This window comes from Phragmites australis, chromosome 6 (genome assembly GCF_958298935.1).
Source record: "Phragmites australis chromosome 6, lpPhrAust1.1, whole genome shotgun sequence".
Taxonomy (NCBI): Eukaryota; Viridiplantae; Streptophyta; class Magnoliopsida; order Poales; family Poaceae; genus Phragmites; species Phragmites australis.
The window spans coordinates 26463631-26535719 of record NC_084926.1 but is presented as its reverse complement, the minus strand read 5'-3'; the positions used below and the strand labels follow the sequence as shown (position 1 = coordinate 26535719).

The 72089-nt window shown below is 48.2% G+C and overlaps 2 protein-coding genes across 2 annotated transcripts; both read left to right on the top strand.

Annotated features, from left to right (window-relative positions):
* The first annotated feature begins 49915 nt into the window (after positions 1 to 49915).
* LOC133923099 (uncharacterized) lies at positions 49916 to 51279 on the top strand. Its single transcript, XM_062368547.1, has 2 exons — positions 49916 to 50172; positions 50244 to 51279. The coding sequence occupies exons 1-2, from the start codon at positions 49916 to 49918 to the stop codon at positions 51277 to 51279; spliced, it is 1293 nt and encodes a 430-aa protein (XP_062224531.1).
* A 4830-nt stretch (positions 51280 to 56109) lies between these two features.
* On the top strand, positions 56110 to 57137 carry LOC133922174 (glycine-rich protein 2-like). Its single transcript, XM_062367385.1, has one exon. It carries the CDS (start codon positions 56212 to 56214, stop codon positions 56836 to 56838), a length of 627 nt encoding a protein of 208 aa, XP_062223369.1. The 5' UTR covers positions 56110 to 56211; the 3' UTR covers positions 56839 to 57137.
* Positions 57138 to 72089: the final 14952 nt, after the last annotated feature.

The window sequence follows — 72089 nt, the reverse complement described above, 5'->3', positions numbered from 1 at the left end:
ACTTCTTAAGGTTGTCAAATGTTTCCTTGAGGCCATCAATCAATGCATCTTTGGTTTGACTACAATATCGTCGATATAAGCTTCAATGTTGCATCCAATCTGGACATAAGCTTCAACGTTGCATCCAATCTGGACATAAGCTTCAACGTTGCATCCAATTTGGGGCTGTGAACAATCCTAAATACTCCATTGATACATAGCATCAGCACTCTTCAAACTAAAAGGCATCTTTACATAGCAAAATACACCAAAAGAAGTAATAAAACAGTTTTTTCATCATCCTCTATACCCATACTATTTTGGTGATACTCCGAATAGGCATCTAGAAAATATAGCAATTTACAACCTGTCGTAGAGTCGACTATCTGGTCAATGCGAGGAAGAGAAAAATGATCTTTAGGATAAGCCTTGTTGCAGTTGGTGAAGTTTGATGTGGGTTTGGCTAATCTTTCGAAGGTAATATGATAAGTCAAATTGGCGGAGTTTTGATGTTGATGATCCAAAGGCTCTAATCAGAACAGATCAACAACCCTTGTAACCACTACACCACTACTCCATGGTTATTAGCAGTGCCGAGACATGGTTGACCTCACCAAGAAAGCTTTTCCTACAAGCGAATAAAGAACACAAGCAAGAATAGATAGATGTAATCTTAATATTGCTGATTACCAATGAAGTGCTCGAGTTTGGGGTTCTACAAACCGATAAATAGTGAAGCTGTCTAAAACAGAATAATCTAAGAAAAACTCAAGCCTAAACTACGACGACTACTGTGTATATATAGGGAGGGGCATGAGGAAGTCGACCTAGGGTTGTGCAACCGTGGAGAGAGGTGTACAAAACCTGGACTCCGACCCCGACACGATTACATGACTTGAGAAGGTCCAAAACAGTGATACAACACCGTATTCCTTCAACTCTACTAAACTATAAGGAATATAGACCAAATCCATTGCAAAGGTCTCATCATAAGCTTTACAGGAAGTACAAGAACGCCTCAAACGGACTTCGTATGTGAGAGTTATGCTCGTTTTACTGACGTGTTGCCCTGGAACTCGAGTAGACTTTGGAGTTTGGCTAGGACTCGACATTGACTTTGAGTAGACTTGCAACTCGAGTGATGATGTCCAAGTGAGCTTGTGGTGTGTCCGAATAAGGTTGTGGTACTTCTCCCAATTTTCTAAGCAACAAAATAACACAAAAACTTAATAGTATGCTATTCTTTACGAAGAAAATATGAAAAATAAGGAATGAATTCACCTTTTGTGTATCTGAGGGAGCCATGCCCTTATCAAAGTTGACAACATTCTCCATTTGTCGTTGGCTTTCTTCACAAGGACTGGATTCGTGAGTCATGTAGGATGATGGACCTCTCTGATGACGTCCGCCTTTAGGAGTTTGCCAACCTCCTGGATAGCCTGCTTCCTGTCCTTTGTGAATTTTTGTTGTGTTTTACATCATGAGTTTGGTGCCGAGTTCCACAGCTAGTCGATGCTCGATCACCTCTCTAGAGGCTTCGGGCATATTGGATGGTTGCCGTGCAAACATATCTTGGTTTGTCCGAAGGAAAGTGATGAACTCGAGTTCCTATTTGGGATCAAGGTCCACCCCTATGTTGACCATCCTGGGTGGTTCAGACGGGTCGAGGGGCACTACCTTGCCGCCACCACCAGCCTGCTTGTCCTTATCACCATCGTTGTTCTCACCTTTGTCGACATCGTCAGATCTAGAGACATTAGTGAGGCACATGAGCTTGGAGTCCTCGACCTTGGTGGCGGCTTGGTACTTCTGGCGCTTAGACTCCACACTTCTTGAGGTAGTTGTTGTTTGGTAGAAGTGTTCGACCATATCTAGGCTCTGCTTATCGCACTTGACCACTGTGCATTGATCTCCCTTAATGGTTATGACCCCATTAGGGCCTAGGATCTTGAGCACCTGGTACGCGTAGTGCACCATAGCTATGAACCTGCATAACATTGGGTGACCTAGGATCACGTTGTAGGCAGTCTTGAAACCCGCAACATTAAAGGTCAGTTTCTCTATTCGGAAGATGTCAGGCTTGCTGAATGTGATCAGCAACTTGATCTGGCCTAGGGGCATGGTCGATGAGTTTGGAGTTATACTATGTAAAGGCTTAGCTTCTATCTTGAGCTACGACCTTTGGATCCCCATCTTGTCTAAGGTCTTGGTGAAAGTAGGCTAGACTGCAACTGAATACTGACTCGGGTATTGAACTACGACTGGGTGATTAGCTTGATTTAAGGTGATCCGGGCTTTAGACCACTTGAGATATCAGGGAGGTCTAGTCAAAGCCAGGTTGACCTCCCTTTTGATTGCCTTGTACTGCCTCTTCGAGTCATACGAGCCGGATCCTCCGAAGACGTGCACCAAGCTCTGGTTGGCCCTTTGGGATTCAGGCTCGTCATCTTCGGCGTCTGGCTTGGCTTATTTGCCAGCAATAGCAGCCTTAAGCTTATCATTGAGCTTCTTTTTGATAGCTTGACATTCATCAAAGTCATGATAGTTGGTCCAATGGATGGGACACCACTTACCACCACGATGGCTCAAGCCCTTATTGTCTTCGGTGTTGCACAACTTGCTCCTATCAACCACAGCCACGATCGTGTCTAGACCCTTGCTCTTATTGTTGTGCCTCTTCTTCCCCTCATTCTTTGAGGACTTGGGCTTCCCCTTGCCAGACTGAGGGTTTTTGCCATGTGCCTAGGCTTTAGCATGCTTTGCGCACTTGTCACCAGCTTGAAGAGTTCTTTTACCATATTGATCTTCAGGGTAGCTACCTTCCTGACAAGATCTTTGTCCTTGATGCCTCGCTTGAAGGTGATGATGACTGAGCTATCGGAGATGTTTGAGATTATTGTGCCTACCACTGAACCTACGATTGAAGTCCTAAAGAGATTCATCCTTACATTAGTCAATTAATGGAGATAATCTTCTGTTCCTGGGTGCTCGAACATTCCCTTGCAGTTGGCGATGAACTGAGCCTTCAGCTCGGCCCATGATCTGGAGTTGGGCAACACATTTAGCCACCAGGACCTTGCGGGTCTATTGAGGGTGGTCATCACATAATTGGCCATTACCCTGTTGTTGCCACCAGCTGCTTGAATAATAGTGGTGTAAATCTGTAACCACTCATTAGGGTTGAGCTTCTCGTTGTACTTCTGGATCGGACCTGTCTTGAACTTCTCAGACCATTGTATCGACCGGAGCTTGGGTTCGGTGGCTTCACAGCCTCCATCAAATTCTTCAGGAGGAGATGGGGGAGGATTGTCACTCCTGTTCCTTCGAACAAAGGAGTCACGTCAATCGTCTTGTCCTGGAGGTCTACAGTCGTTATAACGACAGTTGTCATTACGGTGTTACTCATGGTGGTTGTCTTTCACTCTCTATAGATCATGCCTATCATGTGGGATGTGGTTCCTTAGGTCTTCCTGGTTTCTACGCCTATGGATGGGGTAGTTACAGTTTAGCCCGCAGGGCTGTGCTCAAGCTTAACCACCCAAGCTTCCCATTTGGGATCCCTTGTCTCAGGGATGTCTGCATCCATGACTCCTCGAACCAACACCTTGCTGGCTAGGGTGCATAGAGACGCTTGTGTTATTCACTCAAGCCGCTTGGATCTGAGCCGCATCGAATAGAGTATTGAGCTGATTGACCATGAGGGTTAGAGGATTCATCAGATCCAACTCGGGGAAGGACCTCAGAATCATATGAACTCCCTAGACATTAGCTTCCGGAGTACTAAGGAACCACTGCCCAGACTTAGATGTGGTCAAGCTGATATAGCTTTGTGATTGCTATGTTGAGGGAGTTCATCCCTTTATCCTGGAATCATTGCGGGTAGGGGCACCACCTGAATACCAAGCGTTCACAAGCCAAGTCGACGTCGAATATCGGGGTTCCCCTAATTTTCCCTCACCTGTTGATGATGGGCGATATCAGGGGCCTAAAAAGCCCCAGCTGCTGCTGTTGGATCCTCAAGGATTCTTTCACCATTGTTCATCATGGTGTCCAGATCCTCCATATTTTGCTTGACGGTGTGCTATTGACTATGGCCATAAACACGAATCGGTCTGTTCGGCTGCTCTAGCAGTTGATAGAGGGATCATCACCACTTTCCTGACTCATGCTGTCGATGTCAGTGTCTGTGAACTGAAAAATGTTAGGCTCCTTAGGATCCCACTCGAGGTGTCCCACCTCGCAGTATGTGTCCAATGGGCTAGACTCGATGATACTGTTGTGGATCAATTCATCTTGATCATCCTAGCAGTATGCCATTATTCCGAAGGTGATCTCTGAACTAGCAGGAAGCGATGCAAAGATGACCGCTGCCGACTCGAAGTGGTCATAGAAACCGGCGTTGGAGAATCCAACACGAACGCACACTTGAGACATGATCAATCTAAAAAACAAATGAAGGCCCCTACTAGGCATGCCAACTGTCGAAGATTGACCTAGGGTATCTTTGAGAGCAGGGATCGAACAGGAAACAAAACATATGATGTACATAGGTTCGGCCCCCTAATGTGGAGTAATACCATATGTTCTATGTGGATGATGTTGTATATGGATTATCTCAAGTACAAGTAATGTAGCTAAACCTATTACAATACAGTAGATCAGATCTAAACTAATTTAGAGTTGAAATCACTGAGTATCTCCAAAGCTAGGGTCTTGGTGCTTGCATTGAGTTGTATAAGCGTTGATATGTCATCAGTCCTCCTTCCGGGGGTTAGGGTCTCCACCTTATAAAGGGGTCCTCGCACTGCCTTAGTCCCAGTCGTAATTGATAAGGAGTCCTTCATCCTGTGAATCAAGGCAAGGCAGTCGAATCCAGCTTGGATACTAGTCATACTCGAGTCGGTTAACCCAATTGAGACCTTACTAGTATAGGTTTTTATGGTCTCCGAGTATATCAGGTCCTTCAGATTCAGATTCGTAATATCCAGAGTTGTCCATCTGGTGTACAGTGTATCCTATCTACGTATGGTGTACTCCTTATGCGCATATACTCTGTAATTAGATATTCGACAGGGTACAACCCACACATGGATTTTGGAAAGTGTCATGGCTGGCAATGCTAAGTCACCGCATGAAGGTGGGACCAGCTGGTCCCATAGCTATATAAAGTAATATAATTAGGATGTTTGTATTTAAGGGAATTATCAGATTATAATCAAGATGGATCATATTTATAAGATCTAATTTTGAAGTTACTTAGGGATTAAGTTACTTACTGGTCAAGTTATCTCCGCTATTTAAAGAGGGGAGGAGCTATCAATAGAATTGAGAAGGTTTAATGAAATTCCGCCATGTTCCTTGCCACCGCTGCCTCCTCCCCTCCCTAACACACAACTGCCCTAGGGCACCGCCGTCAGCCCTCTCTCTCCATCTCTCTTTCACCAATCTCTCTTTGAATCACTCCTCATCACATCTGATATCAGAGACACCTCTGCTCTAAACTCCACCATGGGTCCAATGAAGGACCTGATCCCGCAAATCTGTGGACAATGATGGACAAGATGGTGCAGGGGTTTATGTGGAGTTTGACCGGCTATTCGGTACAGTACCGTCAGCCACTAAGGGCACCAGCCAATCAACGGCAACTCATGGGATGATCTGACACTGCCTCCACGTCGACCGCCTACATCTGACGCTGCCTTGGAAGCCACTTTCATAGATGAGGTTTGTCCATGGAGGAGGGACACCTCATGGCATATACACAGCGCTGGCTGTCTGGAGGATAAGAAACATCAAAACTCAGGTTCTTTTAACTCTTATAAGATGTTATTTCCTGAGTTTGACGGGATTGGAGATCCTCTCCTTTGGTTGTATCATTGTGAATTTTTTTCCAGGGATAGCAAACTCTTGATTCTAACGAAGTCATTGTGGCATCTTTGCACCTCCGGCAGAGCACAACATTGCTATATGCGTCTTTATTAGCGGGATGACGGTATGCCCACTTGGGACAACTTCATGGCTGCTACTTACAAGCGTTTTGGCCCTCTTCCCCAAGATAACCCTTTGAGAGCTCTAATGAATCTTCGCACATAGGATCTATTTTGGTCTTTTTTATGATATCTTGATAGCTCATCCTTGTCGGAACATCTTCAACACGTTTGTCAGGTTTTGACCATCTTAAGATGACATAATTTTGTTCCCTAAACAATCTAAGTGCTTTTAGCTCCTCCAAAGTTTTATATCCGGGGCATATTATTTCGGCTCAATCCTCAAGGAGTGGCTGTGGATCCTGAAAAAATTGAGGCTATAGCACAATGGCCATTACCGAAATCAGTTTGGGAGTTACACGTGAATTTTTGGATCTAGCAGGATAAGTTCATCCGAGAGTACAGTCGCATTGCAAAACCATTAACACAATTATTGCGGAAGGATGGATTTCTTTGGACCGATGATGCGACGTCTTCTTTTCAACATCTCAAAAAAGCCTTAACATCAACTCTGGTACTCCAATTACCAGATTTGATCATCCTTTTATTGTGGTTGTGATGCTCTGGAACATATTTTGGAGCTGCCCTTCAAGGTATGGGCGCGTTAGCTTTCTTTAGTCATCCAATGGGCTCCCCGTCATTCAAAATTGGCTGCTTATGAATGAGAATTAATTGGCTTGGTCCAAGTAGTACGGCATTGGCGACCTTACTCACGGGGACTCAAATTTTGACCCGTACTGATCATTACAGCTTAATATACTTGTTGGATCAACCGTCTCTCTACGATTCTACTAACTCAATGGGTTAGTAAATTATTCGGTTATGATTTTCAGTGGAATATAGGCCAGTCCGGCTAAATACAGTGTGACAGATGCGTTATCTCGTCAAGCTAATATGGATGCCTCATTATTTGACATATCATCTTCTAAATTCAATATTTTTTATGATCTCTAAAACTATATATTGCATGATGAATCCTTGAGTCAACTTTTAGTTCACATTCAATCTGGGCAAGGCACTTTACTATGGGATTCGTTAGATGGACTTATTCTGTATAATCGACATGTCTATTTATCAGCTTCATGTCCTCTTCTTCACACAGTGCTTCAAGGCATCCATTCAGCTCGCCATGAACGTGTTCAAAAGATTCTTCAACGTCCTCCAACAGACTTTCATGTCTCTGGTGCTCTCTGTGAAGTAGGTCAATTTGCTCGCGATTGTACCATCTGCCATCGTAATAAAACTGAGCATCTCCATCCGGCTGGATTATTGCAAAGTTTGGAGGTTCCAATCAAATTTGGAACGCTATGGCAATGGATTTCATTTGAAGTTTACCAAAAGATGCTGGGAGGACGGTTATCCACACAGTGGTGAATTGTTTCTCGAAGTAAGCTTATTTCATACCTTTGGCTACGGCACCCACAGTGGTTCTTGCTTTCTCTGATGAAATTGTTTATTGCATGGGATACATCTATCAATTATCAGTGACAGGGATGTGGAATTCACAAGCCGATTTTGGGAAGGACTTTTCCAACTCTCTGGTGTACGATTGGATATGAGCTCTGCTTATCATCCACAAATAGTTAGACCAGCTAAGGCAGTCAATAAAGTCATTATGATGTACCTACCCTATCTCACGAGTGATAAACCAAAAGATTGGATTCGCTGGCTTTCTTGAGAAGAATATTGCTATAACACCTCTGTTCACTCGCCTCTCAATGACACACCATTCAAAATTATTTATGGATGTGATCCTTTGACTCTTCGCTCTTATGATACATGAGAGACCAGGATTCCAGATATGGATGACCATCTAAGAATAGACACGCCTTTTTATCTCCAATACTCACATGTCTTATGTAGGCCTAAGTTCAACGATAAAATTATAATCGGCTTCATCGACTATTGGAATTCAACAAAGGTGATTGGGTTTGGTTGCGCCTCGTAGCACGCACAACACTAGCAATTGCTATTGCCCCAAAAGGGAAGTTATCTCCACGCTTATGTGGACCTTATCATATATTGGACAGAATAGGGGAAGTCACTTATCGCCTTGACTTACCAGCTGATAGTCAAATTCATTATGTATTTCATGTTAGTCCGCTTAAGAAATTCAATGGGGTTCCTCCATACCCAGTTCTTCTTGAAGGCCGTGCCTGCTGCCACACAAAGAGAGATTTGAACCTTACCCCTGCAGTGAACTCCAAGTATTTATTCAATGGAGAGATAAACCAGCATCCGATACTTCTTGGAAAAATGTGTCTACAGTGAGACAACTATATTCTACACTGCAGCTTGAGGACGAGTTGCTTCGGTAAGTGGGGGAAGATGTCATGGTCGGCAATGTCTATAGAAAAAAGAAGGGGATAGTGGCAGGCTGAGCTGCCCCATGAAGGTGGGACCAGCCGGTCCAACAACCATTTAATGTAATATAATTAGGAGATTTTTATTTAAGAAAATTATCATATTGTAATCAGGATAGATCATATCTATAAGATTCAATCTTAAAGTTACTTAGAGGCACTACTAAAAAGTCTAACAGTGCCGTTAAAAAACGGTTTCATTACCGGCTTTTCAACTAGCACTCTTCACTCGGCACTGATAGTTGGTAACTATTGGTATCGGTTGGCCACCCGGCACTATTGGTATTTTCAGATAATAAAAAAAGGAAATTGGTGGCAATGGGAGCGGCATCCGAGCCAGCTTGAAATTGAGCCGGCTCAGATATCGCTCCCGCCGCCGCTCCCCAGCCACCACTACCGCCACCTCCCCCGCCGAGCTCCCCTCCACATACACAAGCATGGCATTGCAGCGCAAAAATCAAAACAAAACCCCAAAATCAACTCATCTCACATATCATATAGAACAAATCGAACACAAGGCTACATAACATTGGTGCTATTCACAGATTGAACAAATCGAACACAAATCGAAGCAAGCGGCATGTATGACTCCCGCACCCATGGACACAGGCTCTAGCGCATGTAGCACCCGCCAGTCCACGGCACCGCCTGGCATACCCGCAGCCCTTACTGTTGCAGTACGCGCACCACACCTTCTCCTCCAGCAGCTTCTTGCCCACGCCAGTGCCATGAGAGCCGGCCGTGGCCGCGGTGCTCGGGAAGGTGCCCTTGGCAAAGTCACACTCCAGCGCGATACGGATGAGGCTGGAGGCCATCTTGCGCACCAACGACATCTTGGGTGCGGCCAGCTCCAGCAGCAGCGTGGGGCAACACGTGGGTCGACCTGAAACGTACCCCACACCGCTTGAGGAAGGGAGCAAGCGCAACACCTAAGGACCCCGCTTCCTTGAGAGAGAGAGAAGAAATCAAGAGAGAGGGCGGTGGAAGAAGTACGAGAGAGAGAGAGAGAGAGAGAGAGAGAGAGAGAGAGAGAGAGAGAGAGAGAGTGGGGCCGGTGGGGAACGAGAGAGAAGAGTTCGAAAGACTGCGCGAGCGAGAAGAGGTGAGAAAAATGTTTGGAGCCGAACTTGATCGAGCCAAAATTAGATTGGAATAAAATTTTTGGTCCATATAGACTATCAATGTCCGTTGTGACTAGAATCGGCATTGATAGTTGGAGCAGGACTAATCAAGCTAAAATTAGAATGGATCAAAATTTTAGGTATAAATGAACTATCAGTGCCGTTGTGATTAGAACTTGCACTGATACGGACTATCAATACCGATTTTTAGCGGCTCTATCATTGTTCGGGTGCGGGAGGTGAAGAACCGGCACTGATACATCTTTAGTGACGGTTTCTGTAAAACTGGCACTGATGTGCCGCTACTTTTAACCAGTTATATAATAGGTCAAGATATTTCCTCTGTTTAAAGAGGGGTATCAATAGAATCAAGAAGATTTAGGAGAATTCCTCTTGTTTCTTGCTGCCGCTGCCTCCTCCCCTCCCTGAAGCACAGCTTCCCTAGGGCACCGCCACCAGCCCTCTCTCCATCTGTCTCTTTCCAATCCATCTCTAAGCACTGCTCATCATAGAAAGCCTCCCTTTCTTCATGTCTAATCTGGACGACAGAAGCGAAAGCATGCCGCAAGGAAATTTTTGCATAAAATGAGTACGGAATTCAACTTGAACCACAAGCGTTGGGTGCAACCAGAGAACATGAAGACGCCATGGATGATGTTAGAGATCATCTAGAAAACGCGCGGTACGGAGATCGCTGCTGCCTTGGCCACCTCCTCCATGGCATTCCGGGGCCACAACAAGACGGCCGTACTCCCATGGCCTCCTCAACAAGGCCATCCTGGCAACCTTTTCTTTACATTACATTTCAATCAGGGCCCGTACGTGTTGCACGCATGTGTGCCTCTACAAGTAACATAATTGGCTACAATATATCTTGTTTTGATCTGACAGCTGTACCAGTGGGCCGAGAACACCGGGGTCCTACGACGGCGAGGTGCCCTTTCTACTACTCCTACTCCAGCTACAATGTATGTAAAATCAAGCCACCGGCAACATCGTGCTTCATTTGCCTATGACGATTGTTTCGCATGTTATTTGTGTTTACTTAACATTACAAGACTCTGTTCAGGATAGGTGCACAAGGAGAGGCCAGATGGGCTAGCTCACTGGCCTAAGAAGTTATCCTTGAGAGGAACAGTGCTAGACCTTAAAGGCGATGAAGCGTCGCTTTAGCTTTCTTACTTGGGAGCATCGCTAGTTGGTGTATTAACTCTTGTACTGGCCCGAGCACTGGCGCCCTATATGTACTCGGGTTACGCCCAGTAGCAAATCCCTCATCGCTAGTTGGTGTATTAACTCTTGTACACGCGTTGCTCACATTTCAGTTAATAGGCCCTTATACTCTGTAATATCATCTAATAATTGGAAAAAAAACATAACTGAACTATGTACCTGAGTAGGTCGCTAGTTGGTGGGGTCGATCTCGTTCCAGCCCTCGCTCCCCTTATCATGAATGACCTATCTATGTTTATGGTCCTGTGCTCGTCCATCCCCGGTTTTGAATGCCCTTCTTGCCAAACAACTCGTACTGTGTCCGCAACCTATGGTCTTCTAATGTTCTGGACAAGCTGTTTCTTTTCCTGCTATCCGCAAAAAAAATGATTGTTCTTTCTTTTACAAAAATTAAAGAGTGGAAGACCCTTTTTTGTCCTCCGGATGAACCTGCTCAAAGAGGGCTCATATCTGGTTAGCTTTAGGGTACTCTTTTACCTGATTAGGGATCCTACCTTGCCAGCGACTCTAGGCCATTCTGTAAAAATAGGGGAATGCACGGGACAGCTAGCGAACCATCCTGACACGGAGGGGGACTTTCTGGACATCCTTGTAGTTGCCGGGGTGATTTTTCCCCAAGGAACATGACCTGGAATCTATCGTCAAGACCCAGCAGCGTGAAGGTCTCTGCAGCCCCCGGGCTCGTCTGGATCTTGCTTCATGGTGAACACCCCAAGGCAACCAGAGTACTTAGAGCTAGGCTCGTCGGTTGCGGTGGATCTAGCCATAGCCCAAACTCACTACAAAATTTACCAAGATGCGAAAAAGCATCCCTACCTGGCGCACCAAATGTCGAGGATTGCCCTTGACAATGATATCAGGGTAAACCTGATGACAGACACATGATCCGTGTCCTAGGGCTATATGTCCTAGCTACGTGTGTGTGATGAACCCAAGAACACCAGGGGTTACCTAGGTTCAGGCCTCCCTAGGGATAATAGCCCTACATCTTGTGTATTTTTTGATATGGGTCTGAATGAACTGGTTCTACTTACCCTCTTCTTTGTGTCTCTCTTCCTTTATATATCTCAGGGAGAGAGGACCTACATATGGACCCAAGCTAGACCCAGGCATAGCTAATCCTTCTAACCTATGCCCATCATTATGGTGAGTGGCTACATTCCACTTGCCCTATCGGTCTGCAGGGTCTGTCCCATCGCTCCCACCCCAGCATCATCCTTATCTCTTGGTTTGTCAGGTCCTATCCCCACGCGCCGTCTGTGCAAAACCTACTGCCACGCCTTGTCAGGCCGTCCCTTAGTATTTAATGCTATGGGACGGGACATGATAATCCTGTGCCGACCATGCCTAGGTCCACCTAGAAGGACGACATGGGTAAGAAAAAACACTTGAGTGGAAAAGTATGTGAATTATACTGATTAGGGACATACCTACCCCACGACTAGAGAAAACTGGTCGCAGGGCTTCCCTCTGAGACATGGGGACTAGTTGGAGAAACTGGTTACATGGTCATTGGCTAGATGCATCGGGGGACCATGCTCCTGCCCAATCATAACATGTAGAAAAGGCTGATATTTGACCGTCATGGGTGCCCCGGCTAGGGGACCCTATTATTCTTTACACTAACAAGTACCTTCTTTGTATACACTGTTTGCTTGATTGTAATTCACCGATCTTCTTGTGCTACCTCAATCCTGAGATAGAAATTGAGCAAACCAAGATCAGTCATCTCGAATTCACTCATCATCTGCTACTTGAATCCTATGATCTCCTCTAAATTTTCTCCCGTTACAATGAGATCATCAACATACACTCTGAGTACCACACCTACATGACCTGATTCTCTAGTGTATACGGCATGATCCTATGCACATTTGCTGAAACCAATATGTTTCAAGCTCCTGTCAAGCCGAATATTCTATGTTCGTGGCACCTGCTGGAGTCCATACAACGCCTTGTTGAGTTTGAGCACGATATGCTCTTTGTTTTTCACTGCAAAACCCTCCGTTGGACCACGTATATGTGAGGAACCGTCCAAACAATATTCTAATTAAGCACCAGGAGAATCATTATCCATAATCATATCCTCGATGATTAACCAGAATATCATCCTGGTAGTCCCGACACGTGTTTTGTGCCCAAGGATCGGAACACATGCCTTCCAACATGTACATCACAACATAGCTTAACAAAGAGCGAGTAATAAACATTTATATTACAAGTATTAAGCATGCAATTGATTTCAACAATTTACAATAAAAGCGAGCTAGGAGAAGACAAAACCCCTCAACTCCTAACCACAAAAGAACTACGCAGCAGAAAGATAAACTTAAGAACACAAAAAAGGACGGTGCCACATGCCTTAAGGCATTGTCTCAAAACGCCACCTTCATAGTAGGATGCACTACTCTTGCCTGCCACCATGATCGGCAGGCACGAAGTAGCCAAAAACAGCCTCTTCCTCAACATCAGCAATACTTGTATCAACTTAAGGGCAGCATCCTGAGTACGAAGGTACTCGCAAGACTTACATAATATGGATATATAATATTCCGACTCTAAGGATTATGCATTGAGCTGTTAGCAAGAACAGGCCATGAGGTTAAGTAAAACATATACGGTAAGCAAACTAGACTTATATGTGTGAGCACCTATACTTAACCAAATATGACATTCTACCCTGCAATAACCAACCGAACATAAATGAAACTGTAACATAAGCATTTGAATATATAAGAATACTGAACCAACTCATCCATCACCATAATGACCAAACCATCAACCACATATCCGAACCATCAACCATATACGAGAACTCTACGACCGGGTGCAAATGAAATAATAGCATGCTCATGATCGAGAGCGCGGCAGTTCGAATTGTTTTTACACCCTACAGGGGATACTCCTAGACCCACATGACACGAGGACGATATGGCTTGTGCCACCCAGTAAAGTGCACACAAGGGGGTACTCGTGACAACCTTTCCCAACCAGCCTCAACCGTGTGGATCGTGCATCGCTTAGCGCGGCGATACTAGAACTACTCCTGGAGAAAACTAGTACCACTTACAAGCCCGCCCGCTCACACCGTCCATGTTCAGGCCCACAAAGCCACAGTTGCGAAGGTATTTGGCTCACCTTACCATTAGATCAGCATGTGGTGAGTAAGGTAAGTGCTAAAGCCAACTACCCGACAATCGGCCTTAAATGATGCAAGCAGTCTATGGTGTCCAGGTTCCTCTCCCAGACTGCCCCCAGGACTTTCCTTCGAGGCAGACGTCACCCCTAACACCGCCCACATCTTGCCTCATACTCACCACTCATCCAACCAACATCCACATAACCATATACGTGAACAAGTAGGAAGCCCTAAGCTCGTGAACAACGGTCGAACCATTACTCGTCTTCTACCGAGGACCTATGCATTGCTAAGCATTTCGATCAACTCTTAGACATTTACCACGTTACCAAGGCTACAAGGACATAGATGAACAATTCAAGGTAGGGATTATGCAACCAACATAGGTTCTGCCCATAAAAACCAGACATCAACTCCCTATACATGCAAACCTATACATAAGCATAGTTTATCAATATTTAGATTGCATTCCATTCGACAAAGGTGCAATATGATAGATGCTTGCCTTACTGCTCAGGTAGCTGCCTATAGTTACCCACGCAACACTCGTCGAAATCTGAAAGATCGGAGTTGTCTTCGACCACGGTCGCCTCTCGCTCTGGCTCCTTGTTCCCTAAACAAGAACGCGTGCAATGATGAGCATGAATAAATGCAATGAGGTATGCCACAATGCTTAACAACATGCTAGAAGTATAAGATATGCGAATCAATGCAATACTAAACAATCTAAACAAAAACTGAAAAATAATAGCCATCCGGAGTATCCGGATTGGTTCAGAGTATCCCGGCTTGGACCCTCCGGGTGACCCTCCGGAAGAGGCGCTCGGTTACTGCTTTTTATTTGACTGGCCCGGAGTATTCAGGTGAATCTGGATTATCCGGGTTCCAGAGTATCCGGGCCATCCTCCGGTGAACGCTCTCAGTTAGCATTATTTTAACATGACTCGGAACCTCCGAGTTGGTCCGAACTATCCGGGATGTGCCGAACACTCTGAGTGAGGTTCCGAACAAAGCTCTCAGCTACACGATCACATAACTACACGGAGTCTCCGGGTTTGTCCGGATAATTCGAGTGATGCAGACTTGGATTCTTCACGATTTTTCCCTCGGGTGATTTGGCTCATATTACGAATCTGTGCTACACAAACATGCATATGCCTTATCCAAGAGATCCTAAATCAAACTCGCACCCTAAACCATAATTTATCGGACAAATTCTGCTGAACCCGGAAAAGCTGTTCTTAGTGGGTTTTTGGTTGATTCGAGTCGACCCAGAAAAGCTGTTCTCAGTGGGTTTTTGGTTGATTTGAGTTGCAATCTTTCCCAAGCCTAAAGGTAACATGTTAGGGAGAGTCCAAGGGTACTAGAGCTTGCTCATCAACTACCAACACGACTCTAGAGCTCATATTCGACCAAAACTCTATTTTTGCTCCAAAAAACTCAAGAACGCCAAGAACTTCAAAAACTACTCGATTCTTCCATGAAAACGAAAATGGATTGGATAGATGAGTAGCTTATGAGCTAGAGAATGCAATGGTACCACATGCATACCTTGAATACTCCACTTGAGCTCGGATTTTTGGGAAGAAAGGGGGAGAGAGAGCTTGAGCTTGAGTGAGAGAGGGAGGGGAACTGCTGCTGCAGCAGCTTGGGTGGCATGTGGAGTGAGGAGATGAGAGAGAGAGAGAGAGAGAGAGCAGGTGGGGTGCTACCCACTTGAGAGAGGGAGTGGGTGAGGTGTGGGGCCACATGTGGGGCCCACATGGTAGAGAAAATGGGTATTTCCAATGCATTTTCCATTATTTTCTCCCTCAATTTTCTCTCTCTTATCCAAATGATTTTTAATGAGGTGCATTAGCGCTCCAAAAGACCATCACACAAAATTAAGAATAATGCTTAAGAAGCATAATTTTGGTTAAATGCGTGATTAAGAAATTGGGACGTGACAGTATACTTCTTCCTCGGGCTCACCATTTAAGAATGCCAACTTGACATCCAGGTGATGAACTTGCCAACCTTGATTGGCCGCAACAACAAGGATTATGCGCATGTTGTCCAACCTAGCCATCGGCGCAAATACTTCTTCGAAATTGATTCCTTGCCGCTACACATATCCTTTCGCAACCAACCTTGCCTTGTGCTTGATCACTTCTCCATCTGAGTTCTTCTTCAATTTGTAAACCCATTTAAGCCCAATTGGCTTGTGTCTAGCTGGTAGCGCCGTGAGAGTTCAAGTTTCATTCTTCTCAATGGACTCAATCTCTTTGGCTATGGCATCCTCCAAGACCTGCTGCCCAGTGGCCTCGTTGTAGTAGGACAGCTCCGTCTCCACGAGCATGATCCCTTCTTCCATGTCCTCCTTGTCAAGCTCCACCCTTCAAGAGTCTCTCATGATGCTGTCGATGTGCCTCTAATGAACATGCCATTTGTATGTGCTCTCACTCCCTCTAGACAGCGTTGTGGGCAAATCAACTATCAATGATCCAGAGGCCGGTATCACCAGCGGAGTGGTGGGAGATGTCAGAGAGGTTGCTGCCATGCATTCTTTAGCATGCACCCTGGTCACTAGCCCTCCCAATGCCACCTCGCCGGCCAGTGAATTCAGTGAAGAGTCTAGGTGAACTTGTGCCACGGGCCCTGGCTCACTTTCCGGGCCACCCACGAATGATAGGCACCCTCCGCCGGCTTACTGCTAAACACCTCCTCGATTACGAAATCCAATGGATCCCCATTACCTGCGCTTGTACTCCAACTCCACTTCAAGTTTTCTTCAAATTTGACATCATGATTTACATGAATTTTCTAGCGTAGTAGATCAAATAGGCAGTGCGCTAGAGCTCTGATTCCGGCTGCTCTCCAGCTACCCCGCCACCGTGCTCAAGCCGTCGGCTCCCTCGGTCCATGATGGACCGGTGTACCAAAGCCCGCCCCCCCTTCGGTTCATAATTTGTCGACCCATTCCACCACCCTTTTTCCTATTAAAAAATAATTCATATTTCACTTTTTGATGTCATCTTGTGCAATAAAAAGAATTTCCAGTATAAAACTTATTCGGTTTATTCTCTGAAAATCAAGTAAAATTTCTAGATTACCCCTAAGACTTCAAAAGCTTATAACTTTTTGTTCGTAACTCCGTTTTGGGTGATTTTCACGCTCAAACGTTCGTGGCGACGTGTAGAATCTTTTTATAGGGGTTTTACCTAGATTTATTACTGTTTGGTGTACTGTTATTACAGGTTTCCCTTTTGTGTTTTTTGGGTATGTCGATTAGGAGGTGTTTAGTTCGGGAATATGCAATATCAAGTATTTGAAGAGTTCGAGCAACCCTTAGTTGAAGGCAAGTGTCCTTGAACATCTTGATCCTATTTTAGGGTTTACATGTTAGTTGTTTATTCTTCTTTCATGCTTGTCTAAATTGGAAACCTAACTAGCTTTTATATGATTATCCTTGTCGTCGTTGATGAGACAATGGTTATAATGGGTAGATATGCTAGTCGCTATCATGGTTGAGTTATGAGTTAAACTTTACTAATGATTATATAACATGAATCAAGAGTGGTAATATTTGGTAGCAACGTGGTCTAGGGATCCTAATAGGATGGTTGGTTTGAGGTGGTGCTACATAGTAGGTTTGCGATTGTTCCTGTGTGGGATCCTAAGGACCGGTTCTTGAACATATAACCAAGATAAACCGCAACCATCCACGGGGCCTATATGGGTACAACCTGGCCAATTAATTAGCCACCCCTCCAGTTCTGCGAGCACTGTTGGACGGTTAAGTGTCATAAGAGGGGGTTTTTGCAGCGATGTAATCATCTGTTAGTGGTGAAACCTCATGGGTGCTTGCGCGTCAGCGCATGGGAGATTTGTAAAGGCCTTGTAGTGATCTCCTGGCGCACACCTTGGAAGTGTGTAAGTGCTTGGCCGACACGGCAACATGGAGGCTGTCACCTGGTAATACGGGTGATGAAATCATGACCCATGGGGAAAGATGGGCAAACTCTGCAGAGTATAGATCTGAACGATCAGTTGTGCTCACGGTCAAGATGTCATTCAAGGACAAGGAAGCAATGCACGTCAGCAAGGGCCTATACTCCATCCCAACAATCAGTACAGGCCTATACTCCATCCCAACAATCAGTACAGGCCTCAAGCACTTGTTCAACACTCCGATTATCAAACACCCTGTTCTACTCCATTTACTACTCCTCAAGCCAAGAAAAGCCTAGCTACTTCCTCCTCCGGTGAAGGATGTTACCATTGCGGAGGAGAAGGTTACATTGTGAGATATTGTCCTAAGATGTACCCTAATCGGACCCGGATCAACCATCAGCCCCAGATGGAGATCTCAGCTCAGCATTTAGAATATCGTGACTTCCAAGCTGCAACTCAAGATAGTCAAGATCGACAGGGTCCCATCAAGCCCAAAGAAGCTCTAGGTGAAGAAGACAAGCAGAGCAACAAGAAGAGGAAAAGAGCCTTGGAAGACCGACAGGCAAACCACAGTTCTCAGCTATGTTCCATGCCAGAACAAGCACTTGTTTTTGTTAATCAGGATGTCCCCCAGGTCGAGAGCAAACCCCAGAGTACCCCTACAAGGAATGTGTATTTTGTTGGGGAGAAGAAAGACATTATGCTAACCGATGTCCCTTGAGGATTCTTATGCCTAGCATGAAGAAAGTGTGTTGATACTGTGGAAATGAAGAACACTTTGTCAACGAGTGCTCTAAAAGGTATCATTCTCCTCCCAACGACAAAGCATGTTTTCACTGTGGAGGACCCCTACATCGAATCTACAGGTGTCCAACAATGTATCCTACTGTGGATCAACCTAACCTCAATACTCGAAGGAAGTTCTCAACCTAGCCACAGGAAGTCTCAAACTCCAACTTAAGAAAGACCAGTTCAACCAAACCGTGATGAGTATTAGCTCAACAACATCAAGACTAAAGAACATTAGCATGTGTTGGGGGGTCGTTGTTAAGGACCCTGACGGCCCCTTGGCTTAATTAGCCCGGCCTCCCGAAGGCTCAGCCTCCCAAAGGCTCTGTCTCCCAAAGCCTCGGTATCCTGAAGGCTCGGCCTCCCGAAGCCTTGATCTCCCGAAACCTCGACCTCCTGAAGCCTCGGCCTCCTGAAGCCCCAGCCTTTCAGAGTCCTGCCTCCTGAAGACTTCACCCCCCGAAGGCATGCCTCCCGAGGCCCCTGTCTCTAGCTGCTTGGGCCGGCTTCCTGGAGTCTATAGGGTGAGTCATCAGGCCTCAAGAAAGATCTGCTAGAAGGCGAGCACCGGTCATAATTTGCCTACAAGGAAATGACCGGCATTAAATGCCTAGGCTGGTGGATGCCACTCTGACACCCTGGCATAATGGAGGCTATCCTGACACCCCTGATAGTGCGGCACCGGGTCGCAGTTGGCGACCAGCTCACCCCCTTTAGAAGGCAAAGGGGGCAGGCACCACGATAGTTACTATGATAGATATTTATCTTCCAGATAGGGTAGAAAGTAGTTATCCAGGATAAGGCCTAGCAATTTGGTCGGATCCCAGATATTTGTACATTGTGATAACTTGTACGCCAAGCTACGCATGGCCCTATAAATAGGTGCCCTAGGAGGGAGACGGCAGAAGGACACAGAAGTGAAAAAAACACCAAGTCACGCTGTGATACTCCCCCCAGATCGACCCATTTTTCCTACCATCAATACATTCATGGTGTTCCTTCCTCTTAAACTTTGTCTCTAAGCTCGAGTCTCCTCCTTAGAAGAAACTCTCACCGTACTTGCTGGGACAAGACGAATTGTTGCTCCAATAACATGCATAAGAACATCCCTTGTGATGTATTCGTTGATCAACTCTGTAATAACTTCCAAAACAGATTATGTTTTCCTTCATAGAATCAAGTTCTATTGTAAGTTTCACCGTATCAATGTCAATGATAAAGTTTCCGAAAAGAAACAAGAGTAAGATGTGTATGTTTTAGTTCAAACCTTTTTGTTTTTAAGGGGGGTAGACTTTCTAGCCAATCTATTGGTTCTAGAATATAAAAACCAAGATGTTGTTCTTGGAAGCGGCTAGTCAACAAGAGTAATGGAGTAATACGATGTGCCAAGAAAGGACAATACTCAGAGGCTACACTTTGATCCCAGAAGTCACTATCCAGAATAAGTACCCTCTTCCCAGGATCGATAACTTATTTGATCAACTTAGAGGTGTAGGTGTGTTCTCCAAGATCAATCTTCACTCAAGATATCATCAGTTGAGGATTCGAGAATCAGATATCCATAAGATAGCTTTCATCACCCGTTATGGACTATATGAGTAAACGGTCATGTCTTTTGGATTGACTAACACCCCTGCCTACTTCATGTATTTGATGAATAAGGTCTTCATGTAGTCTTTGGACAAGTTTGTTGTGGTATTTATCGATGACATTCTGGTTTTCTCCAAAACTGAGAAAGAGCACAAGGAACACCTAAGGATGGTATTGCAAAAACTTAGGGAAGACCAGATGTATGCTAAGTGGAGCAAGTGTGAGTTATGGTAGAAGGAAGTTCCCTTCCTAGGTCTCAGTATATCAGCAGGAGGTGTATCTAGGGACCCATCCAAAGTGAGAGATATTCTGAACTAGAAACCTCCGTAGAATGTTTCAAAGATCTGCAGTTTCTTGGGTCTAGAAATTTACTACCGTGGTTCATAAAAGGTTTCTCCAAAATAGCAAAGCCCGCAGTAGTTCATGTGCTCAAGATCTGGAGACACTACCTGATAGGTCAAAGGTGTGAGACTATTCAGACCATGAGAATTTGAAGTATATTTTCACTCAACCAGATCTTAATCTCAGACAATGCAAATTGTTAGAACTTATCAAGGATTATAATTTGGGAATCAACAATCACCCAGGAAAAGCAAATGTAGTAGCTGACATTTTAAGTGGGAAATCGCAGGTCAATGCTATGAGTCTCCAAGAGATGAGTCCCGAGCTATGCAAGGAATTTGAGAAGTTGAATATGAGAATGGTGTGTAACACCAAGATAGTTGTAATGGAAATAGACTCAACGCTTGAACAAGATATAAGGAAGGGTCAGCTTGAGGATGAAAAGATATTGGAAATCAAGAAGCTTATCAAAGATGGCAAAGGTCCAGATTTCACTGAAGATGAATAAGGTAAGGTACAGTGTGGTACAAACACAGAATATTTGTTCCGGACGTGAAGGCTATTCGAGGTACAATTCTAAAGGAAGCTCATGATTTAGCATATTATATTCACGCAGGGATTACCAAGATCTTAAATATCAGTATTGGTGCTACGGAATGAAACATGTACTAGCAGAATATGTGGCTTTTTGTGATATCTGTCAGCAAGTCAAACCAGAGCATCAGAGACCAGCAGGCTTGCTATAGCCATTGAAAGTACCTGAATGGAAGTGAGAAGAAATTATTATGGATTTCATAGTGGGCCTACCTCGAACACAATCAAGATATGAGTCTATATGGGTCATAGTCGATTGGTTGATAAAAGCAGCTCACTTCATTCCAGTCAAAGAATCCTATCGAAATCCAAAACTAGATGAGTTTTATATGTTCAGGATTGTGTGCCTGTATGAAGTACCCAAGATAATTGTATTCGACCATGGTAGCCAGTTTACTTCATAGTTCTAGCAACGCTTGCATGAGTCTACGGATACAAGGTTGAATTTTAGCTCAGCATATCATCTGCAAACTGATGGACATACAGAAAGGGTAAATCAAATTCTTGAAGATATATTGAGAGTGTGTGCTTTGAAGAATGGTAACAGTTGGGACACGAATTTACCGTATGCGGAGTTCTCAAACAATAACAGTTATCAAACTAGCCTCAAGATGTCTCCTTTTGAAGCCTTATACGGAAGAAAGTGTAGAACCCCGTTGTTCTAGAACCAAACCAGAGAAAGCCAAGTTTTTAGCCTAGAAATTTTGAGAGAAGCAGAAAGACAAGTACAAGAAATCAAGGATAATCTGAAAATTGCTCAGTCAAGACAAAAGATCTATGCAGATAATCAACGCCGAGAATTGACCTTTACAGTAGGAGATTTTCTGTATCTTAAGGGGTCACCTATAAGAGGTTTACACAGGTTTAAGGTCAAGGGCAAGCTTTCACCTTGGTTTATTAGCCCATACAAGATATTGGAATTACAGGTGAAAGTAGCTTACTAGCTTGAGTTACCACCTTAACTCTTAGGAGTGCATGATGTCTTCCATGTGTTACAGTTGAAAAGAAGTGTCTGAGAGTTCCCAAAGAGCAGCTACCGGTAGAGGAATTGGAGATGCGAGAAGATCTCTCTTACCCAGACTATCCGATCAAGATTCTTGAGATGTCAGGACGGGTTACCAGAAACAAGCGAGTTCGTATGTGTGAAGTGCAGTGGAAGCATCACTCAGAAGAGGAAGCAACTTGGGAAAGAGAAGATGATCTAAAGGCAGAGTTTCCTCATCTCTTCTCTGATCCTTCCGAATCTCGAGGGCAGGATTCAATGCATTAATGCACAATCAAGCACCCCCACTCCTTTCCCCCTCCATTACCCCTCTCTATCGCTCAATCAAAGCGGGAAACCACCGGTGTTGGTGTATCAGGAACCGGGGGTCCCTGAGTCCCGAGGCTAGGCCAGCCGTCCGCCACGTGTCACTTTGACCTGCACTTTGTCAGTCGCCAGGCGATCAAAAGCCAGGCGCTCTCTGACTTCGTGGCAGAATGGACACCCGTCCCCGAGGTCGTCCCAGAAGAGATTTCTGCGTATCCCAGGCACGACGCGCCCGGATACTGGGTCATGCACTTCGACGGTTCCCTCACGCTGAAAGGCGCGGGGGCTGGAGTGGTTCTCACCTCCCCAACGGGTGAAGAACTCCGGTACGTTGTGCAGCTGCAGTTCCGCACATCCAACAACATGGCGGAATATGAAGGTCTCGTCGCCGGCCTTCGAGCCGCGGTGGGCCTCGGGATTCGTCGCCTCCTGGTCAAGGGAGACTCTCAGCTGGTGGTCAACCATGTGTCCAAAGAGTACCAGTGCATGGATCCTCAAATGGCGGCGTACGTGGCAGCAGTCAGGAAGCTGGAGAGGCGCTTCGATGGCCTTGAGTTGCGGTACATCCCTCGCCGCAACAACGCTCTGGCCTTCGAAAAGTTGCAGGTGCCCTCTCGGCGCCTAAAGCCGTCGCTTCCATTCTGCGGAGTGACGCCCGGGCACTCCCTGCCCCTCGGGCAGGTCGAGCTACCCATGACCTTCGGGAATTGGGACAACTTCCGCACGGAGAACGTCCTCTTCGACGTTGCGGAGCTCCCCCTCCCTTACAACGCCATCCTCGGGCGCCCGGCGCTCGCCAAATTCATGATGGCCACCCATTATGCATATCTCACGGTTAAGATGCCGGGCCCAATAGGCTCCATCTCCGTGACTACCGATTCCGGCGGCGTCGTTTCCTGCGCCGAGCAGACGTACATGGCTTTGGTCTCAGCCCAGGCCGAAGTCGAAGGCTGCATAGGGGGCCCGGGACCCTCTTCATCCAAACCCCGACTCACCGCCGACGCCTCTGTTCCTACGAAGGAGGTCGTGGTGGGCGAAGGCGCTACCCAGGTCGTCCGGATCGGCGGTGACCTGGGCAGCAAATAGGAAAGCGCGCTCGTTGCCTTCCTCCGGGCTAACGCAGACGTGTTTGCATGGCAATCGTCTGACATGCCCGGGATCCCCAGGGAGGTGATCGAGCATCACTTGGCGGTGTGCCCGGACGCCCGCTCGGTGAAGCAGAAGGTCCGGCGGCAGGCGTCTGAGCGCCAGGAGTTCATCTGGGAGCAGGTCAGCAAGCTCCTTGGCGCCGGATTTATCCGAGAGGTCCTCCACCCCAACTGGCTGGCAAATCTAGTCATCGTCCCGAAGGCCAACGGCAAGCTCCGCATGTGTGTGGACTACACCGACCTAAATAAGGCTTGCCCTAAATATCCTTTTCCCTTGCCCCGCATTGATCAAATTATAGATGCAACCGCGGGATGCGATCTTTTATGTTTTTTAGATGCAAACTCTGGGTATCACCAGATCCGCATGGCCGTTGAGGACGAAGAAAAAACTGCTTTTACCACCCCGGTGGGGACCTACTGTTATACGTTAATGCCTTTTGGTTTGCGCAATGCTTGGTCTTCTTTCCAGCGCGCCATCCGCATTACCCTTGATTCGCAGGTTGGCCGCAACGTCGAGGCCTACATCGACGATCTCGTGGTCAAGTCCCGAGACCGCGCCACCCTGCTCGAGGACCTTGCCGAGACTTTCAACAGTCTCCGCACCACCTGCCTCAAGCTCAATCCCGAGAAGTGTGTCTTCGGGGTGCTGGCGGGCAAGCTCCTCGGTTTCTTGGTTTCCAGCCGAGGAATCGAGGCCAATCCAGAGAAGATCCGGGCCATGGAGCAAATGCGACCCCCGGCTCGACTCAAGGAGGTCTAGCGTCTCGCCGGCTGCATGGCGGCCCTCGGGCGCTTCATCTCCAAGCTCGGGGAGCGAGGGCTCCCCCTCTTCAAGCTTCTGAAGAAGACCGGCCGTTTCGACTGGACGCCGGAGGCCGAGCAGGCCCTCCGTGATCTGAAGAAGTACCTCACCTCACCACCCGTGCTGGTGGCTCCCTCCGAAGGTGAGCCCCTACTGCTCTACGTATCGGCCACTCCTCAGGTCGTAAGCATGGTGTTGGTGGTGGAGCGCGATGAGTGCGCGGGGCCAGGTGCTGGGTCCCAGCTTCCGGCCGCCCCTGGGCACTCCCCAGTCCTCGCGGCTCCCCCCGGGCAGGGGGTTGAGCCCGAGCACTTGGCTCCCCCCGGGCAGGGGGTCGAGCCCGAGCACTTAGCTCCCCCTGAGCAAGGGGTCGAGTCCGAGCACTCTGCTCCTCCCGACCAGGGAGTCGAGCCCGGGCACCCGGCCAACCCCGACCACGCCACTGAGCCTGGGGGCTGTAACAGCCCCTCGGGTGAAGCCGCCGCCCGAGCCCACCGGGTACAACGACCGATGTACTTCGTCAGTGAAGTCCTCCGGGAGGCCAAGGCAAGGTATCCCCAGGCTCAGAAGCTGCTCTACGCCGTGCTCATCGCTTCCTGGAAGCTACGCCATTACTTTCAAGTGCACAAGGTCTCGGTGGTTACCACGTATCCACTGGGACCCATCCTCCGGAACCGAGAAGGCACCGGGCGAGTTGTCAAGTGGGCGGTGGAGCTGGCAGAGTTCGACCTGCACTTTGTCAGTCGCCAGGCGATCAAAAGCCAGGCGCTCTCTGACTTCGTGGCAGAATGGACACCCGTCCCCGAGGTCGTCCCAGAAGAGATTTCTGCGTATCCCGGGCACGACGCGCCCGGATACTGGGTCATGCACTTCGACGGTTCCCTCACGCTGAAAGGCGCGGGGGCTGGAGTGGTTCTCACCTCCCCAACGGGTGAAGAACTCCGATACGTTGTGCAGCTGCAGTTCCACACATCCAACAACATGGCGGAATATGAAGGTCTCGTCGCCGGCCTCCGAGCCGCGGTGGGCCTCGGGATTCGTCACCTCCTAGTCAAGGGAGACTCTCAGCTGGTGGTCAACCATGTGTCCAAAGAGTACCAGTGCATGGATCCTCAAATGGCGGCGTACGTGGCAGCAGTAAGGAAGCTGGAGAGGCGCTTCGATGGCCTTGAGTTGCGGTACATCCCTCGCCGCGACAACGCTCTGGCCGACAACGCTCCAAGCGCGCATCCCTGCCGGAGTCTTTGAAGAAAGACTCACACGGCCTTCCGTCCTGCATGCCGAACAGGACGAAGGGGAAACCTCGAACTCAATTCAGGGGACCCCGGCGGTGCCCTCAGTGGGAAGCCCCGTCAGGGTGCCGCCGTCTGGCGAGTGTGCTGCACTTGCTGAATGTTCTCAAGATGCCTCATGGATGTCCGACATCCGAGGGTACTTGAAGGAAAAGTCCCTTCCCGAGGATGAGGCGTCTGCCGAAAGAGTTGCTCGGCAGTCCAAACGCTATGCCATAGTAGATGGGGATCTCTACCGGCGTAGCGCAGGAGGCGTCCTCCTGAAATGCATCTCCCAGGAAGAAGGCGGCGAGCTTCTCGCTGAGATCCATGAGGGCGAGTGCGGTGGCCATTCATCGTTCCGCACGCTGGTCGGGAAGGCCTTCCGGCAAGGTTTCTACTGGCCTACAGCTCTCCAGGATGCTTCCGAGCTGGTTCGACGCTGCAGGGCGTGCCAGTTCCACGCAAAACAGATTCACCAGCCAGCTCAGGCTCTGCACACCATCCCCCTGTCATGGCCTTTCGCGGTCTGGGGGTTGGACATTCTGGGTCCATTCCCCCGAGCAATTGGGGGCTATGAGTACCTCTACGTCACCATCGACAAGTTCACCAAGTGGCCAGAGGCGATCCCAGTCATCAAGGTGACCAAGAACACGGCGCTCCAGTTTATCCGCGGCATCACCAGTCGCTTTGGCGTCCCGAACCGGATCATCACCGACAACGGCACCCAGTTCACGAGTGCCCTGTTCGGGGACTACTGCGAAGACCTCGGCATCAAGCTCTGCATCGCCTCCGTCGCTCATCCTCGGAGTAACGGGCAAGTCGAGCGCGCCAATGCGGAGATACTGAAGGGCCTCAAAACCCAGACCTATGACGTGCTCACAAGGCACGGGAAGGGATGGGTGGACGAGCTGCCCGCCGTGCTATGGGCTAATCGGACCACGCCAAGCCGCGCCACCGGGGAGACTCCATTCTTCCTCGTCTACGGCGCTGAGGCGGTCCTCCCCTCCGAGCTCACTCTAGGCTCCCCTTGGGTGCATGCATATTCTGAGGGTGAGCAAAATCAGCAGAGACGCGACGACGTCGATTACCTGGAGGAGCCCCGGTGGGGTGCCACCATCCGAGCGGCTCGGTACCAGCAAAGTTTGCGGTGCTACCACCAACGCCAAGTCCGGGCACAGTCCTTTGAGGTCGGGGATCTAGTTCTCCGACGCGTCCAGTCGCGCGGAGGAGCCACCGAACCATAGAACCTCTGGGTTATGCCTCTGCCTGCTCTTGTTCGCCGGTCTGGGTATTCAAGAGGTCTCGGGTCGAAAACGAGAGTAGTCTATAACAAGTACCGCAATAACAGAGCGCACCAAGCAAAGAAATTCCCTATTCTCTCTTAAGTCACATGTCGACAATCAAAGCAAAAGCAGCTCGACCGTGAGGGCCTCGATACCCAGGTCGCTGCTCGGCCCCAAGGGTCCTCGGGTGGTCCTACCGCTTGGGCATAAGTGGTCGAGATCACCCGACCTCGGTCTCCTCGCGTGCCCCTTGATGCTTGGGCGCCCCGGCTGAAGGAACCAAGCCCCCAGGCACCCCGAGCTCAGAGCGCACGCTCCTCCTGGATCGGCCAGCCGAAAGGCCGACGGCTGTCCGGTGAGTGATTAAATTCAGATGAATTTGTGTTCAATAGTATTTTGTTCCCGAGTCATCCTCGGGGGCCCTCGTATTCTAATCTGCCCCGTGAGATGATCTCCTCGCGCACAAAACCCTACCGCGTGTCTACTTTTTCCTAGAACGACAGAACGGTCCGTAGAAGGGTGCACCGTGCGTGCGGTAATGTCCGATCGAAGTCCTTCGTGGTGGTCGTGGTGTTCGGTCCACTTTTAAGGGCCCCGAGCACTACCGAGTCCCTGGGTGCCCTGGGTAATCCTATCGCTCGAGCCACTCGAGTAGTCCAGAGCCTAGGCCTCAGGGGCGGGCTGTCGGTGCTCGGTTCGGTCCGTCTTAAGCCCAGGCACCACCGAACCATGGGGACTCTTGGTCGCAAGGTGAAAAAGTGTTGACCGGTCATGGCGTGTTCCGTGCTGGATCGACCTATCTCCCGAGCAAGGAAGTTCGTGTCTTTGTCTCTTGACTTAGTCGATTCAAACTCACGAGGGCTTGGGGGCTGAACGCTCCAAGAAAGACGATCGGGACGACTTCGTTCCCGGGGACGGAAAGGTCGGGAACGGTCCGACTGAGTACTCCCCGGGGCTTCAAAGCAAAACATCAGAAGAAACGCTAAATACTCAAGAGCACCAGAGCTGCGAGCCCAAAGAAAAGCTTCCATTATATTCACAAGGAAAATACAAGCATTTCTAAGGGATCGCTCCCATATTTACATCCAGCCAAGACAAAAATAAAAGAAGAGGAAACTACTACAAAAGCCTAATCGGAGGCAGAGTCGGCGTCGGAGTCATCTTGGCCAACCCCGGGGGCTGGCGGCGGCGGCACTTCCCGCCTGAAGCCGGCCGCCACCTCGGTAGAGGTGCTCCGAACTGCTTCCTGGTTGGCCTCTCCCTCGGCTTCGACCACTCCTTCCCGCGCTGGCTCCAGCGGGAAGTTTGAGTCTCTGCTCCGGTAGCAGGCCAGGACGTGCTCGGCCACCGCTTGGGCCAAGCCGCGTCCTTCCCGGGCGGCGAGCTCCTGGACAGCCCAGGGCAGCGCCACGAGGCGCTCGCAGACTTGTCGAAGCCCCAGGACTTGTCGTCCGGGGCCATCGCTCTTCTTGTCCGCGACGAGTCGGCCAAGGCCGGCCCTCTCGACGGCCCGCCGCATCCGCCGGAGTACGTCCTCCAACATCTGCTGCAAGTTAACCCGCGAGACAAAGGTAGCCTCGAGCTTCTCCTACGCGGCCCGCAGCTGCTCCTCGAGTCCCTGGCCCTCGGCCACGCCAGAAGAGCCGGCGTCAGTTGCCAGGCCGGCGGCTTGCTTCGTCCACGCCACCAGTTCGGACAAAGCGCGCTCACGGGCGGTCAGCTCCGCCTCGTGTTTAGCGTTCTCCTCCTCCCTGGCGGCAATGGCCGCCGCCGTTGCGGCAGCCTCCCCCTCCCGGCGGGTCAGCGAGTCTTCCTAGGCGCCCAGCTCCGCCGCCGTAATCTCGTTGTCGACCTCCCGGATGGAGACGTCCTCCTCCCACCGTCGGACATCTCCGTCCGTTCTCTGGAGCTCATCCTTCCAACGTTGGAGGCTGGCGCGCATTCGATCGGCCTCGCCCTCTCGACGGGTTAGCTCAGCCCGGAGGTCCTCGGCCGCCTTCTCGCGGCTGGCGACCTCCTCCTCCTGTTCCTGCGCCTGCGCCTCCCTGGCAAGGGCCTCGGCAGCCTGCTGCCGTGACACCTCAGCCAGGCGGGCGGCGTCTTCTCGCGCCCGCGCGGCTTCGGCGCGGGCGGTCTTCAAAATCTCCCGCTCCCGCACGACCTCTGCACGGTTAGCTTCCAAAAGCTTCTTCTCTCGCGCAGCCGTCGCGCGTGCCTCTTCCCGGGCGTTCGCAAGCTGCACCCTCTCCAAGTCCAGCCGGGCGCGCTCCGCTTCAAGCTGCCCCTCCTTTGCGTCCACCGCCGCGCCCAGCCGCTCGACCGCCGCCTGGACGCTCTCGATCGCGGTCAGGAAGGGGTCGGTAGGCCGGCCGGGCGCCGGTGGAGCGCTAGTTTCCCCACGATCCGCCTCCGGGGGGTTCGGGGTCCCCAAGGGTTGCCACACGATCATCCGCCCCGGGCTCGGCACGCCCGGGGTAGGTTCGACCGGCGCCGGGTGCTCGGGCGACGGTCGCGTTCTCGCCTCGGTCGTCGTATCCACCGGCCCCGGCAAGGCCGCTGCTTCCGCCGTCATCCGCCCCGGGCTTTGCACGCCCGGGGTAGGTTCCACCGGCACCGAGGGTTCGGGCGACGGCTCCGTCCTCCCCTTGGCCGCCGCTTCCACCGTCCTCCCCTCGGCCGCCACATCCACTGACCACCCCCCCCCCCCGCCATCGCCACGTCCGCCTGCCTCGGCTCGGCCGGCAGGCTTGGCTCGGGCGCTAACGTTCCTTCGCCCTCGGCGGCGCCAGTGGGTGGCCTGCAGGAGATAGGCGAAGGTCAAAACCGAAATCTAGTTCGGGCGAAGGGTGCCCAAGAAAAAGCGAAGAATGAAACTTACGCGGTCGTAGTTCCACGGTACTGCCATTTGGCCGCCGGGAGCCTGAACTCCGGGTCCGGCAGTGCCGGCCCGGAATCCTCCCGTCTCCTCTTCCGCCGGGGGATCGGCGGGGCTGTCGCGCGGTCTCCAGATGCCGAGTCAGGCCCCATCCTCACGAGGCGCGGCTCCAGGGCCGGGAACGCCGCCGCCGCCGATGGCGACGGCGGGGATTCCGGCACGGGGATGTAGATTCGGGGGTGTTCCCCCGGTCTCCCGGCGCCACCACCGCTGCGCTATCGGCGGTGCCCTCTTCTCCGGTGCGGCGGCTGCTGCCCGCAACGGCTCCACCACCGGTCTGTGGCCCGCTGCACGTGGCGCCCGGGCCACCGGCCCGCACCGGGCTGCTCGCGGTCTCCTCGCTGGCCACCTCATCCAACCCAGGGAGCTCAGAGACCTCGGGGCTTCGGCTCCTCGGCCGGTCAACGAGCCCCTGGGCGTCGAACTCCGGCAACTTCGCCAAGATCGCCGCGCACTCGGGGTTAGTGCAGAGCGCCATTTCCGGCCACGGGAGCTCCGCCCGGCTCATGTCTTCCACGCCGGTCACCACTCGGGTCATGCCCCTCAGCTCCGCTGGGCCCAGGTCCCAGCTTGCACCGATTTGGGTCCGGGTGATATCTTCGGGCCCGGTGTAGAGCCAGCACGGTCGGGCCCGCTCCCACACGGGCGCCAGGCGACGGCGCAAGAAGTCCGCCACCACCATTACCGATGATGAGGACATCACTCCCTCGGATACATACAATGATCCTCCATTGAACTTTCAAGGTCCAATCACAAGAGCTCGCGCACGACAATTAAATTTAGAGGTGAGCTCGTTCCTAAGCAACTCTTTATATAATTTTGAGAATAGATTACTACCTAATGATTATGTGTTGTTTAGGAATCATGGAGAGGACAAGGAAACACATAGAGGAAGGCTTGGAGGCGTGGAGGAGCAGCTAGGACGTCCAACAACAGCAGGAGGTCCAGTCCAACTCGAGTCCGAATCAGCCTCGGCCTCCAGGACCAGCGAGCAATAAAACGGACGCCCAGGACGCATCCGGACTCCGTTTTCGACGATTCACATATGGTTGGAAAGATAATTTCATAAGGAAACCAATGGCGTTGGTTTGAGGTCCAAATTCCTTCCGAATCAACGGGAAACGTCGAAACAAGTCAGCGTCCAGAATCTGTCCCGGTGCTGCGTCACCGTTTTTGGTCCGTTGGGCCATGTATCGTGTTGGAGTCCATTAGGGACGCGTCTAGGGGTCCTTGGCCGACCCTAATCCTTTATATACAGTAGCCGCCGCCCTAATTAGGGTTGGGTTTTGCTTAGATTATTCTGTCAAGAACAGTTTCGCCGTTTCGTCGGTTTGTGAGACCCCAACTCGTGAGATTAATCATTCATCTGCAATTTGGTTGCATTCTTCCTTGTTCTTGCTTGTGTTCTTCGATTCGCAGGCAAGGATTTTAGCCTTCTTGGCGAGGTCAACCGTGCAACGCCGGTTGATAACCAGAGGAGACGTGGTGCTGCGATTGCGGGGTTTCGGATCGTGTTGTTCGGAAGCCGGATCGACTTGTGTCTCGTTTCCACCAAATCGAGAGTTACCAGAACCTTTCGGAAGATCGGGAACCCTTGTTCATATAAAGTGGTATTCAGAGCTTCAGGTATACTGTCAGGTTCATATCTACCCTTAGTTTCGAGTGTTTTTCGCCTTCGTTCCATAGTCCACTGCCATATCGTTTTTTTTTCCTGTCCTACAACCCTTCCGCGCCTTTAGCTTTTGCATATTTCAGTTTCAGAGTTCGTCGTGTTGAGTTTGTGTCCTGGTCAAGGTCTTGTTGCTGGTTAGGTCGTGTTAGAGTCCAGTTCGTGTGTTTTCCCCCACCGTTTCCATCAAACCCTAGCCTCCGTCGCATATTTTCCCCACTTTCTTCCCGTTTTGTCCTCTAATTCGGAGCCGTTTCTCAAATCGGGCATAACTTTCGCATACGAACTCCGTTTTCAGAAAAGTCATAGAGTTTTTCGCATCGAAACAGCATTTCGGATCCGTTCGTCCCCGGCTTTGCCGGGTTCGGCGAAATCAGAATTCCCAAATTCGCCTCCGAAGTTTGAGTTTTCAATTTCCAAATATTTTTCTCATTTTACGGCTGAACTTCAGAAAATTCTACAGGCCACGTCTTTCACTTGTTTAAGCTCAAATTTTCTGTGGTTCCCTCTTGTGTGCTCCTAAGTGAAAAACAAATATCAAAAAAATAAGAAGAAAAAGTCGAATTTCCCCAAAAAAACAACGACAGCCCAAAAAAATAGAAAAAAGAGAGGGGCAAAAGAGGAACAATATCTAGAGGAGCACATAGAGAAGGGCAAAGTGAGCTGTGTTAGCGTGTGCTGTTTAGTTCTTTGTTTCTGTTGCTCTTGCTATCCATCATACTTGTTTCTCCACCTTGTTTATCACACATACTTGGTACTTGCAACACTTTAGGCCAGCAACGAGAACAAGTACTTGGGACTATAATTCAGCATTACTATCTGTTTCTGATTTGTGTTCCACATATACATATTTGTTCTCTTTGTGTGCCTTCCAAGCCCCACAGATTCTTCTGGACAGCACTGGTTTGCATCCCTGCAATCGCTCGCACGCCTTCCAGGTATCCTTTGCTTTGCTGGTAAGAACCCTGGTAAGAGCTTGGTAAGGTGTCTACCTTTGCTGATCTTGATTGAGAGGCACCACTCCACCTTTGTAGTACGATTATTAGGGATAACCTTCACTGTTTGTTGTTGTGTTTGTTTCCACAATGTCAGTTGAAGGAGATAAAACGCCAAAGGACTTCAAGGAGTGTGTCAGCCAAGAGCAGCTACAAGCTGTTGTAGACAATGCTCAGAAGGAGATGAGGGAGACAGTCATCAAGGCTGTCACTGAAGCGATAATTGAGATGAAACTCGCAAACGCGGTTGAGCGGGTGGACAAACGGTTATCCGAGCTCACCGACAGGGTAAATGCTTTGGAAAACCGTCCTGTGCACAACGAAGATGTGAATGGAAGCAACACCGGTGATGAGTTGTATGATGACGATGTTAATGTTGATCCAGCGGCGACATTGCAAAACAGATTACGGCGTCGTCTTCGCACTAACACCACAGGTATGGGTGGCGTTCCACATCACCACCACCATCGAGGTATGTATAATCGAGCTCCTGAAGATCCTTATGCTAAGATTAAATTTACTATACCTTCTTTTTCGGGACATTATGATGCTGAGGGATATCTTGATTGGGAGATGACAGTAGAGCAAAAATTTAGTGCCCATCAAGTACCTGAACAACATAGAGTTAGACAAGCCACTAGTGAGTTTAAAGATTTTGCTATTATTTGGTGGACTGGATTAGCTGCAGATGGTGCCACACCTCGTACATGGGAAGAGCTTAAGGTTGCTATGCGTGATAGATTTGTTCCCCCTTCTTATCATAGAGACTTGCGTAAGAAATTGATGCGCTTAGAACAGGGAGATAAATCTGTGCAGGATTATTATGGTGAGCTTCAAAAGGGCTTGATGCGTTGTGGCATAGTAGAGGGAAACGAAGATTCTATTTGTCGATTTTATTCGGGTTTGAGACGTGAAATCCAGGATATTATTGATTATAAAGAATTTAACAATGTCAACCAGTTGTTTCAGTTTGCTATGCTTGCAGAGAAGGAGTTGCAGGGGCGTGAGCAGCAGGGCAAGTACAAGGCCAGCACCACATACACGCCGCGCACAGGACCATCCTTTGGGCTGTCCAAACCATCCACTTACAGGGCTCCCTCACCAGCGAGCAAGCACCAAGCAGCTACGGCACCAAATCCTGTCACTACACGACCTTCAGGCTCAGGTAAAAATTCTGTTTTGCAAGGACCTTCCAAGAGTGCTTCCTCTGTTGCATCAACAGGACGCACCTCTGGCATTCAATGCCGTCGCTGCCATGGATTCGGTCATGTGCAGAAGGATTGTCCAAGTCAGCGGGCATACATTGCAACGGAAGATGGGTACATCAGCGCCTCTGACATTGAAGAAGAAGAAAAACCAGTTGTTGAGGAGAGCAACGAAATCTTGGGCAGTGATGACACAGCGACCTATAGGAGCATCATTGTGCAGCGGGCGCTCAGCACAAAGGTACAACAACCAGAGAAGCTGCAACGCCATAACTTGTTCCAGATTTTCTTCGTCATCCAAAATCGGCGAGCACGTGTCATCATCGATGGAGGTAGTTGTAATAATTTGGTGAGTTCAGATTTGGTCAAGAAGCTTGGCTTGACCACACGCCAACACCCCCATCCATATAATCTTCAGTGGTTTAATGATGCTGGAAAAGCTAAGGTAACACAAACTTGCAGAGTTTCTTTTTCCATTGGTTCCTATGCTGATTATGTTGACTGTGATGTCGTACCTATGGAAGCTTGCTCACTTTTATTGGGTCGACCTTGGGAATTTGATAATGATGCTATACACCATGGTAGAAGTAATACATATACTTTTATGCATAAAGGAAAGAAAATTACTTTGGTTCCTATGACCCCTGCTGAAATTGTACAAGCTGATAAAGAACGAGCTGCTAATTTGTGTGATACTAAATCTGAAAATCAGCAAGTTGCTAATTCTCTTTACCCACCTAAAAAGGATAAGTCTACACCTAGTTCTAAGGTAGAGGGCATAAAATTGAAGGGTGGTGTTATGCTTGCACTAAAAAGTGACCTTGCTGAAATTTCTAATAATGATATTTGCTACACCTTGGTTTGCAAACGAGTTTTGTATTCGCTTGATGATGTTATTAGTTCGATACCTCCTCCTGCCACTAACCTTTTGCAGGAGTATGAGGATGTTTTTCCAGCTGAGATACCCCCGGGACTGCCACCTATGAGAGTGATAGAGCATCAAATCGATTTGATCCCGGGAGCAACATTGCCAAATCGTGCTGCGTATCGAACCAATCCCGAGGAGACTAAGGAAATTTAGCAGCAAGTCCAAGAGCTTTTGGACCGCGGGTATGTACGTGAGAGCCTTAGTCCTTGTGCTGTTCCTGTGATTTTGGTTCCTAAGAAAGATGGTACTTGGCGTATGTGTGTTGATTGTAGAGCCATCAATAACATTACTATTCGATATCGCCATCCTATTCCTAGACTTGATGATATGCTTGATGAGTTGTGTGGCTCTGTAATTTTTACAAAGATCGACTTGCGTAGTGGTTACCACCAAATTAGAATGAAACTTGGAGATGAATGGAAAACAGCTTTCAAAACTAAATTCGGATTATATGAGTGGTTAGTAATGCCTTTTGGTTTAACTAATGCACCTAGCACTTTCATGCGTTTGATGAATGTGGTTTTAAGAGCTTTTATTGGACGATTTGTGGTGGTTTACTTTGATGATATATTGATTTATAGCAAGTCTTTGGATGAACATATGGATCACTTACGTGCTGTTTTTAATGCTTTACGTGATGCACGTTTATTTGGTAACCTTGAGAAGTGCATCTTTTGCACGGATCGAGTCTCTTTTCTTGGCTATGTTATTACTCCACAGGGAATTGAGGTGGATGAGATGAAAATTGAAGCCATAAAGAGTTGGCCGGTGCCCCAAAACATCAAACAGGTGAGAAGTTTTCTTGGACTTGCAGGTTTTTATCGTCGTTTCGTGAAGGATTTCAGCGCCATTGCTGCCCCCTTACACGAGTTGACAAAGAAAGGTGTGGTGTTCTATTGGGGTAAGGCACAAGAGGAGTCCTTTGACACTTTGAAGGACAAGCTTACGCACGCGCCATTGCTGCAACTTCCAAATTTTGGTAAGACCTTTGAGCTAGAATGTGATGCTAGTGGAGTTGGCATTGGAGGTGTTTTGATGCAAGAAGGTAAGCCCGTTGCATACTTTAGCGAAAAATTGCATGGCCCTGTTCTTAATTACTCTACGTATGATAAGGAATTGTATGCACTTGTACGTTCTTTAGAGACGTGGCGTCATTATTTGTGGCCTAAAGAATTTGTTATACATTCAGATCATGAATCGCTTAAGTATCTTCGTTCTCAAAATAATCTGAATCGTAGACATGCTAAGTGGGTTGAATTTATTGAATCTTTTCCTTATATTATCAAACACAAGAAAGGGAAGGATAATATAATTGCTGATGCTTTGTCTAGACGATATGCTTTGTTGTCCCAACTTGATTATAGAATTTTTGGACTTGACTCAATAAAAGAACAATATGTGCTTGATCCTGATTTTAAAGATGTATTGCTGAACTGTAAAGAGGGACGTACATGGAACAAGTTTGTGATCAATGATGGATTTGTATTTAGAGCTAACCGTCTATGCATTCCAGTTGGTTCCGTTCGTCTTTTGTTGTTGCAGGAAGCACATGGAGGAGGATTGATGGGACATTTTGGTGCTAAGAAGACAGAGGATATGTTGGCCACACATTTCTTTTGGCCAAAGATGAGGAGAGATGTTGAGCGGTTCGTGGCACGCTGTACCACATGTCAAAAGGCTAAGTCTCGCTTGAATCCACATGGTTTGTATATGCCTCTTCCTGTTCCTTCTATTCCTTGGGCAGATATTTCGATGGACTTTGTTTTGGGATTGCCTAGGACTAAGAGGGGGAGGGATAGCATTTTTGTTGTTGTGGATCGTTTTTCTAAGATGGCACATTTTATACCTTGTCATAAAAGTGATGATGCCGTTTATATTGCTGACCTCTTTTTCAAAGAGATTGTTCGCTTGCATGGTATGCCTTCTACTATTGTTTCAGATCGCGACGCTAAATTTTTGAGTCACTTTTGGCGCACTCTATGGAATAAGTTGGGTACAAAACTATTGTTTTCTACTACTTGCCACCCACAAACTGATGGCCAAACGGAGGTAGTGAACCGCACTTTGGGTACCATGTTGAGAGCTATTTTGAAGAAAAATTTGAAAATGTGGGAAGAATGTTTGCCCCACGTGGAGTTTGCTTATAATCGGGCAACACATTCTACCACCAAGGTAAGTCCTTTTCAGGTAGTGTATGGTTTTACCCCTCGCGCTCCTATTGATCTTTTGCCTTTACCTACCACTGAAAGAACACATAGTGATGCTAGTGCACGTGCTGATTTTATTCGTAAGTTGCATGAAACAACTAAAATAAATATCGAAAAGATGAATGAAAAGTATATAATTGCTGGTAGTGAAGGTAGGAAAGAAGTCAAACTTGAACCGGGTGATTTAGTGTGGTTACATTTAAGAAAAGATAGGTTTCCAGAGCTGCGTAAGTCTAAATTAATGCCAAGAGCTGCTGGTCCTTATAAGATAATTGAGAAAATAAATGATAATGCATATAAACTTGAGTTGCCACCCGAGTTCGGGGTTAGTCCTTCTTTTAACATTGCAGATTTGAAACCTTACTTGGGAGCCGATGATGAGCTTGAGTCGAGGACAACTCCAATTCAAGAGGGGGAGGATGATGAGGACATCACTCCCTCGGATACATACAATGATCCTCCATTGAACTTTCAAGGTCCAATCACAAGAGCTCGCGCACGACAATTAAATTTAGAGGTGAGCTCGTTCCTAAGCAACTCTTTATATAATTTTGAGAATAGATTACTACCTAATGATTATGTGTTGTTTAGGAATCATGGAGAGGACAAGGAAACACATAGAGGAAGGCTTGGAGGCGTGGAGGAGCAGCTAGGACGTCCAACAACAGCAGGAGGTCCAGTCCAACTCGAGTCCGAATCAGCCTCGGCCTCCAGGACCAGCGAGCAATAAAACGGACGCCCAGGACGCATCCGGACTCCGTTTTCGACGATTCACATATGGTTGGAAAGATAATTTCATAAGGAAACCAATGGCGTTGGTTTGAGGTCCAAATTCCTTCCGAATCAACGGGAAACGTCGAAACAAGTCAGCGTCCAAAATCTGTCCCGGTGCTGCGTCACCGTTTTTGGTCCGTTGGGCCATGTATCGTGTTGGAGTCCATTAGGGACGCGTCTAGGGGTCCTTGGCCGACCCTAATCCTTTATATACAGTAGCCGCCGCCCTAATTAGGGTTGGGTTTTGCTTAGATTATTCTGTCAAGAACAGTTTCGCCGTTTCGTCGGTTTGTGAGACCCCAACTCGTGAGATTAATCATTCATCTGCAATTTGGTTGCATTCTTCCTTGTTCTTGCTTGTGTTCTTCGATTCGCAGGCAAGGATTTTAGCCTTCTTGGCGAGGTCAACCGTGCAACGCCGGTTGATAACCAGAGGAGACGTGGTGCTGCGATTGCGGGGTTTCGGATCGTGTTGTTCGGAAGCCGGATCGACTTGTGTCTCGTTTCCACCAAATCGAGAGTTACCAGAACCTTTCGGAAGATCGGGAACCCTTGTTCATATTAACCGAGGTCAGCCAGGAGTCGCGCAGGAATCTGATGCGCTCGAACACCGGCTCCAACCACGCATCCTCCGGCGGCGGCACCTCCCACGTCGACTTCCGGGGCTCCGCCGCCACTTCTGGTAGAGCGAGACGATCATGGGGGTCGACGTCGACGAAGAATCAGTCCCGCCGCCACTCCTCCCATTTGCTGTGCAGCACCTGGGGGATGTACTACTCCCCCAAGCCGTCTCGTAGCCAAAGATTGCAGCACCCCGCGACGTCCGCCGTGGAGTACCCCCTCTTCTTCCCGGCCGGTCGCAGGACAAAGAAATGTCGGAGAAGCGTCACCGAAGGTGCCACCCCCACGAACATCTAGCAGAGGTGCGCGAACACCTTCAACACCACGATAGAGTTGGGGCTCAAGTGCACCAGTTGGATGCCGTATGTGTCGAGGACTTGGAGGAAGAACCTTGAAAGCGGCGGCACCAGTCCCGCCGCCACGAAAGACGTGAACAAGACAATGCGCCCGGGAACGGTCGTCGCCGGCGGGAAGTTCACCGACGTCACCACCGCGGCTCCCTGCTGGCCCTCGGGGACCAGCAGCTTCCTGATCTTATCAGCCGCCTCTTCATTCTTCAGGCGAGACTCCGGCAGCACGCTGTCCGGAGTCCTGTCACGACGGCCTCCTCTTGCTCTCGGCATCTCGATGGGAGGGGAGGTTGTCTGGCGATGTAGAGGAATGAGGAGAAGCGCTCTGATCGCCTAGAGGAGTTCTAAGGGCTCCAGAGCACGAAGGAAACGAGAGCAAGATCGCAAGATAGCATAAAGAGGGGGGCGGATCGATCCCTTCCCCCTTTTATATCTCAGAGGATTCAAACGTTTCCTGCCAACGGTGCACTCGGCGGAACGGTTTCCTCGGTCCACGCAACTGCCAGGTGAATCTTCCACTGGTCGTGCGGCGTCAGTGGCTGCCAGGCGTATTTTCCTCGATCTGCGCGGCAGCCGCGCGTGCCACCCGTACCGTTGTCATGCCCTTCGGGAGTCGTGTGGACAAGCGTCCGCTTGTCTCCCCACTGGGCCGTACCAGAGGCCCGGGTCTAAAGGGCCACCTCTTGAAAGCCTGCCATGTGGCGTCCACGCCAGCCTCGTCCTCGTCCGCGACGAAGGGCCCATCCGCCGTCTCCGTGCCATCACCTGTCAATGGGCCCGGGGGCTACTGTCGGTGTATTAGAAACCGGGGGTCCTTGAGTCCCGAGGCCAGGCCAGCCGTCCGCCACGTGTCACCATCCCGCGAGGTCCCTCCTGCGGGATGAGAAGAGATCAAGTCACGGGAGAAGGTGCTCGGGGCCACAATCAGTGGTCCCCGAGCACCCCAGTTCCCCGATGATCCACGGAGTCTAAGTACCGGGAAGAAAGTGCTCGGGGAGGTTTCCGCTCACCCCCGAGCACCCTAGTCCCCCGACGATCAAAAGAGCCAAGTACCGGGAAGAAAGTGCTCGGGGAGGTGTCCGCTCACCCCCGAGCACCCTAGTCCCCCGACGATCAAAAGAGCTAAGTACCGGGAAGAAAGTGCTCGGGGAGGTGTCCGCTCACCCCCGAGCACCCTAGTCTCCTGACGATAAAAGAGCCAAGTTCCGGGAGAGAGTGCTCGGGGCTGCATGCGTCAGCTCCCGAGCGCTCGGTTCCCCGAATATCCGTACAAAAGTGCTCGATAGAGAATGCTCGGGGCTGCACGTGGCAGCCCCCGAGCACTCGGTTCCCCGAAGGTTCGTGCAAGAGTGCTCGGGAGAGAGTGCTCGGGGAGGCGAACGGTCCCCCGAGCACTCGGTGCCCCGACGACCCAGAAAGGCCCCCAAGGGGCCCACAGATGAGGTGTCCACCCTTCAGAGGTACGACGCCGCATTAAATTAGCGCGCGTGGCCTTACATATCCAACTGCTCCCGCCGCGGCGTCAGTTCCTGCCATGCTTTGGCAGAGGGGCGTGGGGGTATTAATTGCACTGGTCCCGTTTGGGGTGTGTCGCGGCCGGCGAGTGCATAAAAGAACCGGCAGCACAGAAGAGAAAGGATGATCCGGGATACATCCAGCAAACCACCCAAGAGACGAACAAGCCCAAGCAGTCGACCGTGCCGCAACAGACGTTGAAGACGAACCCCACAACGAACCAAGCCAACGGACGAAGACATTGTGAGCTAGCCTGAGTAGAGCTCCTGCCGAGAAACAAGGAGCATCAAGCTCTTAGTTAGACACAATATTCCTGTAACCAGATACATCCTCGGGGGACCTCCCTCAGGACAGTTATTTCATCCATACAGGAGTAGGGTATTACGCCCCCGTGCGGCCCGAACCTGTCTAAACTCTAAAATAGGGTCTCTCGGGATCCCAACGACAGGAGTTAATCCTCCGACAACCGGCCTTAATGGCCATGGCCGTCGCCCGTTTCAACCTAAGCCCCGGCAACTCCACTTCACCTCGTGCCTATTTAAGTAGCCTTGCACCTTCTTGGCAAAGTTCCGCACCTCCACCACCCTCTCACACCCTCTCTCTCACTCGAAATTGCCATCGGCGCCCTCATCTTCTTCAACTCTGGTGAGGTTGTATCGCCGCCGCCCTCCTTTGCATATGCGCCATCTTCGGCCAAACTAACCCCCTCTTCAGCACCGCAGGGCCCTCCGGAGTCGAACCTGGGGCGTGTCGTCGTCGTTCGGCTATTGGAGCCCGTCCCCAACGCCGCATTCACTGCCGTCGCCATCCACTCTATCGCCTGGTAGCATCGACCCCTCTCCAACATCGTTCTCGCTTGGGGTGAGTTCATCGTTGCCCCCTCTCTGTGTTTCACCGCTCGTCGGAGCTCCCCGGTCACCGGAGTTCCAATCCTGGCTGCTCTCCACCCACCCCACTGCTGTGCTCAAGCTGTCGGCTCCCTCTGTCCACGGTGGACTGAAGCCCCCCCACCTTCGGTTCACAATCTATGGACCCAGTCCACCACCCTTTTTCCTATTAAAAAATAATTCATATTTCACCTTTTGACATCATCTTGCGCAATAAAAAGAATTTCCAGTATAAAACTTATTTGGTTTATTCTCTAAAAACCAAGTAAAATTTATAGATTAGCCCTTGAAACTTCAAAAGCTTATAACATTTTGCTTGTAGCTCCATTTTGGGCGATTTTCATGCTCAAATGTTCGTAGCGACATCTAGAATCTTTTTATAGGGTTTTTACCTAGACTTTTTGCTCGTACCGTTCTTAGAGGTTTCTCTTTTGTGTTTTTTTAGGTAGCCAGGTAGTGGGATTACCTGGTGAGTTTTGGTAGCTGGATATGGGATATCTGGTAAGTCTTGGTAGTTAGATGGAATCCGAAGAGTTGTTCCTCTTGTTTTAGTTGTGTCTTCACACTTAGTAATTAGGATGCCTGTGATAAGGTCATAGGATAAAGTTGCTTAGTGTAGTAAACCAGTGTCTAACCATTTCTTGACTAAAGCCCCATATCATGCTTTCACTACACTTACGGAGTATTATGTACTCACACTCGTTGCTTCCCCTCTATTGCATTCTTCTGTTGTTCAAAAGCCGTCAATGAAGCTACCTCCTTCAATGAAGACGACTTTGACCCAGAGCTCCATTTCTAGGATGGTGTGCCTCGGTTGACGCCTGTGGAAGATGGAAGACCCTCTGGCGCTGAAGTTTTCTTTTCCGCTGTGTGTTCTTTTAGACCCTCGGGTCCTTTTGTATTAAGCTATAACATTATGTATTTTTGACACTGTGATGTTACACTGATGATGTAACACATGTATGGAACTTGATCCTAGCATACATGTGTTGTACCTAGTTTTGATCCTTTAAAATCGGGTGTTACATCCTAGGCTGATGATATTGTTGCAAGGTCTTGGTATATATGTAGTAGATCTCCTCAATAGACACTGATCGTTGTTCTTGCAACTAAGCAAGATAGATCATATGCCCATGATCTGCACTATGGAGCCATCCCCGAACTTCACCCTACCAGTGGTGCATTCGTCTAGCTCTCTAAAAGTATCTTTGTCATCAGTCATGTGATTACTAGCTCCATTGTCTAGGTACCAAACCTCAGAGCTGGAACCTCCCTCTGTGGTGTCACGCAATTTCGGCTTCAACTTTTCCTCATTCAGCAACACAGCATCTCGCCTTTGCTGCAACCCCGATGGTGTCTCCTCTGACACCATGAGCAGTAAGGCTGGCTCGGTGTCATCGGCACATGTGAGATGTGTCTTGCCTTTCTCTTCCTCCTTCTTTGGTGCCCTGCACTCAGATGTATAGTGCCCTAGCTTGTAGCAGTTGTAGCACTTGATGTGGCTCTTGTTACGACGACCACCGCCTGAGCTATTCTCCTCATTAGTGTGTGATGCCTCATAGCATCCACCTCTGCCATGGCCTCTTCTGCATCCATGACTACTCAGACCGCAGTTGCTGCTCTTTGCAGTAGCGTGGGACTTACCCTTGCTGTTCGACGAGGAATCACCGCCCTCCTTCTTCTGTCATGCTTGCCACTCGGGCTGAGTGAGTAGGAGCTGGGCATCTCCATTGTTGTTGCCGCTGGATGTGCACGAGCATGCACACTCTTCATAAGTCTTCAGTTGCCTCACGGCTTCCTCGAATGGCATGGTGTCAAGGTCATAGAACTGCTCAATCCCAGTGATCACACTCAAGAATCGATTGAGCATGGTGTTGAATACTTTCTTGACCAATGCAGCATTGTCGAGTGTCGCCCTCAGGTTTGCATACCTGACGAACATGCCATTGAGCCTTCCAGCATACTAGTTCAGGCTTGCTCCCTCCTGCATGTTCATGGCATCAAAGTCACATTTCAACGTTTGCAGCTACGCATTCTTGACATGATTTGTGCCAGTGAACCTTGTCTTGAGATAGTCCCAGACCTCCTTTGTAGTTTACTTCCTTGCCACCTACATCAGGAGGTCCTCCGGGAGCGCTTAAAAGAGATGTGACATCGCCTTCTTGTCCTTCGTCTCATCGACGGTTGCATTGGCCACTGGCTCGATTGCTTCCCAAACACCTTGATCCTCCATCATCATTTGCACCCGAATCACTCAGGTTGTATAGTTTGTCGCCGTCAACTGTTGTGGGAACAAGAACAGCCCACCACCATTCTCCCGTGTCACATCACTGTCGGAGGATGAACTCCTCAAGCGGGGATCCTGAGGGACCCCCTTTGAGATTCGGTCGGGGGGGATGATTCTGAATCTACCTCGTACGTGGATTTAATGCAAGTATGTGAAATGTAGGCGGGACGGATGATCGTCTACTAGTGGGAGTAAATGCTCAAGGGATTTTAGACAGGTTCGGACCGCATGGAGCATAATGCCCTACTCATGTGTGTATGCTATTAATGCTCTGGGAATGCCTCTCTCTGGATCTCTTCTGTTACAAGGTTTGCTGTCTAAGTCTAGAGCTTCGGTCTTGCTTCGAGCTTGGTGAACCTCTGCTCCGCTTCTCAGACTTGTGTGCTGTGCTCGTCCGAAACTTGTTCTCCTTCGATTCGTCAAAGCTTGTCTTTCTCCGGAGTGCACCCCCCTTTTATCCTGTTCGTGGAGGCTTGGCATGCTAAGAAAGGAGGGCACGAGTTCCAATGAGCCATAAATGGAAAGCAACCATCATAGGGCTGCAGTTTGACGTTACAGGGGGTCAAAATTGCGCCCTCGGCAGGTCTTGTCACCCATTACGCCAACTTCAGCAGGTGCAGGGGGGCCCACTGGGCAGCCGCCGAGCAACCCCGCATGCCCGCTCGGTCAGAGCAGGTCTGACACAGCAGGGTGGCAGACGATATGCCTCGAGCCCAGCAACAATATCTCCAAGCCGCGTAGGGTGACGTGCGATGGAACCCGTCGCATTAAAAGTCCCCACGCCTTCCTGCCATACGGTGGCAGGGACTGACGTACTCAGTACGGCAAGCGTGGGGGGAGTGGTTGGAAGTGACAGTCCATGCTCCTCTTTAAATGTAGCATCGGGCCTCTCACCAATTGACACCTCACCGCTGAGCCCTTGTGGGATCCACCGGCAAGGGGCTTCTAAGGTCCTCGGGGAACTCTGGGTGCTCGGGGACTACTGTTCATAGCCCCAAGCGCCCTCTCCCGGATATGTCTCTTCTCGGTCCTCGGGGAACTCCGGGTACTCGGGGACCACTGTTCATGGCCTCGAGCACCCTCCCGTAACTAGCTCTTCTCGGGTCCTCGGGAAACTACGGGTACTCGGGGACCACTGTTCATGGCCCCGAGCACCCCTCCTGGAACTGTGTCTTCTCGAATCCTTGGGGAACTACAGGTACTCGGGGACCACTATTCATGGCCCCGAGCACCCCTCCCGAAACTGGGTCTTCTCGGGCCTTGGGGAGATGGTCCCTGAGGGAAGGCGCCACGTGGAATTTGTTGTCCTGGCCTTGAGACTCGAGGACCCCTGGTTCCCATGTCACCGACACTCTCCCTGAACAACAATCGACATCAACAAGTGTTGACGTTAGACGATCCGGTGGGTTGCAAGACGACGATGCTGGACAATCTGGCGAGTTGCAAGACGACGACGCTGGATGATCCGGTGGGCTTAGCTATCCACACCCTGGTGACTCTGATACCAGATGTTGACTTCCAAACATCCTAGATTAGTCGGCTAGTTCCTGCAACTAGATGAGAACGTAGAAGGAACAAAGAAACAACATGAGCAAAATGAAAGTTCTCTAGAAGAATTTTTTGACTCTATTCCAACTTACAAAATAGAGATTACAACTCTATACCTATAGGACCTACTAACTCTAAATTCTAAGCTAAATCGTGCCATCCAATGATCCTTGACTCTGGACTCTAACTCCAACTAGAACTAGCAAACCGAATACAGTGTCCTGCACACAACAAACTAAGTCTCTGACTCGAATACGCCTTCTTGCTTCCGCATGAAACAAGTGCCCGAGGCCCACGCTAGGATTAAGTCCAATAACCCATACATGGAGTGTTATTGTTAGTATCAGAGCCAAGCGTTAGATCCTTGGTATAGTTAATTATTAACTTAAGTATGTGATGAATTTAAAACTTGACTTAGGATTATATGACCAACTAAAACTTGGAATTAGGCTTAACAATTCAAAACTTGCCACACTAATGCACAATAGGATGGGTTTTGCATCATTCATTGCATCCTACATTCTCAATATCTTTTATTTGTTAAATTTATATTGTTGTACTGTTATGCTTGTGGGTAGACTATTACCACAAGAGGCTCGTAGTGCCTTGTCCCAGGTATGTGTAAGTTTTGATTGTTGGTATGCGAAAATTTGAGATGGTAAAGAATTACACTACAGATATGACTCATCTTTATGGGTTATAATGTGGGAGATGGAGCCTCCCTATCTTTGATCACAACTGATTACCTTAGTGATGGGTCGTGGATCTCTGATGTGCATTTGTTGATCTTGTCTAGCCATCTGAGATGGAGTTGATCTTTCAGGAGTTCATCTTCATATCCCTTGCTCCTTAAGTCTAGGTTTATTGTGGTTCTAGTAGCAAGGCCTAGTGATGTCACATATTTATTAGTTTTTCAGGGTGTGGGTACCTAATTCTATGTCTCTGTGAGTTGCAAATCAAGACATGGAATTCTGTAGTGATCTGCTCATTTTCCTTGTATTTGACTTATTCCTTCATCTATATCTTTTGACACGTTCTCTCTAAGAATTTTAGAAAGAGCAATTAGATGGTTGCTAGCCAAGTAGTTGGAGCGTTGCAGTGTTCTGCTTGGAGTCCTATTGAGCTATTTGAAGCTGAACGGGTCATAAAATGGTTTATTGCCCTTTATTAGCGAAATTTCTCTGACGGTTTTGATTTGGGCCTAGGTATCCGACTGTTGTATGAGTGGGATTATGTCTAATCTATCTAAGTAATATGGCATGTGAGTAGAATGTGCATAGGATGGCCTGATCAATCATGTCAGTTGCACATAGTATTCACCATAACTATTGTGGAGTAATGGATCCAGATATTTTCCTTTGTAAGTTACTTGTGAGTAGATGTTCACTATGTTGAGTAAAGAAATAATATGAGTGGTACCGGTTCATGTGTGGGACCATTGATGGTTTCTTTTAGTGGAGTTTTAAGCTCCCCTACCTGTCTCCTAGCAAAATATAATATGTATGCTAGTTATTCTTTGATCATGTGCGAATAAATATTGGTAACTCGACGGGGAAAGCACACCATACCCTATAAACCCTGGCAATAACAAGATGTACCATGATGTAAAGAAGAACTATTGATGGAATAGGATGAATGTAGATGTGTGGCGAAGTACGTGGCCTTATGTGGGGTTTGCAAGCAAGTTAAGGCTCAACATAAGCGTCTTGTAGGGAAATTGCAATCATTAGAAGTTCCTTTGTAGCCCTGGGATGACATTGCCATGGATTTTGTGGTTGGTTTACCCAACACTAGGGGAAGATGCTATTTGGGTTGTGGTGGATCCTCTAAGTAAGGTAATGCATTCTATTCCTATATGTTCTACAAGTTCAACTATTGTCTTGGCACCAATTTACATGCATGAGATAATGCGACTTTATGGAGTATTTCACTCTATTGCTTTTGACAGAGATGCTAAGTTTTCTTCTAAGTTGTGGATAGCATGCAGAGTGCCTTGGGTACCCAATTAACTCTTAGGAATGTTCTTCGCTCTCGAATGGACAGTCTAAGCATACCACTCAGACCTTGGAGGGTATACTTAAATTGTGTATCCTATCTTGAAAAGGCAGTTGGGAGCATCAGTGACACTTGTGGAATTTGCCTGGAATAATAGTTATCATGTTAGCATTCATTCCACACCTTTTTAGTAGCTATATATGTAAGGAAGATCACCATTTTGCTAGGATGTGGTGGGTGAGATGCAGTTTTGGGACCAGATTGGGTTCAACAGACGACTAATCGTGTGCTAAGATATGACAACATATGCTAGCAGCACAGAGTTGGCCGAAGAGTTCTGATGTTATGAGACAGGATTTTGGAGGTTCTTGTGGGTGATGAGGTACTTATTAAGGTACCTCCCACCATTGTGTTGTGCAATTTGGTACCAAAGGGAAATATAGCCCCAAGGTACATTGGTCCTTACTTGATAGTGTCACAAGTTGGAAAGTTAGCTTATCGATTTGAGCTATCAAAGTCAATGGAGGGTGTGCATATTAATCCATGTTTCCATGCTATGAAAGTATTTGAGAGATCATGAACATCAGAAAACGTTGGAGCTGGTGACCATTGATTAAGATTTCACATTCGAGGCTTGTCCTGTGAGGATTATAGAGGAGTCCAAGAGGGTGCTAAGGAATATGACATATGTCAAGATTCTTTGCATGAATCAGACAGAGCATGAAGCGACTTGGGAGTTTGAGTCACAAATGTGGCAATATCTAGAGTTGTTAACGTCGGGTCCAGGTTACCGTATCAAGTTTTCTTGGCCTTGTGTTAATACTCAAAGCGAGAGTAGTACATACAGAGAGATGTCCTTGTACATACAGGTTTTATATATGATATGAAACGTGAGCCAAGCCTTCTGTGGATACCCACATGCTCGTTGAATGAGCTATATGTGTTTATTATGATGAGATCTCACCCCCCTTTTTGTCCTTGCAGCCGTTTGATTACTCTCACTTCATTCATTCCATTAACCATCTCAAATTGTAGCCTCAATGCATTGTACTACCATACCAAATGCCACTTCCATTCGCCAACGAGCGATTGCTCGAACAGTTGCTCGCTCAGGTGTGAGCACCACCAACGCGCGTTCGAGCCCCTGGCTTTATCCGCGTTAGTAACTATGTTTTTGTTTGTTGACCAGGAAGGCCAAAGACAAGGAAAGGGCAAAAGTTTGACTTTTTAAACCATAGCTTGGATGAACAATCAGAGACTATGGATGCATAGAGCTTGTCAAAATGATTTTGTTTGACTACTCACATGTCACATTTGGACTTTGTATCATGAAGTTGTGAATTTGATGCTTAAGATAATTTGGAGAAAAAAAAATGACACTAGCATCTAGTCAGGTTGGAGCTCAACTTGACCCGTTCATTGTGTGCTACCACATAAAGGTAGGGAGGCCCTGTGCCCAGTCCTAGTGCACCCTTTTACACACCGCCATGCTGCCTCCCGCTCCAAGCTAGAGCCATCCAAGCGCTGCCGACAGCTATCATATGTTGCGTCACATGGCCTGCTATTGCTGCCTTGATGTTGTTGCTGCCATGGGGTCTTGGGGCAACAGAGGGAGAGAAAAAGGAGAGGAAATAAACTGTGCTAGTACCCTTTGCAGTTGGGTGGCACTGCAATTGATGTTGATGTGTAGCTGAAGGGAATGAGAGAAGAAGAGGATGAGAAGGAGAAAAAGATAAGGAAGAGGACAGAGGAGAAGAGGAAAGCTAGGGTTCCGCGAAATCCACCCAAAAATCTTTGCAAATTTGTGATCTTCTAACATCAAATTAGCCATTAGATCCTTAGTGATGGAATTGGATGGAAGAAATTGTAGATCGATTGTTGTGTAGTGAGTTTGTTTTCAAATCTAACATTAATCGGTGTAGAATTGGACTATCTCCATAAAAGAAGTTATTGGTTTGATTGTTATGTTTCCAACGGTGTTAGTCTTGTTTAAGTCTGACAAGCGGTTTAGGAGAAATTGTCAAAACAGTCTGCTATATCAAGAGTTTTAGTCTGCACGATATTTTGCTTATCTATTTTTGACCTAGTTAGAGGAAGATTTCGCTTAAATCAATAATAGCAAAGTTGTACGAAATGTTCTATAGATGTCCGAGATCTATTTAACTTTTGCAATTAGTTAAGTGGATGACTTGTTTAGATGTCCGGGACCTTGCAGAGGACAAGTAGAGACAAGCCCTTACAACTTAATTTATATTTGCTTTATGTTTTTACCCACTCTTATGTTTATTTAGTTTTTGAGTGCCATATGATTGTGACATGCATAGGATTAAAAAATAGCACATCGATTTGAGCACTCACCTACCTCTACACATATCTAGTTATTCATATTGAATCATTAAAATTTAATTTTGTTAGACTTGTTCAATTAAGCATTTATTGTGGTTGAGATGGTCTTATGGCTAAGTGTGGTTGGGATTACTGGGTTTCTACTAGGCTATGATGATTACTTCAGTTTATATAATATTTATGTAGTTATTTTATAAATTATGGGTCATGGATATCTAAATATATAGGGAAATTAAACCAAATTTTCTATAGTTTCTAAACTTAGGCCATCTCCAGCAGCTACCTCAAATTTTTATCCCCAAAAATACTATTACAGCATCCCCTATCACTATTACAGCATCCCTCAATCTCTCCCCAGCAGATACTCTATATCTCATCTACTATGTTCTCTCCCCTATATTAAAATAATTATTTCCCAACCGCCATAACCGTCGTAGGAGCAATGTTTTGTCGCATGATCCCGTTGCAGCGGCAATTGAAACGCACGTTACAAATTAGTGTGTCAAATTATATTTTGTTAGAAAATAATTTGCGGACAATATTTTTGCATTAAATTTTGAGGGATTTTTTTGATCTCTGCACCTGCAAGTAAGCATTCGAACATGACCTGATGGAACGTATCCTGGAACAATGCGGCGAGTCTTCCCCTAGAAGCCTCACGAGAACTGGCTTTTAGGGGAAGGAACGGCGGTGTCTTCCATCACAAGGCTCATGATATCCCTATATATACACGGGTGAGGTACTCACAATTGGCAAGCCACCAACAAATGGATCATCGTGAAGTTTGGAAGGAGACCGTGAGGGAGTTGTGTTTTAGAAATGACTCTTCCGATGAGGAAGATAATTTGTTCCTTGCCACTGTGAGCGCCTTGCATGAGTCGGAGGCATCACAGCGGGGACCTTGGGGTGGTTCAGTGCCGGGCCGTCGGCGTATCGAGCGGAATCGTCTGGAGGGTCATCATAGGTTGTTTAATGACTACTTCGCCGATCACCCGGTGTACCCAGATTACATCTTCCGTCGCAGGTAATGTTATGAAAAGGAAGTGTGTTGTCGCAGTATTATGATGAAACGTCTTATGCTCGTCGGTCCTGCAGGTTTAGGATGAAACATGACCTGTACCTCAAGATTGTTCAGGTAGTTGCGGACCATGACCCGTGGTTCCAACAGAGGAGGAATGCTGCAGGAGATCTCGGCCTGTCGGCGTTGCAAAAAGTCACTGCGGCGTTTCGCATGCTCGCGTACGATGCTCCTGCCGATTCTCTCGATGAATGCCTCCGGCTAGGGGAGGCCACTATCATTGAGAGTATGAGGCGGTTTGTGCGAGCCGTCGTCGGGGTATTTGGCGACGAGTACCTCCGCGCTCCGAACGAGGAGGACACCGCGCGCTTGATTGCTACAAACGAGCAAAGAGGGTTACCCGGGATGCTCAGAAGCATCGACTCTATGCACTGGAGGTGGAAGAACTGTCCCACAGCGTGGTCTGGTTCCTACACAGGACATGTGAACTCTCCGACAATCATTCTAGAGGCAGTGGCGTCACAGGACCTGTGGATTTGGCATGCTTTCTTCGGCATGCCAGGTTCGCTAAACGACATCAACGTTCTGCACCGCTCGCATCTCCTCGACAATCTTGCCGCTGGCGTGGCCCCCCAGGTACAATACTCTGTTAACGGCCACGGTTACACCATGGGGTACTTCCTTGCAGATGGTATCTATCCGGAATGGGCCACCTTCGTGAAGCCTATTCCTTGTCCAATTGGGAGGAAGCGGCAGCACTTCGTCGTTCAGCAGGCGGCGTTACGGAAGGATGTCGAAAGGGCCTTTGGGGTCCTACAATCTCGGTTTCCCATAGTGAGGGGGGCAACGAGGATATGGGACGAGGAAACACTTCACAACATCATGACCGCCTGCATTGTCATGCATAACATGATAATCGAAGACGAGAGACCTGATGGGGACGCCGAGCACGTGTACGAGGGTGCTGGTGATCCTGTGGAGCCATCACACACCCCATCCCCCACACTAGAAGCATTTGCCCAAAGGTATGGGATGATAACTAGCAGGCAGGGGCATCACCAGCTCTGTGAGGATCTTGTCAAGCATCTGTGGCAGTTCCACGGAGTCGAGTAGTCCGTACTATGTTGAGACAGTTGTCACGTGTCCTTTGGTAGTCAGTATTACGTTAAATAATTGGTCCTGTGTACTTTGGTATTGCGTATTATGTTTAGTAATTTGTCACCCGTCCTTTGGCAGCTAGTGTTATGGTACTGCGTATTATGTTGAATAAAAAGTCCCGTGTCCTTTGGCACTTCGCACGAATGTATGTCCTCTTTGTGAACACTCACTCGACCAACAAGGATCAGTACAAACGCAGCATAGCCATTAGAAACCTGATTCATACAGGTGTACATCAGTACTCCTCCATCATACTCTAGACAAGCGCAGCCACCAAGCCGTCCGAAAATCAAGCAAGATTTATACCTGATACCAACACCAGGAACAAGACCGAACATAATTCGAACAGGACATGCACTCTACATAAACTCCACGCCAAACTGAAAGAAATAATGACCAAGACCATGGTTCAGATGAGAGACCTCAAACTGGACAACAATGTAACCATAAAATGAAACTCCGCAAACAAGATCACAATCACAAAGATGGGCCTCTGGTGACACGCCTAGCAGCAATGATGCTCTGCCTGAGGCTCTTGTAGTAGGCCTGCTGGTCCTCGTCCATTTGAGAAAGGTCCATGCTCATTATGTGCCTCTCCTCCTTTTCCTTTTCCATTTGCATACGCTCCGCCTCGAGCCTCAGCCTCTGCTGCTTCTTTTCAAGTTCCATTTTCATTCGTTCCTCCTCAAGCCTTAACCTTTGCCGCTCAACATCCATCAACTCTGCAAACCTCTCAGCTCTTTCCTTTTCAATCTTGTCTTTCATTGCCAACTGCCGATCGAATAAGTCTGTCATGGGCCCAGAGGCTGAACTCGACGACGAATTACCGTGGGCTTCCTTCGATCGAGTGCGACCAGGTGACCGTTTGCCACGTTCACCGGCATTGGATGTAGTTGCATCCACATCCTCTGCTCCATTCAAGCCGGCAGAGGAGGCTACATTCGGGGTCGATGAGGGGCTTCCCGCGGCGGTGACCTTCTGCCTTTTGCGCGAGGTTTCTACCTGCCACTTGGGATGATCCCTCAACTCCCTCCAACATGGAAGCAAGGTGAACTCCTTGTGCTCAGCGGCTTGAAACATCGTGCACGCCTCCACGACCTCGAATGTGTAAAAAACAGCAGCCATCAGATTACGAGTTGCAAATGTATTGCATATAAGCCATGTGCAAAAGGATGCAAGACTAGGCAAAGAGATATTGATTCTGATTAGGTTTCTGCACTGAGGTATGTTTGAAACCGAAGCATTACATGGTGCTACAATCGAAACTGTGCTTGCAAGACATTGCTGAATTGAAAGAAATACAGAACTAAAGACGTACCATCTCCGCCTCGGTTGTTCCGCTCCTCCTATTGCGCTGAGCCCTAGCATAATGGCCGAAGAACTTCTGCTCCATACCGTTGATGAAAGTCCATCTCCCCTGCAGCGACTTCCTATTGCGGGTCGACGTGAATTTTTTGTTCTCGTGGTAGAAAGTCTCCACCCGCTGCCAGAAAGCACCCAACGTCTGGTTGCTCCCCACCACGGGATCCATGCTCACTTGCAGCCATGCCCCCACCAGTAGAAGGTCCTCCTCAACCTTGTAACTGGCTCCACGGCCACCCCCAGGTACGACATCTCCAGTAGCCTCCCCACTCTGGACATCTGCCGTTGGGATCTGGCTACCGAAAATGCTGTCTTGGGTTAGCGGCATAACATCGGCCCAATTCATGTCTTCGCTGTCGCCACGAAGAAACCCGGCATACTCCATCGATTCCTTGAACACAACAACATCAGCAAATGGACAGGCATTGTAAGGAAATCAGTATGGTTCCACTGATTCTGATCGGTACATTGACACATAACTTAGCTCAGGGAGCAACATAGTTCAATCTGCCATAAGGAGTTCACACACAAATTGTTACGTCTAAGGCAATGACACATGCATCACACGTTACTACTGGAACACATACATTACGGCACATTCCCAACATCTAAGTTTGCACCCTCCCCGACTAAATGCTCCCAGAACGATCGGATTCATAGGGCATGCTATCATCCGAACAAAGTAACTCATACGGGCTCCAGTCAACGGGAACCAAGTCATCGTCGTCAACGTCCAATGATCCCGAACCTTCCTGTACCTCTTCGACGGTCCCATTGTCGGCGTGACCAACACGATTCATTGTATCTTCTACTTCGAACCCAAGTTGTTGAAGGTCCGCCGCAATGGTATCGACCTGAAGAAGTGCCATGTTCAGGTCCACGGCACCAGGGGTGCTGTCCGGACTCAGGTTATCGCTAACCACCTTCTGCAAAGCGTCAGCCGCCACCTGCACACGGGCTTGCATCTTCGACACAAGATCGGCTAGCTCGGCGGTCTCCATCTACAACCAAGGAGAGGGAAGACTAAAGCGACAAACTAAATTAGACCTCAAAGTGAGCACTGACTACAAATGTCATGCAGCTAGGATACATAAAACAGTACTGCCCTCTAGTCTATGGCCCATTCTCACTACTGTCCCCCCTTAAGTAAAGCCCTCACTAGCATCAAGAGTTCGACACATTAAGTCATCAGACCGAATACTTCATTTGCAAATCACACTCAATGCAAATATCTCAGTGAATTGCACTTGCACTGATCCTACAAGTATCCAGCATCAGGTGCATCAACATTGGACACAAAAACATTTATGAACACAGCCTGATCAACATGATTGTCGATTCAAAACAAAGAATTGCACACGGTTCCATGGCCCCCCTGTAAAATGACCCCTTATTTCACATTATGCTTATATGAACTCAACCTTTAGTTCAGTCATGAGTACCATCCAGCTTTCAAAAGTATTACCTCAAAACAAAAACATTCCAATTATATCAGTGAGATGCACTTCCACTGAAACTACATTTAACAAGTGCAGGTTAGGTTATGAAGTTGCCACCATTCCATTTAAACTGAGGTCAGCTACTTCAATTGTACCTCGCATCACTGTCTTCAGAACTAATAAATTGTATGAAACCCACAAACCCATAGGTATCAATTGGTCACCACACTACCTGAGAAGCTTCTACTTCATATGCACTCAAGGGTCCTACATTGCAGTACCAAATTTGAGGTCAACCTGCATTTTGTATTCTTCACGGTTCAGAGCAACAGACATCCTATACAACACCACTATGAACCAACATAGCAGGTACAAAAATCCTAGGCACATACAAAGCACAAACAAATGGGATTTGGCATGCCCAAACCATATCAAAGCAGCCTATTTCAATCTAAAGGCTCTAATCTGCAAATGAACTCGATTCAATCTCAAGCAGTAATCAATTTGATCACATTTCATGTCAGATTAATGCTACAACCCGAGTTGGTAAATTATCCTACCACCCTACCATTTTGCTGCACAAGTTCAGTTCGGTTTCCATGCACAAAACGAAAATACACTGCAAATCCGTGCACAACACCAAATTGCATGCTAGATCCGAATGTTATGAGTGCCACCCCCAGATCCGTGCACAAAACCAAACAAATTGACATATCCACAGACAAAACATTGCAAATCGCAGCATCTTCGGGACGAAGAATCCCTACACCAGCTACATCGTCCTATCCCCTTCACTGCCCACGGCAACCCACCGCAGCACCAACCCAACCTCGACGAATATCCATGGATCTCGGCGCGAAAGGCTTACCAGAGCTTTGGGGTCGACCACGGTGTCGCTAGGGCGCCGGCGGCCGAGCAAACAAAAGGTGGGGAAGCCGTCGGATCCACATCGTCGCCCGGCTCGCCGGTTGCAGCTCGCTTGCGATGGCCCCCGAATGTCCCCGCCTCGCCGCCGCAACCACTCGCCAGCTCCACTTCCTCGTCTCCGTGGGAGCAACGGCCGGTGCTCGATTCCCCTCGCACACAGTGTTACGGCGTCCGCATCTCCCCGCAAATTTGCCGACGCGAATGGCCTCCCCGCTTCCCTGTTCAGCCAGATACGGTAGCCGTTGGAGACGGATGCAGGCGCGTTCGGGGGAAAAATCAGGCGCTACAGTTCTTTGCGGCTCGGATAAAGACTCCGCTGGAGTTAGTCTTAGTTGCTTTTGGGTAATATGCGGTAGTTTTCGGGTACTGGGTATACCCGGGGTGTTACGGAAAGCTCCCCGGGAAAAGAAAGAACCGGGACCGGAAAACTGAGCTTGGACGGCAACACAGCAACAGAGCAGAGAGGTCGCGCTGGCGGACCAAGAGGACAGATCCGCGGAGTCATTACCTCCTCCCCTGATTCGCCAGCTTCCCTGCGTACTTTGACTGCTCCCGTCCCAGCTTGACCGTCCCTTGACCCCGCCTCGCCCCCGGCCCGGCCCGGCCTGGCTTGATCCGCCACGTGAACCCCCTTCTCGCATCCCGCTGCGCGAGCCGGGGAGATATTTTTCCGCGCGGCCGAGCAGGGGACTGGAAGGGAGGCCGCGTGTACCGCGCAGGATGAGGGCGGCTACGACGGACGGCTGGGCTCCACCGCATGTGGAGCCCCGCGCGTTAGTGACGCGGGGGAGGGCATTCATTGCTGGAGATAGGAGTCGGTGGGGATCCGTGCACTTTTGGAAGGCGACCGCCCCGCCCGCGCTGCCGCGGATAACGCTGCCGAGGGCACCGCTACAATGCAGACGCGTTTTCTCTTTCACGGACCCACTGACATCTGTGGCCCGTTTGTCAGGTAGGTGGGTCGCTATCGCCCAAGGAGCGGAGCGGCCTCCTCGGGTTCTCTACAGCACCCGCGCCGGGCCCCACCCCGGGCCCGTATAAAAAGGCACCCCCCGTCGCCTTCCTTGCTTCACTCCGCATCTCACCGGATCCGCCTCCACCCCGATCTAGGGTTTCTAGGGTTTTGTGTGCTGGTCTCCAGCTGGCGGCGGTGGGCGAGATGTCGTCGGAGAGGGTGAAGGGGACGGTGAAGTGGTTCAACACCACCAAGGGATTCGGCTTCATCACCCCGGAGGACGGAGGGGAGGACCTCTTCGTACACCAGTCCTCCATCAAGTCCGAAGGCTACCGCAGCCTTAACGAGGGCGACACCGTCGAGTTCGCCATCGGCTCTGGTGACGACGGCCGCACCAAGGCCGTCGACGTCACCGCGCCCGGCGGCGGCGCGCTCTCCGGCGGCCCCCGCCCCGATGGGGGCGGCGACCGCGGCGGCTACGGCGGGCGCTACGGCGGAAGCGGCGACCGCGGCTACGGTGGCGACCGCGGCTACGGCGGAGGCGGCGACCGCGGCTACGGCGGCGGGGGCGGCTACGGAGGCGGCGGCGGCTACGGCGGAGGACGCAGCAGCTACGGCGGCGGTGGAGGCGGCGGCCGTGGGTGCTACAAGTGCGGCGAGGAGGGTCACATGGCCAGGGACTGCGACCAGGGCAGCGGCGGCGGCGGCGGCGGCGGCTACGGTGGCGGCGGCTACGGTGGCGGCGGTGGTGGCGGCAGTTGCTACAACTGCGGCGAGTCCGGCCACTTTGCCCGCGAGTGCCCCAGCTCTTCCAACAACAAGAGGTACTAGGCCTCCCGTCGTCGCTTCGGATCTTACTCCGATGCATATCGCCTTTGCCCATTAGGCCGTCACCACCACCTAATTCTGCAGCATGCCATATTCGCCGTCAGTAGTAGTTGCCGTAGTGTTTCGTCATGTCGCTCGTAGGAAGAAGCCGCAAGGAGGTGATATGGATCCTTGTCATGTAATGGGGGCGAGTGTCTTAAAACTATTTCGTTGTGTTGTGCACCAGTGAGGCAGCCATGGATGCATGGCTGCCCTCTATCTATCAATCAATCTATCTATGGTCGAGTAATTCCAGTTCATTACCCCTAAATCTCTGCTGAATCTCCGCGATTTCGTTGCTGTGCTTGGTGGACGCGTGTGATTGAATTCGATTCGTTGCTGCACTGCTTATGCATCTGTGCTGTGCTGTTGCAACAAAAGGTGCTTTGCAATTCGTTGCTGTGTTGTCAGCTGTAAATATAATTGTTTTTCCCCCTAAAAACTGCGATTGCTGCTTTGAAATTCGAATCGCAATGCAGTAAAAAAAAGGAGGAGATAGGGGAAAGGAGATGGTGGTTTTGGGAAACAGGGGCTGGGTTGGCTGGCAGAGCCGGTTTTGTCGCTACGCATTGAAGAAAGGCGAGGCTTGTTTCCATTTGTGTAGCCAATGGGACAGACAGGCGGGGAAAGGACGACCTTCCCTTCAGGCATTGCTGCGTTTCGACGCAGAGATGAGATCGTGGGGCAGGGGGACCCATGCGATGCGATGCTCCTTCCCTGTACCCTGGGCCCGCCCGCCCTGCTGGAGACGCAGAGCACGGTCTAAGGTTGCACAACGCAAACCAAGTGGTTAAATCTTAAGCATGAATCCATTCCCAAACGATCGGCGGAGCAGGGTGCTATGCGGAATATATTAAAATAATCATAAATTACAGAAATAATTCACAAAATGAAAATTTCAGAAATATTACCTATTCGCTAAACAGTGTAGTGAAAATAAAAAATATATAAAAACTGATGCGCGAAAATAAGAATTTTTGCGCTACCGATGGGTCTAGCAAAAATATGTTTGCTAGTCCATTGCGTGAAAAATCCAATATTTTCATGTTATCATTGACTGAATAGTTTCCAATTTTCTAGGGGCGATTGGTGGGCACTGTTCACACGTGTGCGCACCGGATCTTTCTATCTCATGAATTTTTTTTAATATTCTTTTTGTGTATGGAAATTAAAAAAACTACGAAAAATCAGAAAATTTCTAAAATTTCACATGTTCGTGCAACCGTTTAGCAAATATAATTTTTGCACAAAGGTAAAGCGAAAACTACATAATAGCGAATATATTTTCGTGTTTCAGAAAATTAAAAAAATCAAAAATTCGCTGAACGGTAGTGCGAAAATATGTTTTTACTATGTAGTTTCGTGGAAATATTGTGTCGCTTTTTCATTCAGCAAAAATATATCGTAAATGCGTGAATTAAATTATGGAAGCAGAAAAAAATTCCTTTTTTTTCGATGTAAAATTGTCTAAGTACTTGTGTGATTGGTGAGAATATTTTTTTTTAATTGAAATGTCATGTTCGATACATTTTTCACTCCATCATAAACATGTACCGATGACAAACATAATATACCTTAGTGATTTTAAAGATGCCACATACATAAAATAACGACCATATTAGCATGTACGGTACAATTCTAAAAGTAAACTAGACATGTATCGAATCAAAACCTAAGATGCCTTAGAGAATTGAAACTAGCCGATTACTACTAGCAGTCTACTGAGTATAGTGTGGATACTTCCCGTACCGCCTCAGGTCCAGCATCACCAGCCCGACATGCCTTCTCGTGCTTCCGCTCCTTATCTGCCTCATGCACCTCTACTTTGATGCGGTTCCGCTCGTCTTTCCTCTTCTACTCTTCCTCCTGTAGGTATTTGTGGGTCGCCTCTCTTCTCTCGTTGGCTTCCATTTTATGGAATCTTCTCCATACGGCCCGGTGTTGGGTGTGCAGGAGGAACACATCGGCTTCGCTCTGCGTAGTATCGATCCACTGTATGAAGTCACATAGTGACGGTGGAGACTAGCATATAAGGGAAATTTGTAAGTGGTAAATGAAAAATAATTGTGTTTTAGTTCTGCAATATGTGAGTACCTGGCTGCAGTAGCCACCTCAGATGCTGCCCTCCGGTGGGTCGTACTCGTAGTTGGAGCAAATGAAGAACTTCCTGCCATAGGTGTTTGAGAAGTCATTGGACATCCAAACCCTACAGAGGTCTCCACACTAGCGCATCGGAACTTCGACCCTAGCAGGCAAACGATTCGGCATTGACTTTTTTGGGCGAGGATCAGAGGTCATTTTTGTAAGAGGAGAATGCATTGGTTTCTTGAGAGAAGTTGCCTCATGGGCTGCTATTTATATAGAAAATCAGTGCTATTTCATGGACTGAGTCCATATAGATTTCACATGAAAACCTGTGGTCTGAGGTCGAAAGAGAGAGAAAGAGGCGCAGCGCATCGCGGGCGCGCAGTTTTTGAGTGGCTGTGTATGGACCGAGTGAATGGTCATTGCGCATGCCACTGAAGGGATAAGGTTCCTTTTTGTCGTGCGTTACTATAGTAGAAGGGATAAGGTCACAGGCGAGTGTTTCCTCATCATTTTACTGCGTGAAACGAAGATATGTCCAAGCTTTAGGTATAGGCTGGCTATAATGGCAAGTGCTATGAATGTGATAAATCACACGCTGTGAGGAACCGTCCAAATAATATTTTAATTAATCACCAGGAGGATCATTATTTATAATCGCAACCTCGATGATTAACCAGAATATCATCCCGGTAGTCCCGGCACGTGTTCTGTGCCCAAGATCGGAACACATGCCCTTCCAACATGTACATCACAACAAAGCTTAAGAAAGAGCGAGTAATTAACATTATATTACAAGTTCTTAAGCATGCAACAAGTTATCATAATTTACAGCAAAAGAGAGCTAAGAGGAGACTAAAACCTGCTCAACTCCTAACCAACAAAAGAACTAATCAGCGGAAGATTAAAAGCTATACAATAAAAGGATATGGAGTCACATGCCCTTAGGCTCTATACCAAAACACTGAGTTCGGAGTAGAGTGTGCTACTTTTGTCCGTCACCCTAATCGGCAGGCACAAAGTAGCCAAACACCGCCCCCTCCTCACTGACCTGTGAACCTACATCAACTTAATGGCAGCACCATGAGTACGAAGGTACTCGCAAGTCTTACATAATATGGGTATATAATATCCTGACTCCAAGGATTATGCATTGAGCTATTAGCAAGAGTAGGACACAAGGTTAAGTAAAATATATGCAGTAAGCAACCTAGACATATACGTGTGAGCACCTATACTTAACCAAACATACCATCTTACCCTGCAATAACAACTGAACATAATACACCTGAAATAAACGTAAACGTAGCTATAAGAACCATAACCACCTCGAACCGACATACCAACCATCTCGTACCACATCCCACATATCCAAACCACAAACCACATATCCGAACCATATAACCGAACCAACCACGAGAATTCTACGACCGAGTGCAAATGAAACAATAGCATGCTCATGACCGAGAGCGTGGCAGTTCGAATTGTTTATACACTCTGCAGGGGGATACTCCTGGACCCACACGACTCGGGGACCATACGGCTTGTGCCACCCGTTAAAGTGCACACAAGAGGGTACCCGTGTCAACCTTTCCCAACCAGCCCCAACCGTGTGCGACATGCAACGCTCGGCGTAGCGGTACTAGAACTACTCCCGGAGCAAACTAGTACCACTTACAAGCCCGCGCGCTCACACCGTCGTTGTTCAGGCCCCACAAAGCCACAGCTCCGGAGGTATTTGGCTCGCCTTACCATTAGATCGGTATGTAGTGAGTAAGGTAAGTGCTAAAGCCAACTACCCTAACGATCAGCTTTAAACGATGCAAGCGGCCTACGGTGTCCGGGTTCCCTTCCCGAACTACCCCCGAACTTTGCTTGGGGGCAGATGACACCCCTAACACCATCCACATCTCGTCTCATACTCACCACTCGACCAACCAACACCAACAACCCAACACGGTAATCATTGTGAAAGTAATTTAACCTATAGCTCGCGAACGATGGGACGTTCCACCGTTTGACTTCTACCGAGGACCCATGCATTGCTAAGCATCTCGCATCACTTTTAAGTTAGACCTTAGCATGATTAAACCCAGGCTACAAGGATATGGATCAACAATACATCATGGTAGAGACAATACAACTCAACATAGGATCTACCCATCAAAACCCAACATTGACTTCCTATACATGCAAACCTATACATAAGTACAATTTATCAATATTTAGACTCCATTCAATACGACAAAGGTGCAATATGATAGACGCTTGCCTTGCTGTTCAGGTGGCTGCCCAAAATTTCCTTCGCTCTCCTGAAACACTGGCTCGATGTTCTCTAAAAAGAATAACGTGTGCAATACCGTGAGTATGGATGAAATGCAACAATGCATGCCATAGGATGCACAAAACATGTTAAAAGTGCAAACATGCGAGCTAGAAAAAAATTGGACTCAAACCAATTTCAAAAGTCGTTGAAAGTGTGGAACCTCCGGAGAAATCTCCGGAGCCTCCGGACATATGCGGACTACCTGCAAAATTCTGCGGAACATCCGGACATTTGCGCAGCTCAGGAAAACTCCGGACTATCCGGAGAATTCTCCGGATACTCCGGACATGTGCGGACCCTCTGGACTTTGTACGGACACTCCGGATATTGACAGGAAATGTGTTTTTGCCGATTCGTTGATCGATTTAATTTGAACACTAGACACACTTTACCTAAACATGGGCATACACTATATAAGGGGGTTAGATTCAATTAATTACGAAATGTTAAAGATTGAAACCATTTCAATGACTTATTGAACCACAGCGTATATTTCATTGACCAACGGAATTCAAACACTCATCTCATGGCTCATAGTATTTTTAATGTGTAGAGCATGTTAATACAAGGCTAACAAAAGTGGTTTCATAATTTTAGGACGTGACAACAACTAACCGTGGCCTAAACAATCCGAAACACATTTAATTAACTCACTAATTCTCAAAAATATTTTCTGGAGTTCCAACATTTTTAACACGTAGTTCACACTCATACGAAGCTAACATAACTAGTCTCACATTGTTTGGAGTTCAGATGAATTAATTTTGAATTTTACAAGCCCAACGCGCCTGATGAATAGTAAGTGTGGACCCTCCGCACTTTTCTGTGGAACCTCCGCACTTTTGCGGACTAACCACACTTTTCTGTGGAGGTTCCGGACTGCGGAACCTCTGGACAATTTTTTGGAGGTTCCGGACTTTCCAGAACTGCTCTTATTTGAGGGGAAACATTGCCAAATCGATTTACGATATTTTCCACTCCAAAGGGGGATATGTTTGGGAGAGTTTAGAGAGTCTAGAACTCAACTAACCACCTAGCAACTCAATTCCTAAATCAAATCTCATCTAAATCCTCATTTTGATCCAAAACCTCAAAAACTCATGAACTTTGCTAAAAATCGAAATCGATCAACCAAATCACAAATTCTTGCCATGGGGAGCCTAAGAGACTTACTCAAGATGCTTGTGGAGTTGGGTGACCTTCGGGAAGTGGAGGAAATGCTCGGGAAACGAAGAATTCCGGTGTTCTTCTTGTTTTAACCCTAAACACCAAAATGAGCCAAGAACGACTCAAATCCTCCAGGAATTTGAAAATGAATTGGATAGATGAGTAGCTTATGAGCTCTAGAATGCAATGGTACTACATGCTTACCTCCAATCCTTCTCTAGAGCTCGGATTTTGGAAAAAAAAAATGAAGAGAGGGAGTGAGAGGGGAGTGAGAGCTCTTCCTCTCCTTGCTTAGGCCGGTTGGAGCACAGGAGTGAGGGTGGGAGCAGGTGGGAGAGAGAGGGGGGTGGGGTAGGTGAGCTGCTCCTTTGGGGTGGTTGGAAGGTGGGGCCACATGTGGGGCCCACATGTAAGTGAAAAGTGTCTATTTTCGCTACGAATTCGATTCTTTTCTCTCCTGTATTTGTTTCTCTCATCCCAATGATTTCATACGAATGCATTAACATTCCAAATTATAATTACGACCCCCTTAAAAAGAATCTCGCCCTGAGATTCGGCACAAGTCGGGGAAGAGCGCGATGAGTCTAGAAACCACGCTATGAGAGGTACCACACTGTGGACACTTTCACGCGGTGAGTGATGGAACCCAAAGCAATACCTTTAATCCACATGTGTGATGAGCATAGACATGCAAGAGGTCCCAATTGTACAAAACTCACACAACGCTTACAAGCTCGCAAAGAGTTCGGGATACTCGGAGCTGATTTTATCCTCACGCTCCCAAGTTACCTCGTCTTCCGAGTGGTTGCTCTATTGGACTTTGATGAATTTGATGGAATTTCGCCATGTCTTGCACTCGGCTTCATCCAAGATTCGGATTGGCTGCTCACAATATGTCAAGTCCGGTTGCAACTCCTGAGGTGCAACATCAATGACCTCGGTTGGAACTCGGAGGCAAGTCCAGTTGATATGCCACCTCTCCACGTCGAGCAACAATCTGGAATGGTCCCATGTATTGAGGCGCCAACTTGCCTCGGACTTGGAATCGATGAACACCCTTGAGCGGTGAAACCTTGAGATACACATGATCTCCAATTGCGAACTCGAGGTCTTGGCGGTGACGATCCGCATAGCTCTTTTGCCAGGATTGAGCCGTGAGAAGACTCTTGCGGATATTCAGAACATGATCTTCCACCACCTTGACCAAATCCGGACCTAGGAAAGCCCGTTCACCGGATTCGGAACAATTTAGCGGCATTCAGCATCTCCGGCCATAAAGAGCTTCAAACGGTGCCATCTCAATACTAGCCTGGAAGCTATTGTTGTAAGAGAATTCCGTGAATGGCAGGCATATGTCCCACTTCTTCCCATAAGTGAGAACACAAGCTCGGAGCATATCTTCTAGAATCTGGTTCACCCGCTCAGTTTGACCGTCTGTCTGAGGATGATATGCCGTGCTGTGAAAAAGCTCAGTTTCCATAGCCTCTTGGAAACTCCTCCAGAAATGAGAAGTGAACTGCGTGCCTTTATCGGAGACAATCTTCTTCGGAATACCATGAAGGCAAACTATCCTGGTGAGGTACAACTCCGCATATTGCTTGGCCGAAAAGGTGGTCTTGACGGGTAAGAAATGAGCGGACTTCGTCAATCGGTCCACAATCACCCATATAGAGTCGTACCCATTCGAGGTCTTCGGCAAGCCGGTAATGAAATCCATTCCAATTTCCTCCCACTTCCAGGAAGGAATGAGCAAGGGCTGAAGTGTACCGGCTGGCCTGAGATGCTCGGCCTTCACTCTTCGGCAGACATCACACTCAGCTACATATCGAGCGATCTCTCGCTTCATGCGAGTCCACCAAAATCTCGGCTTGAGGTCTTGATACATTTTTGTGCTTCCCGGATGAATAGAGAGCAATGAATCATGAGCCTCATCAAGAATCTTCTTCCTCAAAGCCTCAACCTTCGGAACCATGAGACGGTTCCCAAACCACAGAATGCCCTGCTCATCTTCAGAAAAGCATATGACCTGACCGATCTTCATCTTCTCTCGGATTCGGGCCATGCCTTTGTCATCCTTCTGAGCTGCCTTGATCTCATCTAGAAGAGTGGATTTGATCTCCAGGTTGGCAATGAATCCATCCGTGACCATCTCGAGCCCAAGCCGACGGAACTCATCACAAAGTGTGGAATTCCTGGGCTCGACCCTAAGATAATGGCAATGAGCTTTCCGGCTCAAGGCATCGGTGACCACATTCGCCTTGCCGGGATGATAATGAACCTCCAGTTCATAATCTTTAATCAACTCGAGCCATCTTCGCTGCCTCATGTTCAGATCGGCTTGAGTGAAAATGTACTTCAAACTCTTGTGAAACGTATAGATACGTCATAAGTTCCCCATCAGATAATGACACCAGATCTTCAGAGCGTGCATGACTGCAGCCAGCTCTAAATCATGTGTCGGATAACTCTCCTTGTGGCGCTTCAACTACCGTGAAGCGGTCGTGAGCAATTTCTTCAAAGTCTGGAAAGCTGTTTCATAGTCACTCGACCACTCGAAAGCATTGCCTTGCTTCAACAACTTGGTCATCGGCTTGGCAATCTTGGAGAAATTCTCGATGAACTAGCGGTAGTAGCCCGTGAGTTCGAGAAAACTCTGGATATCAGTGACATTCTTGGACTGAACACAATTGAGCACATCCTGCACCTTGCTTGGGTCCACTGCAACACCATTCTCTGACAGAACATGCCCTAGAAATGCCACCTCCTTGAGCCAGAACTCACACTTGCTGAACTTGGCATAGAGTTGATGATCTCTGAGCTGGTCAAGAACAATACGGAGGTGCTCTACATGCTCTGCATCAGTCTTGGAGTATATGAGAATGCCATCGATGAAAACCACGACAAACTTATCCAATTCCTCCATGAACACCGTGTTCATCAAATACATGAAGAATGCCGGTGCATTGTCAATCCGAAGGACATGATGGTAAATTCATATAGCCCGTAGCGAGTCGAGAAAGCCATCTTTGGGATATTCTCCAGTCGGACCTTAATTTGATGACAGCCCAGTCTTCAGTCGATCTTCGAGAAGACTCAGGCTCCAGTTAGCTGATCAAACAAGATATCAATCCTAGGGAGCGGATACATGTTCTTGACAGTGACCTCATTCGACGGACGGTAGTCCACACACATCCGGAGAGTGTCATCCTTCTTCTTCATAAAGAGATCCAAGCATCCCCAGGGTGAGGAGCTCGGACGACTGAACCCCTTTGATAGCAATTCCTGAATCTGCTTCTTCAGTTCAATTAGCTCAATTGGCGACATCTTATATGCCTTCTTCAAAATTGGGGCCGCTCCGGGCATGAGAACAATGGAGAACTCCACTGCTCTGTCAAGCGGTATTCCGGGCAACTCATCCGGAAAGACATCCAGGAATTCCCACACCACAGGAATGCTCATCATGTCTATGGTGGGGACAGCCTTCAAGGTGAAGAGACAAGATTTGACACCCTTCGGCTTCAATTGAATCCGGGTGCCGGACGGACCATTTAGAGTAACTGTCCGCTGGGCACAATCTAACATGGCCTTGTTCTTGGAGAGCCAGTTCATCCCCAATATAATATCAATTCCCTTAGAGTTCATCACTAGCAGATTTGCCCCCAAAGACATCTCGTTGATGATCACTGAGGCATTAGACATGCATTGCTTAACAAGGACCTTGGCTCCTGGTGCATCTATGAGGTAAGGCTTGGGGGTAGTGCTAACTGTCAACCCATGACACCAAACATAACTTGCCTCTATGAAGCAATGAGAAGCTCCAGAATTGAAAAGAACAACTGCCGGTGCGACGACAGAGTTAGAACGCATATGCAACGTACCCATCAGGACGGTGTCACCCTCCTGAACGTCCTCGGCGGTGGTGTGGCGTGCTCGACCACGCTTGGGGATGTGGGTCGCCTGAGAAGACTGAGGTACCGACTGAGCTGGTGGTGGCCGTGGAGCAGTCACCGAGGCTCCCGGCCTCGGATACGGGCAATCCCGCGCATAATGGCCAGCACGGCCGTAGTTGTAACAAGGGCCACTGGGGCCACCGATCACACTGCTCTGTGAACCGGCCGGTCGTGGAGGCTGCCCTTGTGGAGCAGAGAAAGCCGGCCGCTGCATGAGCCACATCGGACGTGGAGCACCCGATGCCGGCACGCGAGATGGTGGAGGTAGACTCTCCGTGCGGGCGCGCTGCGAGCTCCCGCCCACAGAAGGCGAGGAACCCCTCTTGCGCTTCTTCTCCTCCTGGTGGTTCTTAAGCTTGAACTCCACCGTGAGGGACGTGCTCACCAACTTGTTGAAGTCGGTGAACTCGTGCGCCGACAACCGGTCTTGCATCTTCAAATTGAGACCGTTAACGAAGCGGTATTGTTTTCGCTCGTCGGTGCTCACTTCATCGTGAGCATATTGTGCAAGGTGATTGAACACCTGCACGTACTCCATCACGGTTCGGCCTCCTTGCTTGAGGTCCTTGAACTCCCGCCTCTTGATCTCCATGAGGCCGCTCGGGATGTGGAATTCCCGGAATGCCTGGCGGAACTCTGCCCAAGACACCTGATGATTGGTGGGGTGCATGGCCAAGTAGTTGGACCACCACGCGCCTGCTGGACCCTGCAGTTGATGGGCGGTGAAAAACGCCTTCTCGTAGTCCTCACACTGGAGGAGGGCGAGCTTCTGCTCGATCGTCTGGAGCCAATGGTCCACGTCCAGAGGATCCTTAGCCCGTGTGAAAGTTGGCAGCTGAGTCCGCAAGAAATCTGAGAAATCATCTCGTTGCTCGGCTCCACCCCCTCCATGAGGAGCCATGTTGCGCACGAGAGCCTCCAAAAGCGCCTGATTCATCTGGCGGTTCTGCTCAATCATCATGAGCACTTCCTCCATAGTCGGCGGTGGAGGAGGGTTGTTCTCATTTGACCCCTCTGGATCATTCACATCATGACGAGTCCTAACCATTCTGTAATGACATAAGAAAAGGGAAACGTCAAATCCCGACTTAGCACAACGCATTCGCCGGATATATTGTTAGAATCCTGTAATACATGTATATAGATCATGCATGCATGAATGCAATATGAGAATGACGGTATGCTCGATCCTAGGTACCGTTTCTTTCTCGTGCACTTCTCTCCGCAACAAACATCGAAACTTACAAGCAGTTATACTTAGGGGCATAATATTACATTTTCATACATATTGATCATGAAGAGGCATAAACAAAACTTAGTGAGTTGTTTAGGTGAAGTTGACCGCTTACTAAAGAACGCACTAATTATGTTTAGGCTACTTAATTAAACCAAGCTCTGATGCCACGCTGTGAGAAACCGTCCAAATAATATTCTAATTAATCACTAGGAGGATCATTATTCATAATCACAACCTCGATGATTAACCATAATATCATCCCGGTAGTCCCGGCATGTGTTTTGTGTCCAAGATCGGAACACATGCCCTTCCAACATGTACATCACAACAAAGCTTAAGAAAGAGCGAGTAATTAACATTATATTACAAGTTCTTAAGCATGCAACAAGTTATCACAATTTACAGCAAAAGAGAGCTAGGAGTAGACTAAAACCTGCTCAACTCCTAACCAACAAAAGAACTAATCAGCGGAAGACTAAAAGCTATACAACAAAAGGATATGGAGTCACATGCCCTTAGGCTCCATACCAAAACACTGAGTTCAGAGTAGAGTGTGCTACTCTTGCCTGCCACCCTGATCAGCAGGCACAAAGTAGCCAAACTCCGCCCCCTCCTCGTCGACCTGTGAACCTGCATCAACTTAATGGCAGCACCATGAGTACGAAGGTACTTGCAAGTCTTACATAATATGGGTATATAATATCTTGACTCCAAGGATTATGCATTGAGCTATTAGCAAGAGTAGGCCACAAGGTTAAGTAAAACATATATGGTAAGCAACCTAGACATATACGTGTGAGCACCTACACTTAACCAAACATACCATCTTACCCTGCAATAACAACTGAACATAATGCACCTGAAATAAACGTAAACATAGCTATAAGAACCAAAACAACCTCTAACCGACATACCAACCATCTCGTACCACATCTCACATATCCAAACCACAAACCACATATTCGAACCATATAACCGAACCAACCACGAGAACTCTACGACCGGGTGCAAATGAAACAATAGCATGCTCATGACCGAGAGCATGGCAGTTCGAACTGTTTATATACTATGCAGGGGGATACTCCTGGACCCACATGACTCGGGGACCATACGGCTTGTGCCACCCGCTAAAGTGCACACAAGGGGGTAACCGTGTCAACCTTTCCCAACCAGCCCCAACCGTGTGCGACATGCAACGCTCGGCGTGGCGGTACTAGAACTACTCTCGGAGCAAACTAGTACCACTTACAAGCCCACCCGCTCACACTGTCGTTGTTCAGGCCCCACAAAGCCACAACTGCGGAGGTATTCGGCTCGCCTTACCATTAGATCAGCATGTAGTGAGTAAGGTAAGTGCTAAAGCCAACTACCCCGATGATTGGCCTTAAACGATGCAAGCAGCCTACGGTGTCCGGATTCCCTTCCCGAACTACCCCCAGACTTTCCTTGGGGGCAAATGACACCCCTAACACCTCCCACATCTCGTCTCATACTCACCACTCGACCAACCAACACCAACAACCCAACACGGTAACCATTGTGAAAGTAATTTAACCTATAGCTCGCGAACGATGGGACGTTCCACCGTTCGACTTCTACTGAGGACCTATACATTGCTAAGCATCTCGCATCACTTTTAAGTAAGACCTTAGCATGATTAAACCCAGGCTACAAGGATATGGATCAACAATACATCAAGGTAGAGACAATACAACTCAACATAGGATCTACCCATCAAAACCCAACATTGACTTCCTATACATGCAAACCTATACATAAGCATAATTTATCAACATTTAGACTCCATTCAATACGACAAAGGTGCAATATGATAGACGCTTGCCTTGCTGTTCAGGTGGCTGCCCAAAATTTCCTTCACTCTCCTGAAACACTGGCTCGATGTTCTCTAAAAAGAATAACGTGTGCAATACCGTGAGTATGGATGAAATGCAACAATGCATGCCATAGGATGCACAAAACATGTTAAAAGTGCAAACATGCGAGCTAGAAAAAAATTGGGACTCAAACCAATTTCAAAAGTTGCTGAAAGTGCGGAACCTTCGGAGAAATCTCCGGAGCCTCCGGACATATGCGGACTATCCGCAAAATTCTGCGGAACATCGGGACATTTGCGCAGCTCAGGAAAACTCCGGACTATCCAGAGAATTCTCCAGATACTCCGGACATGTGCGGACCCTCTAGACTTTGTCCGGACACTCCGGACATTGACAGGAAATGTGTTTTTGCCGATTCGTTGATCGATTTAATTTGAACACTAGACACACTTTACCTAAACATAGGCATACACTATATAAGGGGGTTATATTCAATTAATTATGAAATGTTGAAGATTGAAACCATTTCAATGACTTATTGAACCTCAGCGCATATTTCATTAACCAACGGAATTCAAACACTCATCTCATGGCTCATAGTATTTTTAATGTGTAGAGCATGTTAATATAAGGCTAAAAAAAGTGGTTTCATAATTTTAGGATGTGGCAACAACTAATCGTGGCCTAAACAAGCCGAAACACATTTAATTAACTCACTAATTCTCAAAAATATTTTTTTGGAGTTCCAATATTTTTAACACGTAGTTCACACTCATGCAAAGCTAATGTAACTGGTCTCACATCGTTTGGAGTTTGGATGAATTAATTATGAATTTTACAAGCCCCAACACGCCTGATGAACAGTAAGTACGGCCCCTCCGCACTTTTGCGTACAATTTTCCGGAGGTTCCAGACTTTCCAGAACTGGTCCTTTTTGAGGGGAAACTTTTCCAAATCGATTTGCGATCTTTTCCTCTCCAAAGGGGCATATGTTTGGGAGAGTTTAGAGAGTCTAGAACTCAACTAACCACCTAGCAACTCAATTCCTAAATCAAATTTTATGTAAATCCTCATTTTGGTCCAAAACCTCAAAAACTCATGAACTTTGATAAAACTCGAAATCGATCAACGAAATCATGAATTATTGCCATGGGGAGCCTAAGAGACTTACTCAAGATGCTTGTGGAGTTGGGTGACCGTCGGGAAGTGGAGGAAATGCTCGGGAAATGAAGAATTCCAGTGTTCTTCTTGTTTTAACCCTAAACACCAAAATGAGCCAAGAACGACTCAAATCCTCCAGGAATTCGAAAATGAATTGGATGGATGAGTAGCTTATGAACTCTAGAATGCAATGGTACCACATGCTTACCTCCAATCCTTCTCTAGAGCTCAGATTTTGGAATAAATGGAGAGAGGGAGTGAGAGGGGAGTGAGAGCTCTTGCTCTCCTTGCTTAGGCCGGTTGGAGCACATGAGTGTGGGTGGGAGCAGGTGGGATAGAGAGAGAGGGGGTAGGTGAGCTGCTTCTTTGGGGTGGTTGGAAGGTGGGGCCACATGTGGGGCCCACATGTAAGTGAAAAGTGTCCATTTTCGTCGCGAATTCGATTCTTTTCTCTCCTGTATTTCTTTCTCTCGTCCAAATGATTTCATACGAATGCATTAACATTCCAAATTATAATTACGCAAAAATTAAACATAATGCTTCAAAAGCATGATTATGATTAATCACGTGATTAAGAATTTGGGTCGTGACACACGCTCTAGCATCTTCTTTGACTGATCCACCAATTTTTGGCAATACAGAGTGGATCCTTTTTCATCATGCAACAATAGTCTGAACTAATGGGATTATTTAACTATTTGTCACTCTTATCATGTGTCAATTCGGTATCTCATTGACATGCGGGGCCATCTGTGTCAGAGACTCAAGAGGTACTGGTTCATCCTTTGGTCCCCTCATTGGCCTCCGTGCATGCTCCTGTGTTTTCTTCTTTGTCAGATCATCTAGTGTCTTCCAAAGAGCATCATGCTTCCACTATAGGTTCTGATCGCAGAACCTCTTGAACATGTTCATGTGGTTCTTGTTCTTGAAATTGCAGAAAAAGTTTGCACCCAAAGGCCTTATGCACTACCTACTCTGCAGATCTGGTCACATAGGTCCTATCATGCCATCGTCCGTTCCATTATGTAGATCCTGAATAGCCTTGAGCATCCCTGTATGCCAGTCATGTATAAGGCACATGTTTGGCCGAGCACCCACAATTATCATCTTCACATGGTACATGAACCAATACCAATTGTTGCTGTTTTCACTCTCCACAAATGCAAAGGCCAACAATAGCACTTGGTTGTTCCCATCAACCCCAATAGCAATCATGATATGTCCCTTGTACATGCTAGTAAGAAAAGTGTCATCGATGGAGAGGATAGATAGACAATGCTCGAAAGCTTTGATACATGGTTCAAATGTGAAGAAGCATCGCTTTAGGACATTTTTGCAAGGTTTGGACAGCAATGGGTGCGTATCAATGTCATAATACATCCCCGGGTTCATTCAAGTAATGGTCTGCTACAAGCATGGAAGATTGTCATATGACGCTTTGTACATCCTGAATT

Excerpts from the sequence above, each read along its gene's own strand:
- LOC133923099 (XM_062368547.1), top strand. The coding sequence starts at position 49,916 with ATGGATCATCGTGAAGTTTGGAAGGAGACCGTGAGGGAGTTGTGTTTT. Across the intron at positions 50,173-50,243 it reads GATTACATCTTCCGTCGCAG|GTTTAGGATGAAACATGACC; the intron begins GTAATGTTATGA and ends TCGGTCCTGCAG.
- LOC133922174 (XM_062367385.1), top strand. The coding sequence starts at position 56,212 with ATGTCGTCGGAGAGGGTGAAGGGGACGGTGAAGTGGTTCAACACCACC.